The following is a 71,908-nucleotide window of genomic DNA, read 5'->3' on the forward strand; positions in this document are numbered from 1 at the left end:
AAGAGATTTCAGCTGTACGCCATGGCTGAATTTCAAGTGAATGAAGGACGATTACCTATCATTACGAGCCTTTAATCATTTCAGCCAATTTGGAGGTTCTTAAAAGACAAGAACCCTAGTTCATTCTTGTTAGACATCCTAGGCTACGAGCATAGCCTTTCTTTTGTCTTCCCCTCTTCGTTTTTCTTGAAATCTTTTCTTTTCGCTTTTTCCTTAAAATTCTATTGGACAACAGATATAATTAAAAAGAATATTTTTTTTTATTTTAGCAACACTCCATTTTCGGATTCCAACAACTTCCGAGTCAAAGGAAGGATACTAACCTGATCTTTCATGCAAAATAATATATAAAAAGATGCAAAACGACCATAAGAACTAATTGATGGAGGCTGGGCTTGCTTTCTCACAATAAACCAGCCCCCCCTGTATGCGGCACTTGCACAAAAACTCATGCCTTCAAAATCTGCTCCTCTCACATGCTTGCAAGAGTTGAAAATCGTGGACCATGCATACACATGCAACAACCCACAATAATGCGAGCAGGAAAGCTTTCTGATAAGATAGCTATTTTCACCTAGTCGTCTTTTAAGGTGCTCGAGTACTCATTCCCTTCTTTTGGCGAAGTTATCCCAGAGGAAGCACTTGATGAGGAATCACTAAAAGAGCTGGATCCATTCTGAAAAAATTTTGATGCTAGAGCAGGGTTTCTCCGAGGATCTGTAGTCATGGGTTTCTGCCCCTCTGCTAGTCTTCTGATAAGATTCATAGTAGTGGGAAGGAACTTCGTAGATAAAGAAAGAAGCCCGGGAAGCTGTAAACATATCGACCACGAGTTTAGAAAGCACGCTCACAAGTAATTTGAACAAGCACGAAATTTTAAAAGCCAGTTTGAAAAGTTTGGTGGTCTCCGTTAAGATGCTAGTTTCAAGGGTTAAAGGAATTTGTTGAAAATAAGATGTGCGTGGAAGAGGGACCAAAAATGAGACTGGTTTGAAGCTTACAGCACCATTGCGGAATTCGCCTGAAATGTCTAACTGCACCCATAGGGCTTTAATGAGTAGAAAAACAGCAAAGACGCCACCCACGTACAAAGGATTTCTGCCACCAAAAAGAATGCCAAAGTAAATAATATCAGCAAACAAGGGATATAATCTGTCACCAAAAAACTTAATTCCACAGACATGTTACCTCAAAAGAGTCATAAACTCATTAAATCCCAGCACAACCAAGGCAACGATTGCCCATGGGGGTGGTAACCAGTTGTTATTACGTTTGTGGGCTTCCTAAAAAACAAAGGATAAATCAATGAAGCATCCACACAAACAGTGGGTTCATTTACCCATTTATCTCAACCATAATGGCACAATAATTGAATTCCAAGAATTAGCAATGTAACATTTACGACACATAAAACACTCGACGCAGCACCATAAGTGTTTTGACTGAAAAGCAGAATGTAAAGCCATTAAATTGCTCGGTACAGTGACAATACTTTATTTCCAATTTTGGTATTTATACAGTTATCCAAGGCCATGATATGAAGCCTGGTCTTATATTTTTTGCACTGCACCTGCCACATCCTGTAGCATGTTGCTACCTTTGAACTCTTAAGACCCAGATATCACTAAATGTTCAGCATTCCATGCAACTGACCAATTGGGACTAGGATCTCAAATTTTATTTCTTTGGACAAGCCTTGTCCCAGGCACAATTCAGTAAACACGAAGCACAGAAGTGCAAAGAGAAGAGTACACTATTTTCTGTCTATATGTTGACAATCGTAATCTGACCACTATGTAAAAAGATAAAAATACATTTGCATACATAATGATATATGTAACGATACTGTACCTGAGCAGAAATGGCCTGGGTGACAGCATGCTCTGTCTCAGACTTGAATTGCCTCCACAAAGATTTGCACTGGACAGGTGTGATCAATGTCCTTGAGGATGGAATCTGCAGTAGAAAAACCAAATCCAGGTATAAAACATGCTTTATGGTGAAGAAGAGGCCACTAGCGTCGGCGCATGCAAATAGAGGGAGAGATCTTAAGCAATGATTAATACTCTGGTGCCAGTACGTGGGTATAATGCCCATCATGCAATTCCCAATTAATTTATCAAAGAGATGCATTTGTAGATATCCAACATATATCCTCTGCACCAGTATAGCAGACACCTTTGTGGCTATATATCTATGTGTGCACTATCTATGGGATCCACAATTACAAGTCCCACCACCATGTTCTGGAAATGCAGAATTAGGGAAATTTGTTGATCAAATTACTAGCATAAAAACAGCCAATTAGAATTGAAGACCTAATTCATGCAAAACCATCTGTAAATTGATATAAAAAAGTTCAGAGTTGCAAAACAATTAAAAGAAATTTCGGGAGTTTCAAACAATTTATCCTAGAAAACTGATCTAGTATTTAGGTCTCTAAAAATTCATTTCTTGAATAATTGATTACATACCCTTTCTACGATAGTAGCAAGGAAAATTAAAGATACATTATCATAGGCTGCACCAGGAAAAGGCTCAGGAATAAGAAAAAGCCACCTCTTCCCAAGAGCTTGATGCCAGAGGGTCAGATGTTGTGATACTTCTGTCTTTAACAGCAGCATTGTTCTTTGTATCCATCAAAGCAGATGATAGTGTAGTCTCAATATTATCAACATCATCATCCAGACGGATTGCAGCCATTACAGATAACAACTTCAAGGACTGGAAAAGTTAAAAAAAATGAAATTAGTTGACATCCAAAAGCAAAACAAAACTTAAGATTCAATGTTTGCTGAAATATGTATTCATCATACTGCAGTGCGAGCAGTTTTGGTAATTGCTCGAATGTCTTCCTTTCCAGTCCAAACCCGTGGCATTGAATCAGAGTCATGGCTAAACAATATTGAAAACCTGCATGAAAAGTTTACATTCACACTCCAAAAGATGGATATGAAACAATAAAAATAACTTAATTGGAAAAATGCAAGGGGTTGGTACCTTTCTTTCATAAGGATCAGGACCCTTCCAGCTTCTTCCCTTGCTTTTGCCTCAACTACACCTTTTGCATAATTCTCCAAACTTGTAAGTATTTTGTCCTTGGATTGTTTGTCCATGTCAAAACCAGAAAGTGCATTAGAGATCCCAGCAACAGCTGATTCTGTCTCACGCTGCATAAGTTTTTTTATGGCTGGCCATGTCTCACTAGTAGCTCCATCTAAAAGAGCTCCCACAGGTCCTAATAATGCCTCATTTAGCTTAGCCTGCAGGTGGTCCAAGAATTTTATTTTAGCATTTATAAAATTTCTTTGGTGTGCAAGTCTGAACCATGCAACCACTGTCATCAGTCATTCCCAACTTCTTTAATAATAAGTCAGCCTCTAACAAGGTTTCACAACATATAAAATCCATAATGTGTGAAACAAAGTGACAAACATGAAAATTATTGACCTGCAAAGACTACACTTCAAACACAACTAAATTCCCTAAGCATTTCTTCATATTAGTTTTAAGATTTCCACTGTTTCCCAGCAGCTTCTCAAGAATCTTAACTTATCTTCAATTGAAGACAGTCACAGAATGAAGCTGGCACACACAGAAGCAAGAAAAGCTACTCATAGAATACTGTACCTCAAATGATGAAGTAAGTTCAGAGAGTTTGGCTGCACGGACAGAAGTAATATGTGCATCTATATCACGACGAAGCTTATCCCTCGCTTTAGATGTGTCCCAGTTTGCTTGTTCAATAACAGCATCTGTGATTATAATATATCAACGAGAAGATATACTTTAGTGAACCCAGTCAGTAAAGCTAATTTTTCAACAGTTACATAGATGGAAGAACCAAATAGCTGATCATTCCATCCTCATGCTTTTAGTCCTGCGACAGCCAATTCAATATTTTTCCCCTAAAAAATAAAGAGTGCTAAAGTTTATTTCTGTTTGTTTGGAAGCTTTGTTTTCTAAGCCTTGTTTCTACATCATTCAAGCTAATAATCAAATGGCAAAAGGAATTTGAGTCACTTAGTCTTACCTGCATGCCCTTCATCAAATTGAGCCATGTAATTCTGAGTGCAAGCTACAGCTGCCAAAGAAAACCCTTCCCCTGCATTCAAAGCTTTCTCAAATGCTTCCTTGAAATTCTCAAGAGTTCCAGACCTTATATGACCCAACATGGATTGATGTGCTGGTTGGACAAGCTACCAAACAACAACAAGAAAACTAATCAGATTTGTTATTTGTAAATTTGATATCAAGCTTGATAAGAAAAACAGTTGAAGTTGCTACAAATACTGCAGAAGACAGAAATTCAAATCAGCACTAACTGAAACAAACCTCGGACCAAATTAATTAAGTGGGCACTAAGGAAGCTATTATCCATTATGTTAAGAGAACAAACAAGCTTTAATAGTTTTTAATACTATATCCTCTTTCAACTTTCACCTCTTCAGCCCACATCATTTTTTATCCATCCCTTCTTTTCTTTAATCCAAGGAATTGCAGCCAATCACCCTTCTACACCAATGCCTTTGTAGATCTATGCATGGCCAAACCATCTCAAACAGCACTCCCTCAATTTACCTCAATCAGATGCATCACTACCTTCCTCCCAGTACACATACTTCGCATTTCACACATCCAATGTTCTTATGTGCAAGCAACTCTTAGTAACCAACATTCACTGCCATAAGGAATAACTTAACATGATATACAGGCCTCCCTGACAACTAGCTTGACTTTTTTTGAGTTGAATGCTTCATTGTAATAAGAGAGCAATCGCATAAAAAGGTTTGATGTAATGCCCTAAGGACTCCTCCAGCAACCTTTGGTGGTCCCTATGCAGTCACATGCATTGGCATTAAAGGTTTTCCCTCCATGCATTCTAATATACAGCTCAAATTAACTGAGCGCTAATGTAAATTAGTTTGAATCTGGTTCCAATATAAATGTGACTATTGGGGACCATTTCCCTGAACTATAAAAGGATCATGCTATAAATTTATACTCAATCAAAAGAATTAGTAACTTAAATATCAACATCAACATGCATTTGGTCCCAAATGGACAGGCATTGACTGTAATTCAATAATCAATATCCTGAGTTCTCAATTTTATGGCAATATCTCAGCCTTCTTCACAAATCAAAACAACTACAATAAATTTAATAAAGAACATCTTAAAAGATTGATTACTTGTAGCAAGTTTTCCTCAAGCTGCTTTCGCTTTGCAGATCTTACTCCTCCGTCAAAATATATAGCTTCTGCATCATACCTAGAATTAGAAAAGCCATTATTGATGCTAACCAAATAAATAAAGTTTTTAAAAGGATATTTAAGTCATAAAACAAGTACTGAATAGAAGGTTCCCAGATAATAACAAAGTAGAGAAAATTGAAGATGCAGCAATAGATGAAGCAGAACTACCTTCGAACTTAAAATAAGTGATAGGAAATCTCCTATTCAGCCAAAAAAAAAAGACACCCTATTCCATTGCAAAAAAAAAATGATAGGACCAACTTAAAATAACAAGATATGAAATCTGAGTGCAAGGATTAAAGAAATTCTGAAAGCAATATAATAACAAGATATGAAATCTGATACATTATAATCAAGAAATCAATGTCCCCTCATAAGCCAGAAAAATTACTGTAATCTTCTTTGTTAGAGTATGCCCCCAGTTACAGTAGGCATATTATTCCCCACTTCTATTAGAATTTTAAAGAGATAAATTCCATTACAGTCTAACGGGCTGCTTCTAAATTTCTAATACTCTCATGTTGGATGAGACATGCGGAACTAAGCACAATTCCACCTGCATATAAGAACCTCGCAAAAATAGAGATATAGCTTACAATTCTTCAGCCAACTTTATGTCAAATCTTAAGGCAGTTCCTAAAGCCTTTTGCTATCCCCAGACCAAAAAACATCAGTAGCAGAGCCACTGTAAATTTATATATAACACGATGGGAAAAAACACTTACTCAGACAAAGTAAAATTTAGAATTGCACTAAGCTTCTTTCCAAACCCAGAGACTGGACCTGATTGCACAGCCTCTTCCATTTGACACCACTCCTGCGGGAGATATAATAAACCCTATTTGGTCAGTGTCAATGCTTAGACTTGCCACTTTGGAAAAATCTAGAGATAAGTAGAAATGAGAAAGGAAGAAAGAAAAAACAGAATACAATATAACCATTTACCTCATTTGCAGCAAAAATACTACATTTTTCATTGGCGATTTCTTCACAGCGTACAGTAGCAACCATGACCTGCAAGAATATGGGGATCGCAAATGGCATTAACAAAATGTGGATGTCTTAACCTAATCCCCTGCTAAGTAAATATTCACAAAACTAACTTGTGGTCAGGAATATGGAGATCATATATGATATTAACAAAATGTGGATGCACTTACTCTAAGCCTCTGCTAAGTAAATATTCACAAAATTACCTTGTGAGCAGGAAGGTCAAGGTCCTTATTCTCCTTAATAACTTTCCAGATTTCCTGTGCACTGAAAGAGAAACCTGAAGCAGGAACTACACCCCGCCGATCTCCAGCAAGCCCACCAGGAGCAATAGAATGGAAGAATCGCTGCCTCAAAGTAGCAACCTTCATTGACAGGGAGAAGTCTATCAAATAACAAGTTATGCTAGCTAAGTTCTAGCTCGATGTTTAGATCACAAAATAGAATCTAGATGATTGGCAACTAGGAGTTTGATCCATTTAAATATTGGAGACAATGGAAGGATTTTGATACATTTAAATCTTGGGGACAATGGAAGGACTTTGAAACTGAATGGTTGAATATTAACATCCATTTAATTTGGACGCAACACTAAAGACAGTGAGGAACAAGGGGGGAAAATCAGATGCCCAGGATCCTTATTTCTTCAAGAATAAATTTTAGAAAAGCAATCGAAAATAACAAGATGTCCAGTGTTATGATATTGCTTAAGGATCACAAGAAACATATTTTTCCTACCTGCTCCTTGAATTGCTCTTCCTTTTCTTCATAACTAGAAAGAGCAACAACTTCAACCTGCCAATCATGTATCAGAAATATCACAAAGTCAATATCAATCTTCCACATTTCCACCTTCTAGAAAAGGACATTTCAAAATAAATTCAGACAAAAACATGACATCTCACATTAAAAAATTCACTCAATGGAGTTTCCTTGAGAGCTTCAGGCTTGGGAACAGAATCCCATATCTGCAGTTAAAAGAGGAAAAGGTTAAAGGCAATACCTTAAGTCAATAAATAAGAAGGGAAGCATGGTTCCATTTACCTTCTCAATGTCTTCTCTTAGAACAGGTTCTAAATTCTCCAGAGGTGTCTGTAAACAGCCAAAGATCAACACAATTGACACAAAGAAAAGCACAGTCAAGCCACAACATTAACTAGCATTAAAGAGAGAGGAACACACCCTTGTCTTGTCACGTATCACAAACATCAAAGTTGTTTTGCGAGGACTGAATAATCGCATCATGACCTGAGAGAAAACAAACCCATCAAGTTCAAAACCATGGAAACTTTATAAAATCCATGTTGAAGGTTTGCAGACAAAACAAGCAAGTTTACCTGAAACACAGTCTTTAAAAGAGGCTTATTTGCAGCTTGCTCACGACCGATATCATGACACCACCTAAAAAAATATTTCTTAGAAAGGTCATGTATACAAATTATGGAGAACCAAAACATTACAAAAAAAAAAAAGGGTGAAAAGTTAGGTCCAGTGCAAGACAGAGATCTTACATGTTGATCAATACTATATCTGAGACAGCAAGGGCAAAAAGAGCACTTTGTTTCTCAAATGCGGTATCATCCTAAAAAAGAAGTGAAGAACACTAGATAAGAGAAAGCAAACACCAATATACTGATCCATTTTGTGCTTTAAGAGAAGAAAAAACACTTTCAGGAAAGACCCGCTAATGTGCTATTTCTCTCTATGGTAGTCAATATATGGCATAGGTTTTGCTAATATACAACAAAAGGACAACTTTCCATCCTACCCATTTCTCTAACCCTTGATTTGAGGATTGTCGCTTACATCAAATAAGGGTCTTTATAAAATATTTTTACCCTACTACTCAGCATTTTCAGTTCCACATTGAAAAATTTTTAATCAACCAGCTCCAAATTATATATCTGAATGAAGTCAATGCAATTACTAACCATGACCAACAAACCATTTTGGTAGACTACTGGAGAGATGTATGTTCATAAATCGTCAAAAAATTCAAAGAAGGCAGCTCAAAGATGCCTTCATGACTAAAAAGGGAGTTGTTGTCAGCCAAAGCAGGTTCTAGATGAGAATCTCCATCATCTACAGATTGTCGGATTCAGAATTTCATAGCAATTTTTTGTGAAAGTAATTTACTAATTCTATGATGAAAAAAGTTTTACTAATGTGGAGCAGAGGGATAGAGAGTTCAATATCTAAGAAGGTATAACATGACTAATTATAGAACATACCTGAGCAGTACAGAATGAATTTACATTTTAAACAAGGTATAAAAGGATTACAGGGAGCTAAAAACCTCATAAGACTTTATATATATATATATATATATATATATAGAGAGAGAGAGAGAGAGAGAGAGATTTATGTAAAGTTATTTCAAAAACCGATAATAAAGGCACCTCTCCGCGTTCTCTTCCATCAGTTCCTTCCAAATCCATTACAAGAGTACAAGGTTCAATACCAGCACATCTAGCCATCCAAATTCCCTTAGTGGTTTGAGACCTGAAAAGAAATGGAACCTATCAGGCTTTCTCAATTCCAGAGAGCTTCCCACGTTCAAGAAAAAAGTGCTATAAAAGATCATCCAATGGGAGACCAATGCAAGAACATGCCTTCCTTTAAAAGCATCCATCTCTCTAAAGTTGGTACCAAACAAATTATTCAATAGCGTACTCTTCCCTGTCCGGTCCATAGAAAACAATGTCAAACTCTTCAGACAACATAGGCCTTATGACAGAAGTAAATTATCAGTAACACTTATTTCTAGCCAATATAAAATTGGAAAAGGAGTGGAACTTGAATTGAACTAGAACCAGAGACAACTTTTGTAAAACTAGATAGAACAAAGTTCAAATTCAATTAAAAATACCAGCTATGCCTTTCACTGTTAATTATTCCAGGTTGACCATGTTCCAAAAAGTGCAGCACAAGTCTCCAATCAAAACCTTTCCTTAACTTCTTTGCAGGACGAATCATAAAGTTCTAACTTCTAGTGTAAAGCGATATGGTAAATCAAATCACAGCATGAAAATCTTATAACCAAATTGAAATAAGCAACACCAAAGAAGAATAAACTAAAGGTTAACATATCATTGAAAAAGTGCATACCACTACTTTGCGGGCCCATAATGGAGACTACAGCATATGACAATCCACATTCCCCTAATTTCACCTCCTTGATAAAATGTTCTAATCCGGTATCATTAAATGTACCATCTCCATCAATCAGGTGAGTAGAACAACAACCATCACTCTTTTCTGGAAATCAAAAGTTACACACATTAGTTTGGAAATGAAAATTATAGACTCCAGATTACATATCTTAATTTAAATACACATGCAGATAAAACCTTTAAAACAGGATTACTAACTAACAGCACAAGCTAGGCTCAAAAGTCCCACGCCATATCAATCTGCGCAAGTTTTCTATGCCAGTTAATGATGATAACAAGGATAGCATACATGAATCTTCATACAATTCAAAACCAAGAATTCTTAAAGACATCAAGCTGAGGTTTTTTATATAAAGGTCATTCTAAACCACCTAGTTCAGAGAATTTATCAGTCCTTGGTTCAGTTGCCAAGAAAAGGTGAGAAGACAAACAGGCAGGGGAAAAATAAAGAGTTACAATCTTGTATTAAATGGCATTTTCAGATTCAATTTCATATCAAAAACACTCACTTAACGTTAGTCCTATAACTTATGGTCCTCATCCTCAAATTAAAAAAAAAAATCAACACTTTCAGAATCTCAAAATTATCCTCTTTTCCCACATTTTCTGTCATCAGCCAAACCATAAAATCATGATCCAAGCTCCATAGCTACCCAAAAACTCATAGTTATCAATCTGTAATCACAACGTCTGTTAAAACTCCAGAAACTGAATCAAATTGGATCGAATTCACCTCTTCAAAAAAAAATTAAAAAAAAAGCACGTTAACTAAATTCAACATATGTAACAGCAACAAGCAGAAACCGAAAAAAAAATTAAAAGACAAAAACGTTAGGGAGATTGACGGTGTGTGATCAAATAAAATGGATAGAGAGAGAGATTGATAGATTACTCATTTGAAGTGGATCGAATGGAGAGCTCAATTTGACCTGAAACGGATGTTCAATAGAGAAGGCAGAGAGAAAAGTGAGATCACAGAGTTTTCTTTTTCTTTTTCGAGCATTCCTTTGGTTCTGTTGCGCTCTTTTGGTGGTTTTTAATGATGTGGCCTTTGACTGTCCCTTTTAATTCTTTTCCCCTTAATTTTAAATTGTTTTTTAAAAAAAAAAAGCGAGAAGAAGAAGAAACAAAAGCAGAAAGGATGTACAGGGGATTAAAAAATTAGGCTTTGGTAAAAAGAATTAAAAATAGAAGACGTTTTTTTTTCCTGATAAAACAAATTGGATTTTTTTAGATGCATGAAAGTGTGATAGTTGTTGTTTTTAAAAATATTTTTTGTTTAGAAAATATTAAAATAATATTTTAAAAAAAAATTATTTTTAACATCAGCACATCAAAATAATTAAAAAACACTAAAAAATTTAATTTGAATAAAACTCACTCTCAAACAATCCCTTAGTTCCTACTAGATTGTGTGTAGGAAAACAAAATTGAACCTAGTGTGTGTAGTACCAGTGTCTTGGAAGAGGTTTTTATCGTGTCACACTCCTATTAAACATAATTCTTTTGCTTTCTAGGATTTGTTTTTCTTACATGTAGGTTACGTGATCACGAGATTCGTATAAATGCATTTAATAACTAAAAATAAAAATATATTTTTAAATGGGTATTTTTTAAATTAAAAAAAAAAACTAAAGAACTATTTCATAAAACTATTCATATAATTTTTTAATTGGATTCCATGTTAAAAACATTTTTGATTGCCATTGAGAATATTCACCACAATCCACGATAGTATATATCTTTCCACTTTATTCATGAGTCATTATAAGATTGATGGAAGATAATTTAATCTTTTAAGCTTTTAAAACATAGTGTAAAGACTGTATTATTTTTAAAAGCAAAAATAAATAAAAGGTTAGCGAGGGTAATTCAATTTTTTTACATTTTAAAAGCAAAGTGTAAATCATATTATCCTTGAAGAGTTTTTTTTTCAAATATGCATCTAAATGCTCTTTTGTATTATATATATATATAAACAAAAATGGTTTTGGCATATGCTATGCACATACCAGTGAATATCTAATGTTCGTGACTTTTGAGGGGCACATGAAGCTTCGTCTCATGTCCAAACATCACATTTTATAATAGCATTGGAAACGAGTTCTATGTTCTTCCCGGTGGTGTGCATGTGTTAGTAGTCGGGCTCTAATAAATTTTTTTCTTTTCTTCTTCTCCTTCTTTTTCTCTCTCTTTTGTTTGCCAAAATATAAAAATGTCATTTCATTTGTTTTTTGTTTTCAATTTGGTCATTATTTTTTTTATTGCTATTTTTTTATTGTTTTTTTATTCAATTTCATTCATCGTCATTTTGTTTAATTTAATTTTTATATTAAATTTGATCCTCACTTTTTTTATTGATGTTTTTTAATCCTTTTCATAATTGAGTTTTATTTTCAATTTCGTCTCTTAATATTTGATTTCAAATTATTTTTATATCAAATCTAGTCTTTATTCTTTTTATTGTTGTTTCTTTTGTTTTAAATCTATTTTTTTTAATTTTATCCTTCAAAATTTTATTAATTTAAAATTATTTTTGTTATTTCTTAGGATTTATCTTCTACGAAATTAGTCTTGAATTCATGATCAAGTTTATAGATTTCAAAAATTAACACAAGTTGACTTTAGTCTTTTTTAGGTTGTTTTTTTAAATGATTTTTTTTAATTTTATCTTTCAACATTTGATTTGTTGGGAATTAGTCTTCTTGTTTTTTTTCACTTTTATTTTTACGAGATTATCCAAATCTTGTGCCTATTATCATAGTATTAACGGGTTAACTTAGATTGACTCTAATGTTTTTTTTGTTGCTTTATTTATTTATTTTTTAGTTTTGCTATTTGATATTAGGTTGTTTGATAATTAAGTTTCATATTTTTATTTAGTTTATTTTTGACAGGGTTACCCTAAGATCACGATCAAGTCGCAAATTTACATGCTAACCTAGATGAGCTCGGGTTGGTTTTTTTTATTTTTTTTACTTTGTTAATTTTATTTTTCAATTTATTTATTGTTATTGTATTTATTTATTGATATTATTTAAATTAATTTAGCTTATTTCAGTTAAGTGAATTACTTAGAGTCTTAATTATAATTATTTTCTAGAAATACTTACGTAATTTAGAAATATTTAGAAATATAGTGGTGATTGATTTTCAAAGTATTTTTTTTGTTTGGAAATGTATTAAAATAATATTTTTAATTTTTTAAAAAATATTTTTTGCTTAGCACATTAAAATAATTTAAAAATATAAAAAAATTATTTTTAAATAAAAAAATATAATTTTCATAAAATATCGTCATGAGCGTGATTCTAAATATATACTTGATATCTTTCGTACCTTGAAAAAAAAAATAGCCTAGCACACGAACGTACTTGCTATGTAACAGAAACTGGTAAAGAGAGGCAAAAAGTCTATGGCCTTGTTCTTCCTCTTTTCTCCTTCTTCAACAATTACATAAAAATGCTCCCATTAATCTCAACAGTACCCCAAACTCTCTCCCCTTCCCTTTCCTTCCATTTCCATCCCTTTCCCTCCTCTTCCACCCCGTCCCTCTCTCTCCATATCCCTCTCAAAAATACTCTCCGCATCCGTTCTATCGACGCCGCCCAGCCGTACGACTACGAGTCTCACCTCCGCACCCAACACCTCAAATCCCAATCCCTCAAAATCGCCATTTTGGGCTTCGGAAACTTCGGCCAGTTCCTCTCCAAAACTCTCTCTCGCCAAGGCCACACTCTCCTCGCCTACTCGCGTTCCGACTACACCGATATAGCCAAAAACCTAGGCGTTACTTTCTACAGCAACCCACATGATCTCTTCGAGAGCCACCCAGAAGTTGTAATCCTATGCACTTCCATTCTTTCCACTGAGAAGGTTCTTCAGACTTTACCATTTCAGAGGCTCAAACGTAGTACCCTTATTGTCGATGTTTTGTCTGTTAAAGAGTTTGCTAAGAATATCTTGTTGAAATATTTGCCTGTTGAGTTTGATATCTTGTGTACACACCCCATGTTTGGACCTGAGAGTGGTAAAATTTCTTGGGTTGGTTTGCCTTTTGTTTATGATAAAGTTAGGATTGGTAATGAGGAGGATAGGATTACTAGAGTTGAGAGATTTCTTGATGTTTTTGCCAAAGAAGGGTGCAGGATGGTTGAAATGACCTGTGCAGAGCATGATAGGTATGCGGCAGGGTCGCAGTTTGTTACTCATACTATGGGGAGAGTGTTGGAGAGGTTTGGATTGGATTCGTCGCCGATTAATACCAAAGGGTACGACACTTTGTTGGATTTAGTGGAGAATACAGGTGGGGATAGTTTCGAGTTGTATTATGGATTGTTTATGTACAATAAGAATGCTATGGAGCAGTTGGAGAGACTGGATATGGCATTCGAGGCAATTAAGAAGGAGTTGTTTGGGAAATTGCATCACGTTTATAGGAAACAGTTGTTTGGGAATGCTGACGAGGGAGCGGAGGAGAGGCCTAAGGTGCAGAAATTGCTTCACAATGGTGCTCCACCTTCTGATGATGTTGTGAAACAGGAAACATCTTGAATTATCAATGGATCCTCTATGGTATGAGAATTTCTGTTTTTTATTGGCTGGATGAAGAAACTTTGGAATTAATTGATTAGAAATTGCTTAGTTAGCCTTTTGGTTTATTTATTTTGTTGTCGTAGCTCAAAAGTTGAGTGGAATGCCATGTAAATAGTATTGAGAATTTAATTTATTAATGAATTTCTTTAAAATTTTATTTGGTTTTAGAATTTTGGAATGCAGTCATTGGATAACCACTTATTCTATATTTTCTGTCAAATGCATTATAATGTATTTTTTTTATTCCCTTAAACCTTCTGGTTATTGATTTGCTTCAATGGATAGTATAAATGGTAACAAACATATGTCAAATGATAAGATTTTGAACCTGAATCTACTATTAGCAACTGAGATGCAAAGAAGTTAAACAGTGGTGATGATTAGCTACCACCATAAGGAATTGAAGAGCTCGGGATAAGAAAAAAAATACAATGTTAACACAGAACAACCATGACATTCGTATTTTGTTGTTAGATTTAGGATTTGTTGCAAATTGGTGTAAGTACTACATTTCAGCTTGTGCTATTTGTATTTCTAACTGATTTCATATAATGGTAATGCTGCTTGCCAAGTTATTGTGTAGTGGCATGATATAGAATATTTTCTTATAATCTCAGTGATTGAAGATTTCATCTTGCTTTGAATTATACTTTATTTTTGTATGGTTGTGGCAGAAAACTTTTGTTTTGTATATGCTTATTTGGGATTTGACTATCAGAGAGTTCAGAAGCATTTCTTGTCAAGCTTCAGTTAAGATTGTAGAGTCCATGTTATATGATCCTAAACTCCTTTTTGGGGCGAACTGCAAAGGGGAGCCATAGAATCTGGTTTTGCTCTCTATTTGTGTATGGACCAGAGAACTTGCATTCAACATTCTACTCAGATTGGACACGCACTTCTCTGTTTCTTTTAAATTACTAGGTTTATTGTGCATGTTGGCCTTGGAGTACCAAGAGGAGAAACCTCTGTCTTTTTTCAAGGACAATCGTTATATGGTAGAGACGGGAGCTTTTATCATTTCTCTCTGTGATTATGTCATTTGAACCTGACAGGTGAGGGGAACCTGTTGCAGAGTATAACTAGTTAAATACTTTACCACACTGGATTTCGAAGTAGTTTCAAACAAAGCACTGTTTTTGGCGATGGTTTTAACACTTTGTTATTAGCACGGTCCAAAACGTAGTTAAACCTGTATTCATCAGCTGCCCTCTTTCAAGTTGCTTTTAGCAGCTATAACTTGATCATATTTCCATGGGGCCAAATGATGGCAAATAACAAGGAGGGAGATAACTTTAGAAAACTATCCAGATCGACAATATACATGAATTACCAATAATATCCATGACATTTAAGGCATGGTCTGTAAAGTAGACCAAAATACTGACAGCAGCTGCTTATGTAAACCAAAAGGCAGGTATGGTGATGGTACAGCCCTAAACTTTTGCCACATGAAGTGCCCTCTTTCCTTGCTGGTAGTATTCGCAGTGTACATCAGCATAGTCTTTCACTTTCTTGAATATTTTGCCTTTCCTCATTGATCAATCCTTGTGTTCCAATTTCTTTATTTGGATAGAAATCCTCTCCTTCTCTGAGTTGGTCAAAACTCTATGGACTGGGCTCTTGAACATTCCATTTGTCATTATCTGCCATCACTTATAAGATGTGGCCTTGTATTATTTCTTCCTGGGTACACTTTGTATAACTGAAATTGCTTCTTAGTTTCTGAACTGTTATGATACTACTATTGTACTATACATTTTTTTCTTTAACATTTATTTGGCCAAGTGAATTATGCCTCTTTTTATTATTATTATTAAAAAGGTATCCTAAACTAAGTCCTTTCTAGACAATGTTAAGGGTGAAGCTCCTACATTGGTGCCATTGCACTGGTCAAGTATTTTGCCAGTCCTGCACATGAAGGCAGAGAGCATTTGGCAAACGCCATGTGTTCCTGAATCTCAGAAACACCCCTTTCAACTCGTTGTGATTGAATGATAGTTACAATAAAAGTTGCATAAATGGGTTAAACAAGAAGAGAGATGCACGTTTGCCTTCTTTGTTTTTTTACTGTTTCCATGAACAACGCATCAAATTGCTGTACAGGCAATTTATGAAGCTGGCAATAGCATTTTCAAAACAAAAACTCTCTGGGGGGCTTGCTTGTTGTATCAATGTCCCCATATCCTATTAAGATCACATAATAGATTAGCACCAATCATATTCATTGGGTTCTCAAATATTATCATACACGCAGTGAAAATAATAAAATAAAATTATTCAGTAGTTCTTAGGAACCTCTTAAACAGATGTAGAGTTGTTTAGAGATTTATTATTTGAAGATCTTATCTTCTTCGGTTTTGAATAATTTAATAATTTTTTAAAGAATGAGATAATATTTACCCACTTACAATAAACCCAAAGTATGTTAACTAAGCTTAAACATGAAAAAGAATAATAAAAATAACAAATTTGACACATAAACTAAAGTTATTGTACTTAATTAAACAAAATAACCTAAGATAATTTTTCTAATTTAAATAATGTCATGAACGTTTTCCTAGTTTAAATAATGTCATGAACGAAATTCACATCTTAGAAACACTAGGATATTTGTTGCCACCTTTAGATATCCAAAAAGCTAGGAAATTGATTGTTGAAGTTAGTCTGCCTTTTAATTTTCTTGTTTGTCTAGGATAATTAATTGTAGTTTTAAATAATCCTCTCAAAACATGAAAACTTTTGTTGCCTTCCTTTAGCTTTCCTTTAACCTTCCTTGTAGGATTAAGAAACTCTTCAAAATAAGCTAATCAATATGTCTTTAAATACCATCAGCTCTTCTTTCCTTGTATAGCCATGATGAATAAGGAATCCTTGTAAGAAAAGGATTTTGGAACATTAATGAATCATTGCCACACTTGGAGATTATGTTGCAACCCATTAAAGATCCTTGTGGAACTAGGAAATTCTCAAAACAAGATGTTACATCATTGTAGGAAAAGAATCCTTGTCAAATAGAAAGTCCACAAGTCAAAAGGAAGTAAATAACAAAATCCGTACATCTTGTTCTGGCGTATATCACAAGGCTTTCCCGAACTCCGATTGACCTGAAAGTTTACCTCGACATAGAAATTTTTTTGGGCAACTCTGAGTTAATTTTCAGTCTGATCCAATGATCTGATTGAGAATTATAATTGTTATTGTCCCCCTATTGGTCCTATTCAAGTTCCCATCTCTTGTCGGAGGATCATCCATGTGGACGGGTGGCTCCCCATCTATAAACTAGGATTGTTCCTCTAACGTGTGGGATGTTGTGTCATTCAAAGGATCGTTTATCGGATCCATCCCTCTATTACCAGCACCTTCTTGCCCTAGCCTAACCAATGACTCAATCCTAGTTCCTTTTCTCGTTTGCACAATCCTAACAACATATACAAATTTTTAGTAACTTATAATTCATCCATTCTCATCAATACTTTTCTCAACATAATAAAGTCTTTTCCCTGGACAAGTAGTGTTCTGATATCAAATTATAACACTTATATCCAATTTTTTTCATTGATTCTCAAGTTCAATGCTTATCATATGCATAATTGTTTTTTGTACCCTACTGAAATTTCAGCAACATTTCCCTTTAGAAGGTTGATAACAAGTTATCGACTACATAAGTTTAGTGTCGTTTAGACCAATCCATACTCAATTTGTTAATATGCATTAAATTTCTATCTACAATAATCAATAGCATAAAATTTCATATTTTTTCATTATTGTCAACATGATGTATAACAACATCTATAATACAAAATAAACATGGTAATTTGCAACATAAAAATTTAAGTACATGCCATAAAATAACATTATTTGGATTTTTAAGCACAACATATAAATAGATTTTTAAAGTGAAATGTCTATATGATCATTCAAATATGTGTTAGAAAAGAAATTACTTATAAAATATTACTAGCATCCTAACACAAAACATAGCACATATCTAAAGGGTTCCTATAGCTAGATGGAGTAAGCTCCTAATTAAGTTGGTCTTATGACATGAGATGGACCTGTATGGTACAAACACACACACACACACACACACACACACACACACAAAGTTAATACATTTAAATCTAATTGAATAAACTCCTTTATCTTATGCAAATTAAAGTATTGAAATTTTATATTATTTTACGACTTAACACATAAGTCCCTATTAATTTCGGAACCAGCACAACACATAGGTTTCCTTTCATTAGAAATCAACATTTCCATGAATTCCATCCATTCACATCGATTACCATCCTTGGGAAAAACATCATCTCATTAGGTTCCATACTTTTAGAACCAAACATATTGGTTTTCTTTATCAAGAAACAACATCTCATTGGGTTACATGGATTTCAAAACCAAACATATGGATTTCCTTTCTTAGGAAACAATATCTTAATGAGTTACATGCACTTGGGACCAACAATATTGGTTTCCTCTTTTAGAAAGAAACATCTTATTGGGTTCCATACATTTGAAACCCACCACATTCGTTGTCTCTTAGGAAATAACATCTCAGGTTTCATACACTTGGAACTAACCACATTGGTTTTCTCTTTTAGGAAACAACATCTCATTAGGTTCCATACATTTGGAACCAACCACATTGGTTTCCTCTCTTAGGAAACAACAACTCATTGGGTCCTACACACTTGGAACCGACCACAACATATTGAGTTAATCACAACACTTAAGCCAATATCATTCTTTATCAATTTAAATAAAACTACTTAATCAAGACCAACATCATAGTTATCAATTTAACAATTATCCATCAATTCAAATTAAAGATAATCGACAACAAGAAAATAAGAAAGCAGGGAAACGAGGCCTGCCTACCCCTCTTACGACGTGACCTCCTCCAATCGATGATCATGTACCCTGGTGTCCCTCTTGTTTCAAAAGGAGGATTCAAGTTAATACATCATTTAGTCCCACATGACTTGACCTATTCATGCTTGTATAAAATAGAGAAACATTTACATCATCCATTCATTTGTACAATTTGTAACCATTCATAATATTTCCCTCTATGTTTTTCCTATTTAGCTAAAACCAACACACACTCATCTTTCTAGTTACTCTTTTAAAAATGTCTTGTGTATTCATGTTAACATGGCATTCACTAAACTTTTTTATTTTCTATGTCATTATCCTTTTCTTCATGCTCACCATTAACTAAATGAACATGTCTATCATTTATGTTCACTTTTCCCTAATTATATGGATGTTTAGCATTAATTGCATCACGTAAGGCTTTCTTTACCACCATCTTCCTAATTGGCCGATTTATAGTCCATGTCTCCTAAGCATTCATTCCATCTTATTTTTAACCAATTACACATAAAACTCACATTTTCATATTATTTTCAACTTTCTCTCTAAGCATTATCTTATTGATTTTTTGTACAATTTAAGCTTATGCTTTTCAAATGATGGTTTTCTATGACTAAGCTTATTTACATGAATAAGAGTCCAAGTTACACATATGCATTTACATTAATCCATTATAAAGAGAAATCTCATTATTCTCTTTCATCATAGCCGAAACCAACACCTTTATTTCATCAAGTCTAGATCATCCTCAAGATGTTTCTAGTTCCTAATACACTAACATTTCTTTGAAATAGTTATTGAGATGTATATTCCATAACTTTATGAAATTTCAATAACTTTGTAAATTCTAATCACACAAGTTTGATTCTAAGCATCATCTTTCAAAATAATACATTTTATAGCTAGGAAGCAAAATATAAATTACGTAATTGAACAATCTCCCTTAAATCTCCATTTGGCCAAAACATTTTAGCCTCCTAAACACCCATCTTTTCTTCATCCTTTCTTTAAAATCTACTTATACTTATAAGTCATTCTAATCCCAATGTACTTATTATTAAGTTCACTCATAGATAACAAACAAGTTGTATAATTTTGTTCTTTATTAATTTCTAATAGTCACCTTATGCCTTGTTAAATTGATTATAATTTTATTCTTAATTTTACGTAAGTACAAGTGTATCCATTACATTAGAAGTATGTAATGATTTTGAAACGAGATTTTAAATTGATTAGTTTCCTGGCTTGGAAACTAATGGCACCAGCAAAACTAATCTTTAGTAGTTGTTTTCGGTTATCTAACATGGATATCATTATTTAAAGCCAACTTCGTCATTCATTCTCAGTTATGCAACATGGATACCATTAGTCGAAGCTAATCTCAACATTCTTTACAATTCATGAATAAATTAAACAACTGAATTTGAATAGTAATATTATACAAGAGTACTTTGAAAATTTAATGAAATTAGATGAAGGTGGAAATCACCTACCTGTTCCTCTCATAGTATGTACTCGCCCGGTTGAAGATCCAATTCCGGTTGTACCTCCTGATACATAACAAGACCATTACTCAATATTTTTTTTTTATCTCTAGGCATCATCAAAGATTATTTCCACACACATATATGTACACACACCCATTCATACAAATGTCTCTTGTATTTGTGTATTTGCATGGCAATAATGTTATAGTTAGACACCCATTCCAACTTTATTGAATGTCATCAATGAAAATTAAGTCATTACGACACTGAAAATCATCAACGAAAACTAAATCACTTTGATTGAAAATCATAAACAAAAACTGAGTTATCATGGCACTAAAAATCATCAACGAAAACTATGTTACTTGGACACTGAAAATCATCAACGAAAACTGAGTCACTTTGACACTGAAAATTGTCAATGAAAACTAAGTCACTACGACACCAAAAATCATCAACAAGAACTAAGTCACTTTGATGTTTCTTTTCCCCAAGTTCATGCATAAAGGCCAATATCAAGTTCTTCCTCCTAAAGGATCATACCATAACCTGCTTATCGACATCGACTATAACACAATTCATCTCCAAGGTTTTATGAAGTAAGATTAACATGTAATGTTTTCAATATATTACAACTTTACTCAATCATCAAACATTGTCAAGAAGGTTATATTAGTTGTTATTGTATTTGCCACAACTTAATTTTTGATTTTTTTAAAAATAAATACAAAAAATGAAAAATAATTTGAGAATGAGGTCAAGACAATACGAGTTGAAAGTTTAAGGACTAATAAGGATGAAATTATAAATTTGGGAGTCAATTTGGTCAAAAATTAAAAGAATTGATAAGTTTATGGACTTAATTAAACTTTGATTTATTTAGTTAATGCAATCAAGGGCTTAATTAAAGAAATACTAAAGTTTAGAGCTAATTAAGAACTGAATTGATTAAATTGGAAACCAATGATTGTTTTGAAAATGACGCTGAAATCCAGGGGTTCAATTGCAATTGATTCAAAGGTAAAATTAAAAAAAAAGATTTCCATAAGGACCCAATTGATAAATGTCAGAAGTTCAAGGGGCAAATTGGAAATATCCATTTCAAGTGAAAACGATGTCGTTTCAAAAAAACTATTCATCACGTTCTTCACTCATGAACCACGTCTTCTAGCTGCCCCACAATGCATTACCCCTGTAATAACAATGGTCGGTCACCTCATTATCTGGAGGCGACTGCGTGGCATTCTCTAGCTTTATAAAAGCCAGAGAAACGCCACGAACTATGAGGGGAGTGAGAAAAAGACAGAGTACAGACGAAGAGGAAGAAGACACAGACAAGGAAGGAGAAAAACACAAGGGCAAACATACAGAAATAAACCAGGAAATAAAGAACACAGACACAAACGAACAAGAAGGAACTAACATGAGAACACGAGAACAGGAGACCAGAAACCAGAGGACAGAGAGAATGAAAAAAAAACTAAGGGATGAATGAGAGGAGAAAACATAGAGAAGATACAGAGAATGGAGAGAACAAAAAAAAATAGTAAAGAGAGAAGGGGACGAAGAGGAAAACAAAGAAAATAAAAAGAACATAAAAGAAGACGATAGAGTATAAGAAAATGTGGGAATTCCAGAATCCCAGCAAGGAGCCCACAACGTCTTCATCCAGAACGTCCCCTAGGTATGTCTTTTTTCTTCCCCTGCTCTTAATTCAATTCACTTGACACTGTTACCTTGAATTTTAATTAACCATCTCCTATAGTAAGCGTATGTGAACATTTCACGCATGCCTGCTGACCATGGCCAACCAGGTCACTGGTTTGGGCCCGTGACCAAGCTGGACAATTGGGTTTAGCCCAGCTCGTACAAGCTAAGCTCGACCTAGCCCCCCCTCCAAAATAAAAAATAGAAAACAATGAAGGCTGGGCCGAGCCTTGGCCTTAGGCCCAGTCGACTTAATTTATATTGGGCCAATGATATGTTTGGCAAAACACACCCTATGACTTACCCATTTTATTTCACTCCCTTTTATTTTGATATATAGCCAAACATTATCATGTACCTTCACCAATTGCAATCTTGTCGACACAAGAGCAAATCATCTTATTTCCAAGAAACATTACTAAGGAGTTGCAAGATTTCAAAAGAAAATTGTTTTGAACTCACATTAAAAAAAAAATTATTTTCAAAATGCAAGATCAAGATTCATTCTAGACAAAGATTCCTTCACCAAAACCAAAAAAGGAGAAAAGAAAAAAGGGTTACTCAAAACATTATTTGTCTGAGTCACTGATAGAGCACACTTAAGAGCAAGACTCGTACAAGAGGGCAATATTGTGCTTAGAAGAGGATTTGATCTCTTCAGGTAACAGAAAAAGAGGAAAGGAACATTTCATATAATGAGACAAATGGGCATTTTTGTTTATGAAAGGCAAATTAATCCTTTTAACAAGTAACACCAAATGTTTTTAGTAGTGAGACAAGGAATTAATGAATGATTTTCTCAAATTGGTCAATGAGACATAGAGTTTCTAGCGAGTAAATTGGTCATGATGGGCATCATAAAAACCGATCTGGGTAAAATTACAAATATTCTGGAAAAGACATACATGGGCCAACTTTAGTGGACTAGAAGCCGAGTGACAGATGACTTAAAATAAAAAATGGCAAAACCTTATCAATCAATCAACAAGGAAATTGAGAAGAAATGGGAGCCCATATTTCAAATTAGATAAAGATGTGTGCATGTCATCTAACTCCTAAACATTGAACAATATGTTTTGCAAAAATTCATGAGAGAAATCTCCAATAGGATCCGTCAAAAGGAAGGCCACCACGAAATGGCTAAAAATTGAAAATACTCTTGAAAGTTTTTCACTCTTGAGAAATTTTAACATGAGCAGACCGCCCATGAGAATTAGACTACTTGAAAAATCTTTGTATTTTTTAATTAGGAAAGTCAACCATCACAATGAAAGCTTCGAGTTTTCACCCGGGCAGGTTACCTATGAGAATTAGACCAACTTGAAAAACAATTATCATATCTTTCATCATTGGGTAGGTCACCCATTATAATGAAATCAATGAAAGGAAAAAAAAAAAAACCTTCGAGTTTTTCAAACGGGCAGGTCGCCTGAAATAATTAGACCACTTTAATTTTTTTATGTATTTTTCACCCAATAGGCAGGTCGCTTGGAACAATTAGATCATTGTTGAAAAATCTCTGTATTTTTCAACAACGGGCAGGCCGCCTAGAATAATTAGACCACTTCTGAAAAATCAATGTATTTTTCACTCACGGACAGGTCGCCTAGAACAATCAGACCACTTTCAACAAATATCTGTATTTTTCACCAACGGGCAGGTCGTCTGGAATAATTAGACCATTTCCAAAAACTTTGTTTGATTTTTTATTGACAAGGTAGGTCGCCTTTCAAATGACTAATTTCTTGATTTCAACATCACTCAGCGAAGGACATCTGTTAATCTACTGCTTTCAAAGTTTTCAAGATTCTTGAAAAAAGCAAAAGTTATTTTTCATGTCTACTTTTCTTTATAAATTTACTATGCAAAGACAAAAGAAAACAAAATTTTCCAATGTCTTTGCATCGTGAATATTATAAAGAGGGGGTAACTTTCTTAACCCAAATTTTTATTTTTTAAAATAAATAAATAAATAAAATAAATAAATAAAAAATAAAAATATAATTTGAGAATGAAAACAAGACAATATGAGATGAAAGTTGAAGGACTAATAAGGATGGAATTATAAATTTAAGAGTCATTTTGGTCAAAAATTGAAAGAATTGATAAGTTTATAGACTTAATTAAATTTTGATTTATTTAATTAATGCAATCAAGAGCTTAATTGAATAAATACCAAAGTTTAGAGCCAATTAAGGACTGAATTGATTAAATTGGAAACCAAGGACTGTTTTGTAAATGTTGTGAAATCCATGGGTTCAATTGCAATTGATCCAGGGGTAAAATTAGAAAAAAGATCTCTATAAAGACCTAATTGCTAAATGTTAGAAGTTTAGGGGACAAATTGGAAATATCCCTTAAGATGAAAACGACATTGTTTCAAAGAAAAATCTTCATCACCTTTTTCATTCATGAACCACGTCTTCTAGCTGCCCCATGATGCATTACTCCTGCAATAACAATGGTCGGTCGCCTCATTATCTGGAGGCGACCGCGTGGCATTCTCTAGCTTTATAGAAGCCAGAGAAACGCCACGAATAATGGGGGGAGTGAGAAAAAGATATAGGACGGACGAAGGAGAAGAAGACACAAACAAGAATGGAGAAAAACATAGGGGTGAACGAACAAAAAAAAACTAGGAAATAAAGAACACAGACACGAACGAACAAGGAACAAACACGAGAATAGGAGACCAGAAACCAGAGGACAGAGAGAACGAAAAAAAACTAAGGGATGAACGAGAGGAGAAAACACAGAGAAGATAGAGAACAAGAAAAAAATAGTAGAGAGAGAAGGGGTCGAAGAGGAAAACACATAAAATAAAAAGAACAGAAAAGAAGATGACAAAGCAGAAGAAGACAGGTGGGAATTCCAGAATCCCAGCAAGGAGCCCGTAGCGTCTTCATCCAGAACATCCCCCAAGTAAGTCTTCTTTCTTCCCCCGCTATCAATTCAATTCACTTGACATTGTTACCTTGAATTTTAATTAACCATCTCCTATAGCAAGCATGTGTGAACATTTCACACATGCCTGCTGACCATGGCCAGTCGAGTCATTGGCTTGAGCTATTGGGTCTAGCCTAGCTTGTACGGGCTGAGCTGGACCCAATAAAAAAAAAATAGAAAATAGTGTATCTTGGGCCGAGTCTGGGTCTTAGACCCATCTAACCCAATTTGTATTGCACCAAGGTTGTGTTTACCCCTTTTATTTCATTCAGAAAATAGTGAAAGCTGGGTCGAGTCTGGGCCTCAAGCCCAGCCAGCCCAATTTGTATTGCGCTAAGGGTGTGTTTGGCAAAACACACCCTTATGTCTTACCCCTTTTATTTCATTCTCTTTTGTTTTGTTATCTAGCCAAACAAACCCCTTTTGGATATAAGAAAATTCCAAAAAAAATTGTGAATCCTTTTGAATTTATTTGTGGCCCCCTCGTGTTTTTTTCCTAATGATTTCACTATATATTTAATTTGTGAATTTTTACTGTGAAATGCAAATTTGGTATGCGATACATATGTGTCTTTTTTTCATAAAAAATATGTATGATTTGCTTTTAATTCATTTTACTGGTTTATTCACTAACATCGGAGTCAGGACTACCATTTTTTGTGTTACGTAATATTTGCCAAAGCCAGAGTTAGAAGTATTTGTAACTGAATATTCATTGGCAACAGAGTCAGAAATATTACAAGTAGACCATCGGTAATACAACAAACCTTTAGCAATTTAAGATAAAACAAGTAATGTAGCCTAGCTCAGGTAAGACGTTTAAGGGGTGCTTAACCAGTTCTGTACCATAAAATTTCTGTTGACCAATTAGGATTCCTAGTGACCATAATACTTGGTGGCAATTCCTTAAATAAGACCCCCCCAAGAACAAGATGCTAGACATGGTTTTTTCCGCAAATTTAATTTTTAGAGGTTGTCGCGATGTCGGGTGCGACAATATTCATAACGGTCTTTCTTTCTTATTTTCTTCCAAAATGTCGAAACCTATGTCTTTTCTCTACCAAGTATACTTTGTGTTTTTACCATATCATATCATCTATTTTCTCATCTTTTATATCATGGTATAATGTGTTCTATGCATTTTAATTTATAAAGTTCTACGAAACATGTTTAAGAATTATATTCATTTCCATAATCTTATCTAGTTCATCACAATGTTGTCAAGTAGTATTCAATTAAGTTCAAGCATGATTTTCCTTCCTAAGCTTTCATGGTGGCCGAAATATAGAACATTCATACCAAGTGTTCATTTCATCATTCCTAATCATATCATTCCAAATCATAAAACACAAGCTAGTAACTAATCTCATATTATATATGAACTCAATTTCTACTATCTTATTTGTTTCTCTAAGGATGTTCATCATATAAGGGAACTTTCTTCATTTTTTTTCCTCTTGGCCGAACCATAATGTCTTCATTCCTTCAAGTTTACTCATGTAAATTATCACTTCTATTACAAACATCTTTATGTTATCATGTAATAATCATACATCAATCCTCTAAGTTCATAATCAAGTAAGCTCTACAACTCATGATGCAAAACAAGGATATTAACATTTCTAAAATTTTGTTTTAGCTTAAGCATTTTATCCTAAGTGCTTGTCAAGGTCATAACTAACATATTGTATCATCTCATTCTCATTTTATCCTCCTTTCATCTATTCAATAGGTCAGCCTTAGCTTGGGTTTCCTTTTTAATATATATCAATATCTTTTGTTATAGAATTTGAAATTATACTCTTATCATCCCAATCTTTTGTTATAGAATTTGAAATTATACTCTTATCATCCCAATCTTTTGTTATAGAATTTGAAATTATACTCTTGTCATCCCAATCTTTTAACCTCTCCATTTAGCTTTTCATAATCAAGAGATGCAAGAACCCTATGTCACCTTATTTAGGATTACTTCTCATTTTACCTCATAGTCTCAAAACAACAAATACAAGAGTAAGGATCACCTTTACCACATGAATTTAAACAGAATTTAGGGGAGTGCTTTGGTGGTTTTCTTCTTCTTCCTTTTAGTTTTTCTTTTCTTCTTCACTGATGTTCCAACCACCCTCCTATCTTCCTCATCCCTTCAATGTTTTCGGTTTTCTTTCACTCTTCAACTCTTCTCGCACTTAAGTATTCAAGGAAGGTGACATGCAAGAGGTGTTTTGGTGGAAATTATGCAAGAGAGGGGGTTGTTAGGGTTGTTTTGTAAGACCATGGGGAGAGGAAATTCACCTTTTTATTCTCTCAAAGTATTTATACTCTCTCTTAATGAGGGTAGGTCATGTTCGGATGTTGTATATTCTTATCCTAATATCTTTTAGGTTATTCATTGATTAGTCCCCTCATGTTTTCTCCTGGGTATTTTAATGGTTCAATTCTTTTTTTCTTTTTTTGACAGGGTTTTATAATTTGCTAAGCTGAAACATGCAAAAGAGCTTTATACTTCATTACATTATTGGAGGATGGAAATTCCAAACAAATTGAATGTACAAAAATTTATGCCCAATGACTATTTAACATAAGCCATGCTCCGCTACCATTAGTGTTTGATTCTTCATCAATATGCAACATCCAAGGGTCAGTAGGGAATTGGTTCTTCGCTACTTCAGTTTTAATCTCTAATAGAGATGGCTTGGTGAAGGAGCATTTTGCAATGATATTAGCTAAAGATTGGCCTTTGATAGTTGTTCTAAGCTGATATTGGAGTCCATACTCTCCCATCTCAATAGCCCATTTAACCAGATAACCTGAGAGGCCAGGTTTATAAAGGATTTGCCTCAAAGGTAGATCAGTCAATACAATAACTTGACATGCTTGGAAATATGGTTTCAATTTCCTATCAACATAAAACAATGCAAGGGTCACCTATTCAATCCTCATTCATCTTGTCTTTGCATTATAGAGAACCTTGCTCGTATAATATACTAGTTTCTATATTCCCTCATCTTCTCATATTAATACTGCACTGACTACCAAGTTGGTAGCCCCCAAGTAGAAAAAAAGTTTTTTCTTTTTTTTCTAGGCTGAGAAAAGATTTTTAGAGAAGATAAATGGAGCTTGAGTGCTTCAAAGTCTTGTTAGAACTTTAAAGTCCATTCAAAATTAGAGATATTCTTTAAAGAACACTATCTAAGGTAAGAAATGAATATGTTGAGAGCTGTAATTCTTCCTGTTAGCCTTTGTACCTCTTTTACTGATAAAAAAGGAGTCATATTCATGATAGCTTGGTTTTTCTCTGGATTAGGCTCAATGCCCTTACTACTTATAAGGAAATTCCCCTCCTTTCATGTTGAATGCACATTTGGTAGGATTTAAATTTCATTTAGTGTTGTTGTAGAACAGAGAAGACCTTTTGCAGATCTTGGAGATGTTACTCAAAATCATACTCTTGACCAATATATCATCAATATAGGCTTCCATGTTCCTGCCTATTTTGATTCTTGAAGACTTTGTTCACCATCTTTTGATATGTAGCTCCAACATTCTTTAAAATAAATGGCATGGTTCTGTAGCAAAATATTCCTTGGTCAGTGATGAAAACAATTTTCTCTTCATAATCAGGATGCATTGGGGTTTGATGATATCCAGAATTTGCATCCAATGGACTTAAGTATTCAAAAACAGCAATAAAGTCAACCAGACGATCTATCTTTGGCAAAGGAAAGTTATATTTAGGGCATGTTTTAATTGAGGTTAGCAAAATCCACACACATTCACCATTTTCCATTGGATTTTTTTCACCAAGACAACATTAGTAAGCCATTCAGGGCACATCACCTCCCGAATGAATCTTGCCTCTAACAACTTGTTCATCTCCTCTAAGATAGCTTTTTGTTGTTGCCCTCTAGAATTTCTTTTTGTTTACCTAACTAGGAAGAAGGAAGAACTAATGTTCAACCGATGAGATGTCATTGTAGGGTTGATGCTTGACATGTCTGATGGCTTGAATGTAAAATTTGATTTTTGGATATTAAAGAGCTCTGACAATAATTGATATTGTCTTGGTTCTAGAGTGGAGCCCACCTTTTTTTATCATATCTTCACTCTCACCAATGCTTACTTTTTTCAATTCTTTTGAGATTTAGGTTCTAACCTTTGTTTGTTTTTTTAAGGACCTTAGCTAGTCTAAAACCAATGACTTCTTACCTTTTAGACAAGTTAAGGTACACCTCCTTGAGATTAGTTTGTTTCCCCTCATAGTAGACACTCTTTTGTTTGTAAGGAATTTCATAATCAGATATTTATTACTAATCACTGCATTAATTTCATGAAAAAGAGATCTACCAAAGATGACATAGTAGGAGAGGTTCGTCTTGATCACCATAAGGTCTAGTATAGTGTACAATATTTAGGGTATGTCCCAATAGTCACTATGATATCTAGAGCATCTTCTATTGGCATTCATTTCCCCTCAATCCCAATAAAGGGTGTCTTCACTAGAATTAGCCTAGAGGATTCAATACCCATCTAAATCATAACATCTTCTAATATGATGTTTACAATATTTTCATCATCCACAAGGACCTTGTGTACATTGAAGCTTGAGAGTATGATGGAAATAACAAGAGCGTCTTTATATGAAATAGTCACACATTCTTTATCCTCATACGTAAACATAATTAGTACATGCCAATGGTTCTGAACTCTTATAACTAACGCTTATTTCCCATAAGATTTTTTTCTTTTTCTTTTAACTTCACCAATTAAATTTCCTCTCACAATGACATTAATTTCTGGAAAAGACCTGTAAGAAGGCTCAGCTTCTATTCCTTGCTGCCATATCTGTTTTTTCATAAATTATTGGAGATGGCCTTTAGCTATGAGCCTCTATATTTTTTTTAAAGGCAAAGCATTGTTTAGTGTCATGTCTTTTATCCTTATTAAAAAGGCATTACTTCTTTTTATTTCTCTTCTTTGCATCTCCCATCATGAGTGGTGGATATTGCACATATTCCTTCCATTGTATTGCTATGAGTACCTCATCCCTAGTGGTGTTTAAGGGAGTGGTCATCAATTATAGGTATACTAGTCTATATCGTGCTGGAATCCTGGTATTACCTCTAAAAGTTTGGGTATCTCGAGGAGGACGTCTATTTTCTTGCTTTGGAAATACTTCTCTTCATATGTTAAAACAAGGATATTCTTGTCGTGATGCACTTGTGTTTTCTACACAAATATGATTCTCCATGGTTTGCTTCACACTAAAAAGGTTTCTATCAGGTAGCACTCAGAGATGTTCCCACATGGAGTAGTTATGTATTCCATTAATCAAGGCTTCTGTTACTACTGGTTCTAGTTGGTTTTCCACCTTCAACATCTATTTATTAAATCTTTTCAAATGGTCTCTAGTGCTTTCTCATTCTGATTGAGTAATGGAGAAAAGTTCAGTTGAGCTCTTTTTAGTTGAAATGCTCATACTGAAACGAGCAATCAATTTGCTGCATAAGTCTGAAAAGCTGGATATGGATCCTAGCTTCAAACTACAATACCAAGTAAATGTAGAACCCCTAGAGATGGTAGGGAGTATTTTGCATATGGCACTAGAATCAGAGATAACTAACTCCAAGTTACTCCTGACATTTTGTACATGCTCTTTAAGATCAGATAAGCCATCTTAGTTTCTCTAGGTTCATTTTGGTAATCACAAAGTCTCTAGGAGGCACGTGTACAACACGTTGTCATATAATGGTGAGTCTCTTATGTGACTTTATGTTTTTGCATCTTTGTCATTTGTACATTGCTTTTGGGTTCTAAAGTGCTGAAGTGAGACTCTGTAGGAGAGCAGGTCGATAGCGAAGGTTATGGTATTGTGCCTTTCCTATAAATCTATATAAATCATATCTAGGTGACCAATCACGAGAAGGTTATTCCATGTCCATGTTTTATGGAAAAACAGAGATAACTCTGAGATGTTGTTGGGTAGACAATACAACCTCTGTGAGAGCTCTCATTTGTTGAGTGAGCTATTAGAGGTCAATAGGAGTTGACAAAGATTGTGGGAGGTTAGTAATTCTTCCTCATATGTTCTTAGTGTTATTCACCATAGAAACCTTATAATTAAGTAAATGAGAAGGATTAGTACCAGAAATGAGCAAAACCTTTGTTCAAATTCCTATAGACAACACCACTGATGAAGCTGTAAAGAAACTTCAGATAAATTTAGCTAGACCTAGGCTTTCTTGATGCATAATCCTGGGTAGGGTTACCTGCAAAAAATACTCTGATGGCTAAGTTAGTATATTGTTTTAAAGGTGTTGTTTTCTTGTAGAGAAAAAAATGATTACAGGTAGTAAGTGAGAGAGGAAGATTTAAAAGATCATTTTCCTTCTTGCTTTACCTTTATTTATATAATGAGTAACCTTTAAAAAATAGAAGTAGATTCTTAGGTGCACCTGTAATAGCTTTATGAGTTATATCCATGTTGTATAGGCTAAAGGTGTCAGTGTAGTGCATAATGTCGACATGAATAACAATGAACTTTAGAGAAAGATAAAAAAAAGAAAAGGAGAGGATTATTAAAAAGAACCGAGCTTAAGGTAAGCTCAATTAGGTTCGGTTTAACTGAGGTTAAACCAAACACAAAAGGTGTTAACTTGAACACAAAATGAGTTTGATTAGATTTGATTTGATTTGATCGAGCTGACCCATGAGCAAAGAGCCCAACTTAAAAATGGGTTCGACTTGACCTTGGTTTCACTGTGGTCAAATCGGATAAACACTTTTGAACCGAGCCCAATATGAATAGGCTTGTAAAGAGAAAAGATTTTTGCAAGTAGTAAATGAGAGAGGAAGATTCAAGAGATCATTTGCCTTTTTGCTTTACCTTTCTTTATATAAATGAGTAACCTTTAAAAAATAGGAGTAGCTTCTTAGGTGTAACACCTTGTAATAACTTTATGCATTGTGGCTATGTTGTATAGGCTAAAGGTGTCAGTGTAGTTCATAATATCGACATGAATAAAATGAACGTTAGAGAAAGACAAAAAAAAAAAAAGGATTGTTCAAAAGAATCGAGCTTAAGGTAAGCTTGATTAGGTTTGGTTTGACCGAGGTTAAACCGAACATTAAAAATGTTAACCCGAACCCAAAATGAGTTCGGTTAGGTTTGGTTTGATATGATCGAACTGACCTATAAGCAAAGAACCGAATTTGGGCTTGGTTTGACTTTGCTTTGATCATGGTCAAACCAGCCCAGCACCTTTGAATTGAGCCTAAAAATGGGTTCGATTTGGGCTCGAATGGACGGTGGTCAAACCGACCCAACATCTTTAAATCGAACCCAAAAATAGGCCCTTGGGTTTGGTTTGACCTGATCAAGCTGGACCCAAAAGAAGAATTTGGGCTTCGTTTGACCGTGGTCAAACCAACCCAACACCTTTGAATCGAGCTCAAAAATGGGCTTAGTTTGTTTTGGTTTGACCTGGTCAAACATAACCCAAATTGAGCTCTGTTTGACTACGGTTAAACCGGCCCAAAGCCCTTTAAAACCAAGCCCAAAAGTGGGCTTAGTTGTTCTCAGTTTTACCTGGTAAAAGCAAGCTAATGTGTTTTTAATAATTTTGCATTATATTTTTATTAACCCTTATCAGTGGCTAATAGAAAAATGGACGAGGTATTCTTCTATGCTTCTATGAGTTTAGGCTGGCAGTAATTCTTATAAAGGTAAACAAGTTTCAAGCAGCTAAGTAAGCGATTGAAGGTTCTGGAAGAAGAAACTGAAACTATGAAGCAATAATTTTTCTAGCACATGGAAGAAAGAAAAAAACTGGTGGCTGAAATATACCAACACTTTCAGACAAGACACTATTGTCTCCAATATGAAATCAAATAGTACATGAAAAGAGACCACCTCGTGATGGATCTTCGATTGTCAGATTTCTTAAGGTAATGTATCCTTGCTGAAAATACCTCTTGTCCGAGTACCAGAGAATTCCTGTAGTTTTGTCAAGATATGTTTCTTTCTCATTTGTTTCATCTATAATAATTTGTCATCTAAATTCAGATATTATGTATTTACTATTGAACTTGGTCTGAAATAGGGTTATCTTGGCAGAAGTTCTATGCCGAAAATAAAGTTCATGCATTGTCTGAAGAGGACACGAAACGAATAAGAAAGCTGCTGATACAATGCATTCTTTCCGAAAATGAATGACAGGGCTGTCTAGAACCACATATAACTTATTGTCTGCTTGAGAGTTTTTGTTGCCAAGGATTTGTAACTGTTGTGTGTAATGTTAGGTTTTCTGTGTTTGAAGATGTACTTTTTTCCGAGATAGAGATTAGGTTGCTATCCCTTTTCTTTCTGTTTTATTCTTTCCTCCTGTCAAAACTATGTTGTTTTTAGAGTGATAATTATTTTCTCATTCTCTTCTTAAGGACCTTATAGTTCATCCCGTTGTATTTATAGTTTCCTGGAAACTGTTTCCATCCATTGATGATCTCCTGGTGGCAATATTTGAGGAAGGTTTGCCTTTAATTTTTAACATTCTTAACAAACGGGGGTAAAATCGTTTGGAATCACCGAATATAAGATACAACAGAATGGAAAGGGCAGTAAGGAGTTGAGCAACTAAGCCTAAAAAACAATCTAGCTAACAAGTATCGGAGGGCCTCACTTCAACAAAAAAAAGTGATGCAATTTTGCTTTATAAATTAATGAAGTTGATGCAATCTTTGTTACTAAAATGTACTTGTAAGGGTTTTCTTTTTCCCCTCTACCCCATCAAACTCTTGAATCCAAGCTCCACGAGACCTAGATTAAAGAGAGAATTCCGTCTCACTTCTTCCTTTCGGAAGGTGGTTGGGCTTGCATTTCTTTGTCATCCTCTTCTTCACTCTCTTCATCCTCCTCATCTTCTTCATCCCCATCATCATCGTCTTCATCATCATATTCATCGCTATCGTCGTCGTCGTCGTCATCACTTTCTCCATCACCAAAAGGCTCATCATCAGAATCATCTTCATCTTCACTCTCATCTTCTCCATCATCGTCATCGTCATCTTCATCATCCTCGTCATCATCATCATCTTCACTTTCAGTATCCTCAGCATCACCGCCATCCATATTTTCAGCAGCAGCCTTTTCCAATCTATTCAATCTGCCCATTGGGAACCTGCAATGCAGTTCCATTAACCAATCAATTACTTTTTAACCACGTGCCCCTCAATAAAGGGCATTTAATTCTGAATTCATCAAAACACAACAAAAAACTTAACTTTACCTGTTATCAGTTCCTGCCAAATATTCGAGCATATTAGCATCCAACAAAGGTGATGTCTGTAATTAAAAAGGGTCAAGTAATGCACACATTTGAAAAGGAGATCATGAGATTAACCAATAATACATAAAAAAAATAGCAGGCAACAATCCAGAAAATATTTTGAATTGTCAGCCAACATATAGCAAGAGTTTGGATTAAAAAGAAAAAAAGCTATCGGAAAGGTCACCAGATTATCCCAAAACAAGATTTTGTCTGCCACTAAATTATTGCATATTTTGGTGAATGAAAAGAAAGTAAGCCAATGCCAATTTGTAGCCAATGACCATGAAGAATAGGGTAGCAATAATGACTCCAGCACAAGAAGGAAATGTGCTTCTGATGCAAGATGGGAATTATAAAGAGATTTTCTTTTTGTTAGAAATTCAGGATTTCTCTTAAAAAGTCATTTTTCCATCAATCAAAGACTTTTCAATTATTTTCTCCATTTATCTTTGCCTTCAGTTTAACCATATGGTCTTGTTGCTCATGCAACAATTCTTCATGAGAAGATCAAATGAGATCCAAGCATCCAACTCGTCAGCTAAACAAATAGAATTGAAATTCCTGCTTGAACTGTCACGATGAACTTCACTTGAATATGGTCAAAACCCAATATACTTAAGTCTCCAAAAAGTTCCCCTCTTCATTTCTGGTTATTTAATACATTCATTTGCAAGAGATCGATCTCACAATCAAACCAATAATACATTTAAATTTACATGAAAAGTTAAGCAACCATAAGGAAGATAAATCAGGAAAGCACAAAAGAAGCTCCTTCCTTTCAGCAGAGAACAGGTGATTTAATAATAATAACAAAACAAAAACACCATCGAAGGATGAGTGACATGAGGCACTAGAATTTGCAATTTGCAAAGATGGATTTGTTTGGCAAGTGAGAAATGTACCTTAACGAGAAAAAAAAACCGAGAGGTTAGAGCAATGAGAGCCGTCTCAGCCATCACAGATTGCAACATGTAGCACACGCCAATCTTGACCAAATCAACACTATTGTTGCCATTTAAAAGGCTTTCCCTCTCCATCGATAGTTTGTTGACTCTCCTAGCAGAAATCCCAAATGGAGAGAAGAAAAACAAATGAAATTACTAGATAGCAAGGGAGGTTTTGCCGTCTCTTTTTCAAAAGAAGGTCAAAGGTTTTGCTGGAATTTTAAAGCAGGTGAGATTGTGCAGAATTTTTAATTTTTTTTTTAAATTAACTTTTTTGTTTTTTTTATCAAAAATAAATTTAAAAAAATAAAAAAATATATATTATTTTAATTACTTTAAAAAAAAAAATCTTCAATATCTTAAACACCCCTTTACTAGAGAAATTTTTTGGTGCTTAGTGGCTATCTACTATTAGTTATATATATATATATATATTATTTTTTGTGGGATATAATTTTTTTTTTCTTTTTTTGTTGTATTGATTTTTTTCTTTGAGATGAATCAAATGAATAATTAATAAGATACAACTAATTATTTCTTTTGAATCAAAACTATTAAACAAGTTTGGTTCAACAATGAAGTACATTCATGCTTAAAAATGATATAAAAAAATGTTGTAGAGGCCATAACAATACCCCTTGGTTTCCATCACTAATTTCTAGATTTTAGCAAGAAATTTTAAGATTTCAATCACCATAAAATTGAGGAAGACAATGACTTAAATGACATATTATAATGCAAACTTAGAGGGAAAAATTTTAAAACCTAGAATTAAGAATCAAAATATTTTCTAAAGAAAGCTAAAATCATATTATAAGTCCTTGACTTGATGATTACTTGAATCAAAAACCAGAAGTATATGGTTATAATGCTATAAATATGATCTTTTTGATAAGTTCTGAAAAGTTCAATTAAAAACCAAAAGCAAGAGTGCTCATGTAGTTTTTAATCCAAAAAAAAAAAACAATTTATCTTCACATCCAAAAAATAAAAGTATTTACATGTTTGACTTAAAAATAAATAAACTTTAAGTAACTATGGGCTAAAAGTTAAACCCAAATAAATAAATAACTTTAAAGTATGGATAAAATAAAATACAAAGGCTAAGTCTTTTATAAGTAAAAGCACAATCTTTATAGTTTACTCATAGGCCTTATCAAAAGGCTTTAACCTTATAGGAGATATGACCCATAAAATCATCTGGAAATTTTTTAACTCGATCCAATAGTTAGATTGAAAGTTATAACCATTAATATATAGTTATTTAGCCAATCCAAGCTCAAATACATCTTAAACATCCTCATTTGTTGCTTAGATCATATTGATCAAGACTTGATCCTTATTTAAACTCAAATTCATGTTTGTTGTCACCCAAAGCTTGCTCGAACTGAATGTTATGAATCGACCCATTTAATGCCTCTTTGATTCTCTTAGCTCTTGCCTTTGTAATTATTCCAATTAGTATATGTAATGGATCTTATGGTATTGCTTATTGATTCATATCATCCCCCTCTCCTTTAAATGATTTGACCTTGAATTGTCACATGCAATGGATCATGTGATGTTGCTTGTTGATTCTCATCATTCCCTGTTTCCTTAAAATAATTCAACCTTGAATAGTCACTTGCAATGGATCTTGTTGTATTGCTTGTTGATTCTCAGCATCCCCTCTCTCCACAAATTCATTCAGCTTTAAATCATCACCTATATTAAAAAAAAAATTATAAACATTAAATTTAGCACTAATGTTATACTTATTTGGAAGTTCTAACTTGTATACATTGTCATTAATTCATTCAAGGACTTGGGATGGAAATATTTCCTTCCTCATAAACACCAAAATTCAATCATCAGGTTCAAAGATAACACATTGATGACCTTTGTTAGCTTTACATGCACATTATTCTTTCTTTTTTTTCAATGTGCTACTAGACACTTTCATGAAGTTTCTTCACTATTTTAGCCTTTTTTATATCCATCAAGACTAACCATTTCATCAGCAGGTAAAGGTACAAGTCCAAAGGCGTTAATGGATTAAAATCATAAATAATTTTAATTGATAAATGATCAGTAATAGAATGTATACTCATATTATATGCAAACTCAATAAATAACAAACACTACTCCTAACTTTTTAAATTACTTTGAATGACAATACGTAATAATTTGGTTAAGGTCTAATTTACTACTTTCATTTGATTATCTGTTTATGGATGACTAGTTAAAAACAATAATTTTGTTCCTAACTTTCCCTACAAAATCTTCCAAAAATAAATAAAAAATTTAACATCTCGATCTGAAACAATACTCTTATGAACACCATGAAGTTGTACTATCTCTCTAAAGAACAAATCAACATTATTAGTTGCATCATCAATTTTATGACATGGTATGAAATGTGTCACCTTAGATAACTTATCTAACACCATAAAAAGTAAGTCCCTACCCCTTTTTATCCTAGGTAAAATTAAAATAAAGTTCATGGAAATGTATGTCATAACCCAATCTTGGATCCCCTAACATTCTTTCATACAAAAATACATATTTTTCTTCTTTTATTATTCAAAAATAAAAAAAAAATCCAAAACTTAAAATCCAAAAATACTTTTGAGACACAAAGTGATAAGTTCTCGAGCTGCAACAGACCAAAATGCCAGAAGAATAGCCAAATTAGGGATATTTTGACAAGATAGGATGAAGAAAGAAAGAAAATTGAGTTTGAAATCCGAACTTGACTAAAATTGAAAGAATTAATTAAGTCTAAGGATTTAATTAAATTTTTAATAGACTCAATTGACTTATTTAAGGATTTAATTGAAGAAAAATTAAGTTTGAAATCAATTGGGCAAAAATTGAAATAATTAATTAAGTTTAAGGATTTAATTAAACTTTTAATGAGTTTTATGGGTTCAATCAAGGACTCAATTGAAGAAACATCAAGTATGAAGACCTAATTCAGATTAATTCAAAAAGATTGGAAGATTAAGGACACAATTGAAACTTTGAAAGGATACATTTATACAACCAAGGGTTTAATTAAAAGAAACTTAAAGATTGAAGGTTGATTAAGGGTCAAATTAAAGAATCTTGAAACCAAGGACCAAAGTACAAAAGGCGTGTGAGTTCAGGGACTAAAATTAATCAAATCATGGGTTGATTTGAAAGAAATTAAAAGTTTATGGTTGATAGAGGTCCAATTGCATAATCTGTAAACCAATGACTAATTTGTAAAAGACGCTTAGATCAAAGGATTTAAACCAAGGTTTTCAGGGGTATAATTGCAAAAACTGAGAAGTGTCATAGTCAATTAAGGGTGTATATGCTAAAATTGAAAGAATAGTGACTAAATTGAATTGTTTTTCTAAAATCCTACAAAAGCCAAATCCATTCCATAAGAAAATGGCCATAATTTTTAGGATTTAAATGAACGACGTGTCACTTAGACTTTAATAAAGAAATGAGTGACACATCATTTGGTCCTTATCTTTTTTTCAGCCGAAAAGGCTAACGAGATGCCAACTTCAGGTGAATGAACGTGACACCTCAAAGGATCCAACTACCACCACCCGACTAAGAAACATCTCTACAAGGATCAGTTACTCCCATCAAATGTTTACATCTCATTTGCTTGAACGAACTCGACAATATTTTGACCCCAACAACCATCCTTGTATTAGCAGATTTAAGCTGATTGAGGGCCAACTTTCCAATCATTGAATGTAAAGTTTTAGACCTCCAAATCAAATGTGGTTTGTTCCTAATGATAAATCTACATGATCTTTACAAGGTTTAGGTCTAACAATGATACGTTTATGGCTCAATCTCCATAATGATCTTGACAAAGTACTCAACCCAATCATATATGACTGAACAAAAAATTCACCATGACAAAAAAGACTCTAAGGTTGTTTTCTTATGTTTGATTTTAGTTTACAAGAGGACAAAAAAGGTATCAAGCGCCACCTATTTTGGAGAGGAAGGTTTTAGAAGAGAAAGGATATTATTCTTACACAGAACCTCTTGGCAAACCCATCATGGTTTTGCAATTTCTAGTTTTGGTTTGCTTATAAAAGAGCATTTGCTCTTAAGTAGAGAGGAGGTGGATTTAGAGAGAAAGAAATCAAAGAGAGAAAATATAGAGGAAATTAGAGAGAAAATATATAAGTATTTTTTTTAGTAAATAGAGAGAAAAGAGAAGCAAATAGTGTGAAAATTTGAAGGAAGAAAGAAGAAAAGAAGAAGTTTATACAAGCTAAGAAGCTGAAAACATGAGGAAAGAAACAACGAAATCTTAAAAAAAAAACCTACATTATTCAACAAGGTATAGCTAAAACTTTAGTGAGATGGTATAGCCTAATGGAAACACCTCTCTTTTAATGTCTTTCATGTTAATACTTTTGTTTCTTTTTTATTGATTATGTTGATTTCATTTCAGTTTAGAAGCCATGTTTAACATATTATTGTTCTTAGATGTGATATGCATTTGTTAGAGGTAAGTTCAAAAATGTTTTTGAGTATATAACTTGTTGTTTCTAGATTGTTAAAATCGTGTGTTAACATGTTTAAATATTTGTTTTTGATGTCATGAAGTTAAGTTTAATTGTTTGGATTCATATATATGTGTGTGTGTGTGTGTGTGTTGTGTGTGTTAAGACCTTTGATTGGTCAAGATTATGATTGCAAGTTGTTTTTGTGTATTATCGAGTGTAAGAAGACTAAGTTCATGTTAAGTTTTGGTTTGGAATGTTTATCAGATCAATATAACAATGTTTTTTTTATAAAAAAAAATAGTTTCTAAAGTTTTTAAACTAAGGTATGGTTGCATTGGTTTTGTTTTTTGTTGTTAATGCTTTAATGTTTTAGAGGGTTGCTATAAGCATTTTAAAGTCGAGTCTACCATGTTTAGGTCTTATTTCTAGTTTTCAGGTGTAATTTTGGGTTTTGGTTTCTTAATGCACATTTCTGGGTTTTCTTTGAATTTTTGGGTTCATGTTCTTGAACCCAGATTTATATTTTCTTGTGTCTTGGCTTTTTAACCTCTCTGGTGAGCTTTTTGAGGCTATAGCTCATATATGATGGTTCTATACTTTTATTTTATCCATTTAAAGCTTGTTAACATTTTATCTTTGAATATTTTAATTCATGTAAATTCTATAATGTTATCCAAAAGAAGGCATTAAAATTAAAATGTCATTTGCAAAACCATATACACAGATTTGAAGAAATTGATTAGTTTAATTAAAATAATCATAGTTATTAAAATCAAAATATAGTTTACTAAATGCTTTATTAGACAATGTATGTTTCTGCGATAGCAACGCACTTTTGAAAAAAAATAAAACTTTTTTCTTTGCTTTAAATTAATTTGTTTTTTAGTGTTTTAGATCGATGTTAAAAATAAATTTTAAAAAATAAAAATATATATTATTTTAATACATTTCCTAGCAAAAAGCATTTTAAAAAACTATAGCAATGATAAACACTACCTTAATTAAATCATCAAGTCAATCCGTTAATTATTAGATTGACCCGTCTTGGTTTTTTCATTTTTAATTAAGAAAATGTGATTTCTTTTTAATTTTATTAGTATTAAATATTAACCTAATCAATTGGATTGAATTGGAACACTCATAGTTTAACCACAAGTATGGATCATCAAGTTTCTAGCTCAACCCATTGGATTTGGAATAGACTGGGTTTGACAATGGTGAAGGAAAATGCCTTTAACCTATTACCTTGTTCATAACGTTGCCCTCAAGTAATTCAAGCAATCGATTTTGCCATTAACGTTGCCTACATTATAATAGCCCGGCTTCTCAAAGCCAAAAGCGATGGAATTTCTTTTTATCCTTACATCCCCGATGCTTTTCACAATAACATCATGAGGTTAACAATAGGTTCTATTCCTTATCATGGCACAATACTAATATGGTTATCATAAATCAACATCCCTATAAAATAGCTACTCAATACACATACCCATGACATTATATTTACATGTTTGCAAGTTCATGTTACATCTCATTGACATATTTATAAGATTGCATTCATGTTCTAGCCTCATTATCATCACGAGTTTATACAAAAGTGTCGAATGACAATACACAATCTAATATTGTATCGTTATGAATTCATACAAAAGTGTCAATTGGCAACTATACAACTAGTATATTTGTTCCTATCAAATACATAACACCTAAAACATATCATTACATAGCACCTTTTAAAATATATGAACCCGTGGAACGGGCTTTCCTACGCACCTTGATTGTGTGATGTCTCTGTTACAAAAACAACATAGATATAAGAATTGTAAATAATCTAAACATGATAATAAACAACAAGAACAACATGGATACAAGATTGTGTGATGTCCATGTTACAAAAATAGCATGGGGTTAAATACTTCACTTTAACTTAGTCTTCCACCTTAGATGCTTATAGTCGTAGCTAATCGCAACATCCAAACTCAGTCATCCATCTCAATGCCATTAACCAAAACTAATCACAAAATCAAACTTGTTATCTCCTACAGATACAATTAGTTGAAGCTAATTATCATAATCAATTTGGTCATCTATCTATGATGTCATTAGCCAAAGTTAATCGTCATATTCAACTCGGTCATCCCTTTAGGATGTCATTAACCGAGACTACTCATTAGCACAAGTCGGTCATCCATCCATGATGCCATTAGCCAAAGCTAATCATCAAACACAACACGGCTATCCATCACAGATGCCATTAGCCAAAGTTAATCATCAATTCATCATGACCATCCCCTTAGGATGCCATTAGCCAAAGCTAATCATCAGTCGCAACCTAACAATCCCTCTAGGATGTCATTAGCCGAAGTTAATCATAATACTCATTCAACATTCTATAACAATTTAGCATTCAATATATCTCAATAGTAGATCATTCATAATACTCGTACAAACATTTCATATAAATTTAGCATTCCTTATAACACAATAGTCGATTCTTTATAATACTCGTACAAACATTTAATAATATATTAGCATTCATTATAACACCATGATAGACCTTTCGTAATACTAGTACAAACATTCCATAACAGTTTAGCATTCATTATAACACAATAAAAATCTTTCATAGTACTCGTACAAACATTTCGTAACAATTTAACATTTATTATATCACAATAGTAGATCCTTCATGATATTTGTACAAACATTCTATAACAGTTTAGTACTAGCTATAACACAATAAAAGATCATTCGTAATAAATTCACTTCGGGGAATTAACGGTATGCTAGAAAGGGTGGAAGCCATTTACCTGTTCCTCTTGTGGGGTGTCCTTGTCCGATCGCAGGTCCGATCCCGGTCGCACCACCTAACACATCAATGATCACAAATCAGAACATTTGCATTTGGTAATCACATAACTCGTCACCATACGTATTTCAAGAATACACATGTTCACATTCAAGTGTTCCACATATTACACAATCATAAAATGAAATAGTTGCAAGCATTTAAGTCGTTTCTAACATGGAAGTTTATCGTAGAAAATCGACAGTGAAAACTAATTCATTGGTGACCCAAAATTTAGCAACGAAGACTAATTCGCTAGTGACCCAGGATTCGGCAGCGAAAACTGATTCACTAGTGAACCAGTATTCGGCAACGTAACCCAGTCCTACGACTGATGCATGAAATCATTAGCGTACTTAATCTGCTGTTAACTTAGAAATCGTTGACGAATACTAAGTCGCTACTGACTCAGAAATCACCAGCGTAACCCAGTTTTACAGCTGACGTTGAAATCATCAGCGCACATAGGTTACTGCTAACTCAGAAATCATTGACAAAAACTGAGTCATTGTTGACCCAAAAATCATCAACGCAATCCAGTTTTACGGCTGACGTTGGAATTGTCAACGGCTCAACGCATATAAGCTACTGCCGACTCAGAAATCATTGATGAAAATTGAGTCGTTGTCGACTTAGAAATCGTCAACACAACTCAGTTTTACGGATGACGCTGAAATCGTCAACACACATATGCTACTGTTGACTCAGAAATTATTGACAAAAACTGAGTCGTTGTCGACCTAAAAATCACAACGCAGACTAAGTCACTGCCGATTCAGGAATTATCAGCGACAAAGTGAGTCATTTCTGGTTTTGCCTTTTCCCTAGACTACACGTAAGGTTTACGCTATGTCTTCTCCCCTACACATATCCAGCCCAGTCGGACATAAAATGTCCCCAATCACACTCCGTTCATCATACATTATCAAGTAACACAAAAACAACATCCCCAATGTACATTTATCAAGGTTTCTCCCAATTCATTACTTCCAAAACCAACACCTAGCATTGTTACAAATTTTACATTTCTATATTCCCAATTGTATCATGGTAATTCACCTACACAACTAATACAATTATTCAACACATAAGGGTTCTATTTCCAGTTCATCTCGTATTATTCTAACTATGGTCATCATGTATAGTTTCCTTCATGATTCATTCCCTCCCTCCTTGGTCGAAACCTTTTTGCCCATTACTCCCTAGTTTGTACATGCAATTTCGTAATATTATTTTATCACAAGTATATTCACAATAATATTTTTTAATATATACCCATTCCCATGAGTCACAAACATAAATATACAACAAAACCAAAGTATTAGATCATGATGTAATTTTCATTTCAGCTCTAGCGTGATTCTAAGGCTTACTAACAATACAATTTTGCACTTAGTATCAATTCAGCACATTTTCACATAACTTCATCCACCACATATGCAGAATTTATGTTATTAACACACAAGTATAATCACAACAATCATGTTGCAACCATATTCTCATTCACTTGAACCATATTCATGCAAGTTGATTAATCTCATAATAAAATCGAAGCATGAACATCAATATAATTTCGATTCCAGCACAAAGATGTCCTTACGAGTCCAACAAGACCACAATCCAAGCATTTTCATCATTCCATTTCATATACCATACAAATTCATCAAACCTTTGTGAGAATTAAGACAACATCAATTTAGATTATGTTTTAGCTTTTACATGTCCTTAGGAGTTTAATAAGGTTATAATCCATGTATCTTTTCATTTCAATCCTCATGCCATCCATCCCTTCCATTTAGCCGGCCCCTTACTTAGTTTTTCACATTCAAAATCACACTCATTCATTTCTTTGTTAAGAATCTGCCCGTCTTCATTTGTCCATCATTCCACTTAAGTTCATCACTCTTAGTTTACTAAATCTTGAGTCAAAATATAAGGGTCTTAAACTCTCATTCTAGAGTTTTTTCCCTTCCTTTTTGTTTGAAATTTAGGGTAATACCCAGCCAAGGAAATGGTGTTGGTCTTGCCTTACGTTTCAGTACAGTCGTAATGTAGGTTTAATGATTGTTCTTCTTCTTCCTTTCGGTTTCCTCCTCTTCCTTCTCTGCTACAGCAGCCGACCTTTCCAGCTCACTTTCCTTTCATGGTTTTCTCTCCTTTCTTCTAACTCTCTTCTCACTCAGCAGTCAAGAAGGCTTGCATGCAAACTGTCTTGGTTCTATTTTGGAAACAGAGGTTGTTGCAACCAAGACTGTTAGTCAACTGTTTTTTGGAAAGAGAAAGAGTCACCTTCTCTCTTTCCCTTGCATTTATACCCCTTTTTTTAAAAAGTAGAGTGTTTAGATGTTAAGGCTACTCTTATCCTTTTTTAGATTATCTTACAGCTGGTTTTATCCACCATAAATCCTAATCTAGAATAGGCCGGTTCTTCCCCATATCAGTTTTCTCTAGAGCAAGCTGGCCTGTTTTCCCCAACATCATCCTAGCGAAAGTCGGCCTAACACTAATTTTTATTCGGTGTTGCATACATTTTCAAAGCCAACTTTCCATCCAATATATATATATATATATATATATATATATATATATATATAACAAAGCAGAGAGGAAGACGGCCTAAAATATGCAAATTCATACTAATATCAAACAACAGGAAGCAAATCCTGCCTCCCACTAACAGCTTGCCTCCCCTTTAATGTGTTCTGTAATGAATATTAGATAAAAAATTAACACGGGCCCCAAGGAACAACAATGAAATAAACGTCACATGAGAAAGCTCAAGAGTCCAGTGTAATCAACTTGATTCTCCCCCGGGAATTCAACGGAAGAAATCCCACTGCCCCCACCATTAAAAGCAGCTCAGCCATCCCTTTTCAGTGATCTTTTTACTGTGAATATTTATTGATATTATTGCCCAAAGAAAGTCAAAACAATTGTGTACATTATGGTTCGCTCATCAAGAATACAAGATGAAGATATATTAACTAAATATCTTAATTGTTTTAAATTTTACAGTAAACAGGCTTTAAAGCCTTTCTTTAATTCCTGAGCGTCCAAGTTCTTCCCTATGAACACAATCTTGTTCATTCTGGGTTCCTCAGGGCCCCATAACCGATCAGGTGAACCTTCGAATATGTCATGAACACCCTGTCAAATAAAATGAGGCAAAGGAAAGACTGATTAGGATCTAATTCCAGTTCAATCAGCAACAAAGCCAGTTCCAGACCCCTTGATTGCTTGGGTAAATAATATACAGAATCTAAATATAAATTACGTAGCATTGCTTAGAGCTGTTTACTAGTCAATCCTTCAGTTTCCTATCAGCAATCATGTTATAAATTTAACTATCTTCTTTTATTTGCCAGTTTCTACTTCCTTGGTTATCATATATGATGTAGTGCGTATTACAAATATATTTATGAACCCGATAAACCAGGGCAAACCTGAAGAGAAGTCCATGAAAAAACCTGAAAGCATCTAATATTAAGCTTGAAGTTGTTGTTTTAATTATTTTTCTAGTTAATTTTAGATTTTAATTATTTATTTTTAATTAGTATTTAGAAATCCTAATGCCAGATGAATTCTATTAATTAAATAAGTTTTTATTAGAAATTTCGTTCTATAAAGGATTTTAGTTTTAATTAGAAATCCTTTCTCATAAAATATTTTCAAACTAATATAAATAGAGATGTCTAGTTTATTTTGAAAGAATTTCTTGATTGGATAGTTGAATATGATAGGGTTAAGGAGTACTCAAGTTTCTAAGAAGAGAAGATGGTAAAACTAGTCGCATATAACCTGACAGGTGGAGCTTGTTCTTGGTGGAAACATCAGATAGATACACGGTTAAGAGAAGGGAGACAACATATTGCATCATGGGCGTACATGAGGCAGTTGTTGCATGAGAGATTCCTTCCTTCTGATTATGGACTATGAGCAATATTTGTTTTAGGAATACTAGGATTGTTCACAAGGTAATAAATATGTCAGAGAATCAACAGGTTACAAGGCTCATGAGGGTTAAAACCAGCAATCCAAGATATCGGAGTACAAATCTTATTTATGCTCTCTAAGGCAAGGAGCATGGCATTAAAAGCTAAGATGCTAATAAAAAACAGGGCTGGTAGCACTAATAGATTTGACAGGCGATACTTCTAAAAACATTGTATAATGACACAAGTAGATTCAGTCTTGCTGATAAAGGAAAGGCAGTACAACCACCTAGGCCAACTCCAATGAGACTCGATACTACTAGACTTGACACGACTTCGGGAAAACAAGTTGAAACGAACAAACCGAATAACCCCTAAGCTAGGCCAATGATTGTCAAATGCTTTAAATGTGGAGAACCAGGACATTGTTTCAATGATTATAGGAGACAAAAATCAGTCAATTTGATCGAAGGACAGTATGAGCCACAACCCTCTGATGAAAAGGGCGAGCTGTGTGAACCTAATGGGGGTGACAGAGAAAATTTGTATAAGTGATGATGACGTTAATGAGAGCCAAAACTATTTGGTTAGGAAGATGCTGCTAACACCATCGATTGTTGAGGATTCACACTGAAATAGGTTATTTCGTACTTATTACACCATAAATAAAAACTTGTTTGACTTAATTATCGATAATGGGAGATGTGAAAATATTATTGGTACACATACTGTTGATAAATTAAAATTAAAATTACCACTAGAACCTCATCCTAAACCTTACAAGATTTGGTGGATTAAGTCAATAGGAGAGATAAGGGTAAACCAACAATGTAGAGTACCGTTTTCCATTGAGAAGTATAGGGATGAGATGTATTATGATATGATAGATATGGATGCATGTAGTTTGATCTTTGGTAGGCCTCGACAATATGTTGTGAATACTAAACACTTGGGCAGAGATAATTTATACAAGATTAGAAAGAATGGTGTGAATTATACTCTTGTACCTTTGAAGAAAGAATCCAATCCTAAAACCTCGAAAGTAGAGGTTAGGGCTTTTCCTTATAATAACTAGTTCAGAACTTGAGATACAAGAAAAGGTACAAGAAACTAGGCAAATTCATGCATTGGTTGTGAAAACATTAATGATGAACAAGCAAAAGAGAAAAGAGCACACATTCCCGATGCAATTAAGCCTTTACTTGCCGAGTTTGAGGAGATTCTACATTATGGATTGCTAGATAGATTGCCATCAATGAGAAACATTCAACATCAGATTGATTTGATGTCGAGACCTAGCCTTTCAAATCTACCACATTATCGAATGAGTCCTAATGAGGGTAAGATATTGAAAGAGAAGGTAAAAGAGTTGTTGAGAAAGAGACAAATCCAGGATAGTCTAAGTCCTTGTGCAATTCCAGGATTATTGACTCCAAATAAGGATGGCAGTTGGCGCATGTTTGTGGACAATCGCGTTATCAACAAAATAATCATGGGATACAAATTTTCAATTCCTCGGTTAGATGCATGCTTGATCAATTTCATGGGGCATCAATCTTTACGAAGATTGACTTGAGTGGTTAACATCAAATTCGGATTCGGCCAGGTGACATATGGAAGACAACTTTCAAGACAAATGAGGGATTGTAATGAATGGCTGGTTATGCCTTTTGGGTTGTCTATCACACCGAGCACTTTCATGAAGGTGATGATCAGGTCTTATGTCCTTGTATAAATAAATTTGTGGTGTTTATTTTGATAATATCTTGATTTATAGTAGATTTGAGATTGATCATGTAGAACACTTGAGAAAGGTGCTACTGAAAAAAAATTATATGTGAATTTGCACAAGTATAGTTTTATGACTGACAAACTACTATTTTTATGCTATATTGTTAATGCATAGGGCATACATGTTGATAAGGAGAAGGTTTTGACCATTAGAGATTGGCCAATTCCTAAAATAGATAGTGAGGTTTGTAGTTTAAGGGTTAGCTACTTTCTATCTGCGATTCATCTGAAATTTCAATAATATTACGGCACTCTTGACTGAATGCATGAAGAGAAAATTTGATTGGGGAGAAGAGACAGAAAAGAGCTTTGCTTTAATCAAAGAAAAATTAAGCAATGCTCCAGATTTGGCACTTCTAGATTTGGACAAAATGTTTGAGGTAGAATGTAATGCTTGTGGTGTTAGAATTGGTGGAGTTCTATCCCAAGAGAAGAGACCTGTGACATTTTTTAGTGAGAAGTTGAGTGGTGCTAGGTTAAAATAATCCACATGTGACATAGTTTTATGTTGTTTTTCGAACTCTTAAAAAGTGGGAGCATTATTTGATTGATAAGGAGTTTGTATTGTATTCTAACCATAAGGCTCTAAAATTTTTACATAATCAAAGGAGAATAAGTAATGACATGCATGCAAGATTAGTCACTTACCTTTAACGATTTCAATCAGAATTGTGTACAAAGCTGAAGTTCATAATAGAGTTGTTGATGCTTCGAGTAAAAAAGCAGCCTTCTTGGTTACTCAAGAGAGATCATTGGATTCAACTATTTGAAAGAGTTGTAGGAGCATGATAAGGATTTTGGTAAGATGTGAAAGAAGTGCCAAAATCTGCTTGTTGATGGCTTTCACATTTATGATGAATTTCTAATAAAAGGTAATCAACTTTTCATTCCTCGATCTTTATTGCGGGCGAAAGTGATTTTGGATTTGCATGGAGGAAGTTTGGCTGGTCACTTGGAGCGACAAATGACTATTGATGTAGTCATTGACAAATATTATTGGCCTCACTTGAAGCGAGATATTGGTAAATTTATGCAAAAATGTTATATTTGTCAAACTGCCAAGGGACAAGCACAAAATACAGGTCTATATATGCCTTTGACTATTCCTAAAAACATACGGGAGAACTTGTCTATGAATTTTGTACTTGGATTACCTCATACACAATGGGGGATGGATTTTGTATTTGTTATAGTTGATAGGTTCTCAAAGAAGACACATTTTATTCCTTGCAAAAAAACAAATGATGTGTCTGCTATTGCTCGACTTATCTTTCAAGAGGTAATTTGTTTACATGGGGTGCCGAAGACCACTTCTGACCGGGACAGTAAGTTTCTTAGTCACTTTTGACGTACATTATGGAATTAATATGATTTTTCATTACAGTTCAATAGCACAGCACATCCATAGAAAGATGGGCAAATAGGGTCGCTAAATCGAACACATGGAAAATTGATAAGGAGCAGTTATGGAAACAAGGCAAAACAGTGGGATTATACCCTTGCACAAGCAAAATTTGCATACAACAATGCTAGAAAACGGTGTCACAGGTAAATCACCATTCGAGATTGTGTATCTACAATGTCCTAACATTTGCAAGATCTTGTGCCAGTTTATATAGGTGTTGGGTTTAGTGTGGCTGCTAAGAAGATGGTTATGGATGCTTAAGCTATTGTGGAAGATGTGAAGCAGAAATTGATAAAGACCAACACCAAATAAAAAAAGTCGTTAATAGGCATCGTCGTGCTAAAGTGTCCAAGGAAATAGATAACGTGATGGTGTTCCTTCACAAAGAAAGATTTCTGGTGGGGTCATATAGCAAACTACAACATAAGAAATATGGTCCTTGCATCAACATGAAGAAAATTAGTAACAATGCTTATATTATTGATTTACCTAATAATATGGGTATTTCCAGAACTTTTAATATGTCAGGCACTTATCTTTTCTATGATGATCAGCCTTTATATCCCGAGCTTGGAGATGACTCGAGGTCAAGTCTTTCACAAGTAGAGGGGACTGACATGGAGTGTGTTACAACTATATTTATGAATCAGATAGACAAGACCAAGCCTGAAGAGAAGTCCACGAAGAAACCCGAAAGCATCTAATATGAAGTTTGAAGTTGTTTTAATTATATTCCTGGTTGATTTTGGATTTTAATTATTTGTTTTTAATTAGTATTTAAGAATCCTAATGTTAGATAGATTCTATTAATTAGGTAAGTTTTAATTAAAAATCATTTTCTATAAAGGATTTTAGTTTTAATTAGGAATCTTTTCCCATAAAAGATTTTAAGACTAATACAAATAGAGGTGTCTAGCTTATTTTGAGAGAATAATTATTATGAAGATTTTAATAAAACACTAGAGAGTTTTCTCTAAATTTCTCTACAGTATAGGTATATAACATTAGGGCTTGAGAACGTTAACTTTAATCACGCTATATTGCGTCAATTTAGCATTCCTACAAGGGTGTCATATAACCCCTAAGCTAGCTTAAGTTCGAATAACATCATGAACTGAGATTGTCAAGCAAGAATGTGCCTTGTTTTTTATTACCACCAGCATACAAAATCATTTTATGTTGAATAGATCTTCTAGCAACAACTAATACAGAACTATATAGCATGAATACATCAAGGGACCCACATCCATATTTGGATTACAAAACACACATTTCACCTTTGGAAATGCGACCCAGAATTAATTGTCTAACACAGGTGATAATAAACTTCAACAATTAACAAATGCATGACAAAATAACGAAACAAGAATATTTCATTACAAGGTCCTACCTTTTCAAGAATCCACACATTAGCATATTAATGTTGTTTGATAGCCATATGCTGTATTTTATCAACATTGACTAGCAATTAATTAAAGGTGATATTTTTTAACTAAAAAAAAAAGTGATCATTTTAAGCAACCAAATAGGACATTATGGAACACAAATGAGCCATTACAAACTTTCTTTTATCAAAATGAAAGTAGAACTTTGGAACTTGTTAGCTCACCTGGAATACAAATCTCTCGTTCATCCCCTGAACAGATAATAGACCTTTCATTCGGTATATGTCCTCACTACGTTCCATCAATAAAGTACCAAGCCAGAAGTTAGCCTGAAAATGTGGAAATATTGTTAGTTTTTACACTTCCCAGCTACCAGGCAAATAAATCAAACACGAAGATGAGCAACTATAGAACAGCTAGAAATGCTCATGTGAGGTTATTTCATATATGTACAGTTCTGCAATTCTCAGGTGCATCATAGAAATTGAACAATCCACATGTAAAACCTACCTTTTCTAAATCTAGGCTCCCTTCACAGACTATGCTGACAGAAGAAACACCAGGATCATGAGTGTGGTCATGGGAATGGTGACCATCATGATGATCTGCATGATAGAATCCACAAGCTAAGATCAGCCATAAAATTCTCACAAGTAGGGTGGCAGAATTAATTAATCAAATACCTAAAATTTGCAGGCATTTTCAAAAACTCAAATTATGATCATGAACATCCAAAAAAGAAACTAGTCATAAATGTATAGGCCAGTAGGCACACTATCATTAGAGCTTTAGCCACAATGACAAATTGCAAGAGGAAAAGAGCTCTAAACATGGAAAAAGAGCGCCAAACATGAAAGGTACCAAAAAACTGTTTCTCTAGGCAAATAATTACAGGGCACAGGCAGAGGTTTCTTTCATTTCTTTTTTATTTTCTTTTTCTCAGCCAACTAATAAGATAATTTGTTGGTAAATATTTCCATTAGTAACAAGAGAGTACAAGTACAAGTACAACCCACATAAAAAGGTCAGTTTAAATGTCGCTGCTAAACTTAGAGATAAATGAACTTTTAACAATACATGAAATTGGTGTTAAATTCTAAATACATTGCTGTAGAAATTTCATTGGCTACTTTTAACAGCTTGAAAAGGAGCTTGGAGAGAAGGACTGTGAATTCTGAATAATATCACCTAATGCAACCATTAAACATAACAAAAAGTGTTTCATCAGAAATGTATCAATCTTTATCCATTTCATGTTTTCTATTTTACTTGAAGGTTTCACCATATGAGATCATCTAACTAGCCACCACAAAAAATTCAAATTTTTCCATGTTCCAGAACAAACACGAATCAAGTTTCAAGTTATGTAACAAAATGTTTCTCCAGTAAGAACCTTGTTACTTTTTTTGGGACAAGCAGATGCTTTCTCCACTAAAATAGAACAGCACCTAACAATTTGTGTATGCTGTTTTAAGTTAAGTACAGCCATTGTGAATGAAGAGAAATACCGTGCTTGTGGTCATGTTCATCATGATGATGATGGTGATCATGATCATGAGCATGATCATGATCATGAGCATGATCATGATCATGAGCATGATTTTGGCTGTGGTTGTCGTTGTGATCATGACTGGCATGATCTTCCTTTCTATCTTCATCATTGACAGCACTCTCAATCCTGAGAAGAGGAGCAAGTATTAGACAAAAACTGCAGATTTTGTAGTTTAACTCGGAAGTGACCCGACACTTCTAGAACAGCAAATGTCTATTTCAGCAAGAAAAATATAAGTACACAGAAAGGAAAGAGATAGGAGATAGGGATGACGACAGGTTCACTTAATGATAATGCTACTAAAGAAGGAACATTAACAAGGCACTGAGAATCAGGTCATTGGGAAAGCATAATTAACTCATTATTTAATAAAACCATAACATGAATCAACAACAGAACTTTCCAAGCATAGAAAAGTTTTGTAAAAGCGTATGCTATCACAACGAAATCTCCGCGTTATTTTTCCAGCTACAACAAATCCCACCAACATTCAAGTCAAGTACAAGAAATAGTATCATCACTGAATATCCTATTGCTGATATTTTGATAAAATCATAACAAGAAAAGCCACCCTAATGTACTGTCTATCTATGCACAGATCACCATAATCTATATGAGCTGGGCTTTCCCCCAAACGATCTAGTTGAATAGCATGACTCAAGATATGTTTCGGATTGAGCTTTGCAAAACATCATCTGTTTTTGGGAAAACTGTGATTTGTTAACTCAGCTGCAATCCCAAATACTTTTAATGCAGTTTTAACTCCTCAAAATATCAGTACACAACACTGCAAATATATTAGGGACACGCAGTGGCAAAAGAGATGCGCTGCAATCATGGTAACTTTTTGCATCATTTTTCTCTCTTTGCATAAATACTTTCAACTCCTTTTATGTTCAGATATAATTAGATTTACATCCAAAAAGAAAATAAAAACTCTTATGAGACTAATATTTGACAAGAGGATTTTGTCCTGTTGGCAAAGGGTTAGGTTCTTTAAGCCCTCAACATATGACGAAAATAGAGCTCATAATCCTTTTCAATTCTTTTTAAATAAATTTGATTCTTTCTAGAAACAGTGTAACAAAAAAAAAAGAATTCAAAGCATTCAATATTTTTTTTTTTTTTTGCATAAATAGTTGAATACCAGATAGCATAATGCAGGACATGTCGCAAAGAAGAGGACCTAGGCTTTAGTGAATTTGTTAAAAAAAATGAAGGTTTTCATGTTTTCCAAGTGGACAGGGTACCATAGTAATCTCCAAAAATTGGAAGGAGCCACAGTTATGAGCTTTTACTAGGCTTATACTAATTGGATTAGTTTAGTATCCACATTAACATGGGATTCCAGTAACTTTAGAAGTCAACCAAAAAATACTATGTAAACTTCCATCTTCAGAAGCATGGAGCTCTTTTTTTAGGTTTGAATAGGATCTCAAATTATAGCTGAGAATTGGGGTCTCTATTTCTTTCTCAAATTATAGCTAAGAGATTTCTGATGGGTACAGCTGCAATTAGATCTCTGGTTCCCGTGTAGAACTTGTTGCTAGTAAATTTCAAGATTTTTCTTGGTTGTTCATTATTGCTTTCAACTATGTAGCACTAGTTTTCTAAGTGTGAGTAATTTCATAGATGTTTCTAAAAATGACTCCAGTGTCAACTGTCAACTACAGCTCCAAATCAGACATAAACCTGGAATTTCATAGAATAAAGTTGAGTAACCTAACTTGTTTTTATGTTATAGAATGTGGGCACCCTACCCTCCATACTCCCAATTCCCAGCAATGGAAAACAAAAAACGAATACATGAAAGGAGAAGAGGAGAGGGATGTGAAAGAGAGAGTGTATCTAAATGCAATGCCTAGCACATTATAGCAGTGGTGTCAACACAGAAAGTATAAACCAGTAGTACAATACACATGTAAGAATTTAACAAGCATGGGGGTTGAATTCAATGGATACGTTCATTAAAAAATAAAGTTCAATGCACAAAACAGTCTCCTCTAGAAAGAGCAAAGTACAGAAAACATTCAATATAATAATCAAGAAATTAAGTCTTTCTTTGTGGGGAGGGGGGGGGGTGTCAATCAAATATTCATATGTAGAAACTAGGAAATGAGAGTTAAACATAACCTCTCCAAATCAAAGCCTCCAATGCCAAGGACATAATCCAAGTCAACTTTTCCATATTGTGTACACTTCAAATTAGCCATACGATTGATGTTCTGCCTTCAGAGACTCCCATCAGTACTCAAAAAGAATTGAACAATTAAGAAAAAAGCAAAAGAAAAGAAGCAAGATACTAGCCCTTATCTGCTGCACCAAAGAAGCAATTTCTTGCTCACCAACAAGATCAGTCTGGCAAAAAGACAAGTAATCACATGAGTCAGTGATAGACCAAAAAGTTAATAACTGACTTCAAACTTGCAACCCACACCAGGATTTCCTAAATGAAAAGTTAACCATTGTCATACATTTATATAAGAGGCAATGAGGCCATGGGTTTCATTTATTCAGTTAAGTCCCTCTTTAAAGAAGCATTAGAAGGAACCTGCCAGCATTTGGATTTTAAGTTTCTGGGGGAACAACCCAAAAGTTTGTTTACCAGCTAATAAAGCAACTAAAAGCAATTTGAAACAAAATGCAGATAATAATTTGAATATACTAAAATCTTTACAAGGATTATGAGTTGACCTGATTGAACTTAGCAGTATTGTCATTGTAAATTGAGCAGATTAAAGTCTAACAAAGTCAAATTTAAGCAACAATATAACTTAAAATCACAAGTACCTTATTTACTATAACCCTATCAGCATAAGCAATTTGCTCCACTGCCTCGTTCACCACTCCCTCTGGCTTAACCTCATCAAGATGCAAATGAGCATGTTTAGCATCAACTAAAGTCACAACACCGTCCAATTTGACATCATTAAAAACCTGGTCTTCAGCGTAAAAAGTTTGAATGATTGGTGCTGGATTTGCCAGCCCTGCAAAGTTGCATATAAGATTTGTAATGAACAACACAGTTACTAGAAAGCGAACTAATTTCAGATGCCGAACAGTATACTACATTCTTGAACAGTCATTCGACACAGAGAAATGAAAAGTTGAATGATTACCTACCCGTAGTCTCAATTACAATATGATCAAATTTTCCTTTCTTCTTGTTAACCAAATCTGCAATCATCCTGACAAGATCACCCCTTACAGTACAGCATAAACAACCGTTGTTCAGCATTATAATGTCCTCAGCCCCAGCTGTTTTTGCAGCGACAAGAGACCCATCAATGTCAACTTCACCATACTGAAAATTCAGCATAACCACTTAAATTTTCAATAAATGATAGCATCAAATAACAAAAATAGTAACAAAAGCTTGAAAACCATCACGAAGATTCTTTCTTTTTTTTCCTTTTACTCATAATCGTGAATGGGATGCAAAAGGATAACTGAAAGATGACAAGAGTACCTCATTCTCAATAACTGCTATGCGCTTCCCATGGTCAGCAGTCAAAATATGATTGAGCAATGTTGTCTGTTATACGTAATGACCACAAAACAACAACAAGAATAACAAAGCGCGTCTTTTATCCTCAATTACACAACAAATGCAATCAAAATGCAACAAAAAAAGAAAACACAAAAGGGACCTTGCCAGAGCCCAAAAAACCGGTGATAATAGTGGCAGAAATGCGATTATCGGGAGGAATCTTGGTGGTTAAACCGGAATCGTCGGTCTGAGGGGCAGAGGAGGTCGTGTCGATGGAGGAGACAGAGAAGCGGCGGCGTTGGAGGGAGGGAGTAGTTTTGAGAAGGAGGGATTGATGGGTTTTTTGTGGTTTGAGTAAGAAAGGGAGTAGAGTGGAGCGGAAGATTCTGGTGGGATGATGAGAAGTTAAAGAGACGAATGTAGTGGCCATGTCCACTGATACTGATGATAACGAAGCTATGCTCATGCTTATGCCTTCCCTGCTCTACTTTCTTCTAGATTTTGAGAAACAGAAAGAAGAGGTTTTACCGTTTCAGCCTTCAAGGGTTTTAGATATTTTTTAGGAGAGTTTTCTTTTTTCTTTTTTCTTTTTTCTTTTTTTGGAAGCTTGATTTTGTCACCCTCCTTTCCTCTCCTTTCAATATTACTACTATATTGTTCGTACTTCGATATAAATTGGATGAATTTTTTTTTAAATATAAAAAAATTATTAAGATGATATAGAATTTTTTAATAGTGTTATTAAACTTGATCGAGTGGGTTAATTTTGAAATCTTTCAATTTAATTCTTTGTCTAACTCAAGTTTTTAATTAAACCATGTAAGAGCTAGCTTGACTCAAATCAATCGATTTTATAGGTCCAAATGCAATCTTGATGATCGATAAAAATATGACTTAACTTTTCATAAATCGGGGCAACCTGAGTTATCTCAATAAACTCGCAAACCATGCTAACCTCATAGAAAGATAAAATAAAAGGAAAAAAAATATAAAACTAAATTCTCAATCATCTCAATATTAAAAAATTAAATCGACAAAAACATTTTAAAAAAATTATAATAAAAAAAACCATATCTAAAAAAACACAATATGAAAAACATTGTAACAATTCACAATATTTTGTGAGGAAAATTACAATGTTTTCCCTACATCATTTAGCTTTTCTTATAATGACTTATAATGAGTCCTTTGGCCCGCCTTTTGTCGTAGATCAAATCAATCTTTTTAAAAATAAAAAATAATATTAAGAGTGCGGACTTTTTTTCAATACTATTAAATCTCGATAAAAAAGATAAATCTTGAAATTCTTTAATTTGGATCCTTATTTAATGTAAGTTTTCAATTAAATCATATGATAGCTAACTCGATGTGAATTAATTTATTATTAGGTTCAAAAGAAACCTATATGGTCGGCAAAGCACGGATCAACTTAAAAAAAACATGAAGAATTTTTTAAAACAAATATTGAGAAGATCTTATATTATATGAATCTGGTCATATGAGAGACTTGATTTATGAACTTAGTTGGGTTTAATAAATTTTTTAAAAAAATTACTTAATTATATGGTAAAAATTAGATGCTTGTAATTTCAAGTATCAATTCTAAAATAAATGTTTATTAGAGACCGTGATAACTCTTAACAAAGCAGAGAAAAAAAAACCATTCATAAAGTCTATCGTCCAACCACTTCAACATTGATGCATGGAATGGGAAAAAATAAAATAATTTATTTAATTATTATCAACATTAAGCAAAAGAACAAATTGCTCTAAAGTTGATGATTAAGCCCCTGAAGTCAAGTTTTAAAAGTGAATTTAAAAAAAAAAAAAAAGACCTTAGACCCAAGTTAAGTGTTTCTTTGTATTTATGGGTGTTATAGTAATTTAACTTTGCAAAAAAAAAAAAATAGCAATAACCTCAATCAATTAAAAAAATAAGCTAATTCACAATAATTGAATGAGTGGGAGTATGAAAATCATTGCAGAAAAAACCGGTAAATTGACTATTTCAACCTATACTGATTGATCTAGACAAATCTTCTAACTCTTAGTTAATATTTTAAATTCACAACCTATAAAATTGAAAACCCGAGTTCAACTAAGAATTTCAACTAGCAACTAATTTAATGCTAAATAATAAAATTAAAAAAAAATAAAAAAACATAACCAAGGGAAAAAAAAAAGAATGAGCATCAAATATGAAAGGAGAAAAAAATGAAGGGGTGAAATTGAAAAAGAAAAAAAATAAAAAACTATCTTAAATAGAAAAGGAAATTAAAAGAACAATGACCAAATCTAATAGACAAGAAAATTAAATGAGGATGTAATTGAAAACAAAATAAAATCAATAAATAAATAAAAATAAAACAAATAAAAATATAAGAGACAAAATTAAGAGAAAAATAATTTGAAGGGCTGATGTGAAAAATATAGAGGGTTATGCATGAATTTGTAGGTGGAAAGAGGAAAGAAAGAAAAGGATCTTGGGGACGCATCAGAGGTCCATCGACTACATGAGCTACATATGAAGGAAAAGGAGGCCGAGACCAATTGAACGACGCGAAGAAATCAAATTTTTTACCACTGGAGTCGGTCGTACGCGCCTTCCAAAGACGGTGGAGCAGCTGACGCACTAACATGTTCAATGCATGTATCAACAACTTTCTGTTTTTTTTTTTTTTTGAAAATACAACTCTACACTCATGAACCAAATATTATTACAAATAAATCATCATGCAATTATGAATTAGCCCTCGAGCCAAGCTTTTGAAAATTTTAATCCAAGGGTAATAGATTAATTATGTTATAGCAAAAAATGTTAAATGCCTGATAATTTTTTTTATTTTAAGGATAGCAAAGTTATTTTACTATGCAAATTCATAATGAAAAGATAAAAACATCACTAAACAATTCCCAAATAACAAATAAACTAACATAAAAATATCATTTTACCTCTAAAAAGGTAGAGATCTAAGAAATGTTTTTAAGGGAATAATTGTTATTTCACCAATACAATCCATAGTAAATAAATGATACATAGGATGATTTTTCCACATGTTTTAACTTTTCTCTTTCTATAATTATAGTTAATTTAATTATAATGAAATAATTAAAATTATCATTAACATTAAGAATTAACAAAAAAAACTAAAAGATGAGGCCCTTCCTCACAAAGTACTTTTCATTACAATAGTGTTTTGTTTGTTTGTTTTTTATTTTTTTTTATTTTTTTGTCAATCAATGTTTTTTTTTTAATATTATCATCAAATGTTAGATTTATTTTTTCTTGAGTTATCTCATGTTTATGACATGAATTACGAGTTTGACGAGTTGACTTGATTGACTCTATTTTTTTTAATTAACTTTTATTTCTCAACTTCATCATTTAGTATTGGGTTGATTGAGTATTAGGCTTCGTGATTTGTTTTGTTTGTTTTTTATTAGGTTATTTTGATATCATGACCAGAGAATAGTGCTTAATATGTAAACTTAAATTGACTTGGATCATTTTTGTGTCTTTTTTTTAAAAAAAATTGAAAATGGGTTTTTACTATACCCCTCCTATAAAGTACTATTCATTAAAATAGTACTTTGTTTCTTTCTTTTTTCTTATTTGATTTTTTTAATCAATGTTTTTTTTTTCATCATTTAATATTGAATCTTTTTATTGGGTTATCTCACTTTCATGACATAAATCACGAGTTTGACAGGTTAATCTGTTTAGCTTTGTTTTTTTTCTTTTTAATTAACTTTTATTTCACAATTTTATTTTTTTAATATTAGGTAGATTGAGAATTAGACTTCATGATTTATTTTATTTGCTTTCTATCAGGTTATTCTGATATCATGACCTAAGAATAGTGTTTAATGAATTAACCCGAGTTAACTCGAGTTATTTTTCGTGTTTTTTTTAATTAAAGAAGGGTTTTTATTGTACCCCTCCTGACAAAACATTATTCATTAGAGTAGTGCTTTGTTTGTTTGTTTGTTTTAATTTTATCATTTAATATTATATTTGTTTTTTTATTAAGTTACCTCAATTTCATGACACGAATCACGAGTTTGTCTTTTTTTTTAATTGAAGAAGGGTTTTTACTGTATCCCTACTTTGTGTTTTTTATTTTTATTTTTTTCAATTAATGTTTTTCTCTCTCTTAATTTCATCATTTAATATTAGATTTGTTTTATTAATTTCATCATTTAATATTAGATTTGTTTTTATTATGTTATCTCACTTTCATGATACGAATCACGGGTTTGAGAAGTTAACCCGGTTTACTCAGGTTTTTTTCTTAATTAAATTTTTTTTTTCAATTTCATCATTTAATATTAGGTTGATTGAGAATTAGGCTTCATAATTTGTTTGTTTGCTTTGTATTAGGTTATTCCGGCTCAATAACCCGAGAATAATTTTTAACGATTTACCCGAGTTAACTTGAGTTATTTTTTGTATCTTTTTTTAATTGAGTTTTTTTTTTCCAATCTCATCATTCAACATTGGATCGATTGAGAATTGAGTTTTATAATTTATTTTGATTTACTTTCTATGAGGACATATTGGTCTCATGATTAGGGTCACGGGTTTTGATATTTTAACTATGGTTAAATTATGCCATTTTTTTTTTATTTTTTTATAGAAAGTTACCTTAATCTTATGATCCAGTACATAGATCATTCAACATTGAATTTGTTTCTATCTCATAACCCGGATCATAGATTTGACAAATTAACTCACGTCCGATTTACAACTATGTTGGCCTTCTGGGCTGCAGTTTTGGTTGGGATTTGCAGGACTAGCAGTTTACGTTGCCAGTTCATTGATCATTCTTGCTTGGTTTCTGCTTCGTTTTGATGTAACCAGGTTCGTTTTGATGTAACTAGGTTTGGTTATCATTTCATTATGTCCTTCACAGGGCTTTTTTTGGTATTTTTTGCTCAGACTGTGTTCTTGCTTCTTTCATGCACTCATATCAGTTGGGGTATACATAACAAAAGTTTTTTCCTTGGAAATGGGGTCCGTTTTCAAGTTGTTTTCGCGCGGTGCTCGGTGGTTTTTCTTATGCATCCTTTTTACAGGTTTTTTGACGCTGTGCAGAGCTTCTCCTCCTTTCGTTTGCTGCGTCTGTCTTGGGCTTGCAGGTGGGCTATCGTTCTCCATTGTTTTGTGTTGGATGCTTTTGCTTGGGGAGTTTCTTGGAGGCTTTGTGTTGCTTGCTTGGCTATGTTTATGGTCTGTAAATTCTTATTTATTTATTTTCAAAATCTTTATTGGTTATCATATTTTCTAATATTTGTATTCAAATTAAATTAATAATTCAACTCTCTAATATTTTTTATTTTTTAAAAAACATTAGCATTTTCTAAGTATATTTTTTTATATTAAGAAAAAAAACATCCCACTTGTGATTTAGCACGAGACATTTATCTATTCACTTTTCATTTTTTGTTTGTGAGAGATAAAAGTTAGAAGTGACTCAATTCAAAAGTTGAAAGAATTCTTGAATGTTGCTTATCCTTTTATTAAGTTTTCCTTCATTCAAACATTGATAAACCTTTGTTTAGAAGATTGATTTTTTTGTAGTAGGGTATGTCATTTTAAAGGGAGGTGATGTGATGTGATGTGGAATTGTCATTTAGATTGCTAATTTGAGGTTTTGAAAAAAATTTGTAACTTGATCCATCAAAAACCTTATCTTGAAAAACCAAAGTTACATGTAATTGATCACTCTCACATTACACCGATAACAAGACGCAAATGAGAAGTATAAATCACAACGAAGTTGATTAATCATTCGAAGAGTTTGTAAGTTCATTAAAAAATTTAGTATGAGAATCACTCAACCACACAAAAAGCAATAAACACACAATATGTGACAATTTGCAGTAAATTTCATCAACCTCAAAATAGTATTAACAATTTGTTTATATAGTAGAAATTAAACTAACCCTAATTTGATTTAATGGACTCAAACTTGATAAATAAATCTTAACAAATTAAAAGCTCAAAATAAAAAAAAATAAAACCTAACTCAAATAACCCTTAAATGTTGCAGGCCCTATAATAACCTAAAAGATAAATATATAATAACTCAACTAATTAAAACAAGCTCAAAGTCGAATTTTGTAATTTGCTTTTAAAATTGAAGTTCAATTTCAAATGAATGGTTATCCCTTATCTTGATGAATTAGGAGGTCTACCATATGTCACTGAAAATATATGGATGCTTACTTTTCAATGCAACTAGAATCACATCAACATTCATTTTGTAGCTCTAATTATGGCCAAAATAATAGCGAAAAATCAAAACTGACAAATTTAAATCTTCTTATTTCAATCTTTCTGTAATATATGGAAACTCCTCTACAAGCCTTTCTTGAACATAAATCAAACTAATCAAGACTTATTCTTTATTTTTTGATATACTCTTGAAGTTCACCTTAACCCATGTATCTTGAAGAAGTCCGTTAATTTCTTTCTTCATCCTCTTTGCTTTAAATCTCATGACTGGACCCAATGGAATCTCCAATGAATCTCTTGGTGTTGAAGGTAGGGTCACATCATAATGTAAACTCGGAGAGTAAGAACTCTAAAACCCACAAACAAGATAAAAACAACTCAAGAAAACTAAAATCAGATTGATAAAAACCCGAGTTAATGATCACTTGAACCAAGGAATCAAAGTTATTGAATGAACGACTCCAACCTTTTAATTATAAAGAATCAAAAATTGTAAGTATAAGGAAGAATGCCACAAAAACAATTATTTTTTTATAAATCCTGAAGAGTTCAATGAAAAACCAAGAATATAAATTAATAACCTGGTACGCAAACAATATTATTTATGAAATAAAACCAAGTTTTTATTTTGTTTTGACCCTTCAAAGAAAGTATTTATAATTCATAAAAGAATCAAACCTTAATGAAATAATGAGTTGAATATAAAATCCAATTAAAATAAAAACCCAAAGTTTATAAAATAAATAACAAAATCCCAAAACTAATTGAATTGCAAGCTGCGTACATTTCCTTTGTAAAACAATGATTGCTGAAGAATTCCTCGAAAAAGAATGCTTGTACTGCCAACTTTATGACGTTGATAAATAAAGTATTGGGTTGAAATAAAACTCTACATGAACTATAGATTATATGCCATTGACAAATAATATCGTTACAAGATATGGAAAAGCTCTGCCAACTTTATGTCTCTTAGAAAATTAATGTTTGCTGAATGTAACGTAAAGATTGTAGCATAAAAAATCATTTCAAGATAAGGATACTTGTTGAGAAATCTTTGATCAATGACAAAGCAAAGCTTTGTAACTCTCTGTATTTTCTACTCTGCTTATTGAATGAACTTGGCTATATATAGCCTTACAGTAGCAAATGAAACAAAAGAAATATAACGTGTGCAGTTTCTATTAGCATTACAGTTGCTAACAAAACAGTTTCATAACAGAATCAGTTATTTAACAGTTATTGATTCTGTTATTTATCTCCTACAGTTGTGCACGTATTCCACCTGTCAATTCTTCCCCTAAACTAACTGTGATACATAGTTAGTTTAGCTTAATAGCTCTGCACATTCCCATCTGACTTCTGAACTTCTGAAAGGATTCCAGCTTCAATGGTTTTGTCATGATATCTGCAGTTTGTTCTTCTGTTCCACAATGCAGCAGTTCAATAATTCCATCGTTAACAAGTTCTCTCAAGAAATGGAAACGGACATCAATATGCTTGCTTCTCCCATGCATGACAAGATTCTTTGATAGTTTAATAGTGGAGCTATTGTCACACATAACTATGATACTCTTCTTCTGAACATGTCTTAGTTGATTCAAAACTCTTCTCATCCATACCACTTGACTTGCACACCCTGCAGCTGCCACAAACTCTGCCTCTGTGGTTGACAATGTGACAATTGGTTGTTTCTTTGATAACCAAGACACTGCCCCTGAACTTAACAAGAAGATGTAACCTGACGTGCTCTTTCGATAATTTAAATCACCAGCATAGTCACTGTCGGTGTAAGCAATCAAGTCATTCGAGCTCCTCTTCTTGTACATAATTCCATAATCAAAAGTACCCTTTAGATATCTCAATATCCTCTTAGCAGCTTGTAGGTGTAGGTCTGTAGGTCTAGCCAGGTATCTGCTAATTAAACTTACACTGTAAACTAAGTCTGGACAAGTTGAGGTGAGATACATGAGGCTCCCTATGATTTGTTTGTAAAATGATTCATCAACTGCAACTCCATCTGCATCCTTGCTTAGCTTGGATCCTGGAACAATCGGGCTATTGACTTCACGACTTTCTATCATTCCAAATCGCTTCAAAATCTCGAGTGCATATTTCTTTTGGCAGATGAAGATACCATCCCCTTGTTGTGATTCTTCAATGCCAAGAAAGAACTTCATTTTGCCCAAATCAGTCATCTCAAACACTTGCATCATTGAACACTTGAAACTATTTATCATCTCTTCATCATCACCAGTGTATATTAAATCATCGACATAAACACTTGCAATAAGCATTTTACCTTCTTTGCTCCGTTTGGTGAAGAGTGTCTGCTCATTTGGACATTTGTCAAAACCCTCATTGATAAAGTAATTTTCCATACGACTGAACCAAGCTCGTGGAGCTTGTTTTAGGCCATATAGTGCCTTGTGCAGCTTGTAGACTTTGTCCTCACTTCCCTTAACCTCATAGCCCTTTGGTTGTTCAATATACACATCTTCGATAAGTTCACCATGGAGGAAAGCTGACTTCACATCCATCTGGAAAATATTCCAGTTTCTTTGAGCTGCTAGAGCCACTATCATCTTTACAATTTCAATTCTTGCCACCGGAGCATATACTTCTGTATAGTCTATTCCATGCTTTTGTGTGTAACCTTTAGCCACCAAACGTGCTTTGTGCTTCTCAAACTCTCCATGCTCATTATACTTGGTTTTATAAATCCATTTCACGCTAATTTTCTTGACTTCAGCAGGTAATGTAACTAATGTCCATGTGTTGTTCTTCTCTATGGACTTGATTTCTTTGTCCATAGCCAATCTCCAGTTTGCATCTGTCACTGCTTCCTCATAATGCAATGGATCACTTGACATTATCGGAGCCAAATCTTCATCTTCAGAAGAACCGAGGCTCTCCCCAGTAACATAATCCTTCATCCATGTAGGAGGATTTCTCATTCTTGTACCTCCTTCATTATCTTCATTGTTTCTATTATCAGTGCATACATCTCCCTCATTAGCTTCAATGTCTCTCTGTTCAATGCTTGCATTTCCCTCATTATCCTCACTACAATTATCCTCATGTTCAGTGTCATTATTATTAACACCATCTACTCCTTCTCCATCACTATCTCCCCATTCTAAGTCCACCAACATCTGCTTTTCAAAGTTCTCATCCCAATCCCATTGTTTCTCCTCTTCAAATATCACATCTCTACTTACCACTACCTTTTTTGTAATCGGGTTGAATAGTCTATAGCCCTTGGATTCCTCACTAACACCCAGAAGTATACACTTAACACTTCTATTGTCAAGTTTAGTTCTTTGTGCCTCTGGTACATGAATATGTGCTATGCACCCAAATACACGAAAATGATCAACAGAGGGCTTAATTCCATTCCACGCCTCTACTAGTGTGATGTCTTTGACCATCAAGGTTGGACATCTATTCAGCACATAGTTGCTCCAGTTCACTACCTCTGCCCAAAGTGTTCTTGGAACTTTCTTCTCATATAGCATTGCACGAACCATGTTCATTACTGTTCTATTCTTTCGTTCAGCTACACCGTTTTGTTGAGGGGTGTAGGCAGTTGTCAGTTGCTGCTTAATGCCATGTTGTTCACAGAATTTGTTGAATTCAAGTGAGGTGAACTCGCCTCCTCTATCTGTTCGGAGACACTTGATAGATAGGCCTGTCTCATTCTCCACCATTTTCTTAAAGCACTTGAAATGACTCAGTGCTTCTGATTTTTCAAGCAGGAAATATATCCATGACTTTCTGCTGTAGTCATCTATAAAACACAGTGTGTATTTTTTGTTGCCACAGGACATGGGAGTAATTGGTCCGCAGATGTCTGCATGGATGAGACCTAATACCTGACTTGCTCTCCAAGAACTCTTCCTTGGTATAGAATCACGGTGATGCTTCCCCATGATACAGTTTGTGCACAATTCATCTGAGACAGTAAATGAAGGAAGGCCACGTACCATTTTCTTGCTCTGCAGGGTTCTTAAGCCTTTATAGCTTAGATGTCCATATCTGTGATGCCAAAGTTGTGACAGATTCTGCTGGCTTTGTGAGTTTGTGTGAAAGCACTCATCGTGTTGTTGCTGAGATGTCTCTTGTGATTTAGATAATAGAATGAACATTCTGTTGGCACTCATGTTTGTTTCAATGATTAAACCTTTGTGAGGATGGTAGATCTTGCATACTCCTCCTTGGATCAGAATTGCCAAACCCTTCTCTTGAAATTGCCCTACGCTCAAGAGATTGTTCTTGAGTTCAGGTACATAGTATACTTTAGTCACAGTGAGGTTTATTCCATTCAAGTGCAGCTTCACACTTTCTTTGCCCATCACATTCATTTTGGTGTTGTTTCCTAACCTTACCAGTTGCCGAAAACTGTCATCAAGCCAACTGAACATGGTTCTATCTCCACACATGTGGTTTGAGCATCCTGAATCAAGGAACCATGCATCTCTTCCTTTAGCTTTGTTTTCTTCTACATAGGACATTAGCAACATCTCCTCTTCCTCGTCAATGTCCTTGGCATAGTTAACTTCTTTATTCCAAGAAGGGCACTCATACTGGAAATGGCCCAGTCTATGGCATCGATAGCATTCAACTGTGGCTTTGTTGAAATTGTTGCTACCGCTGCCCCTTCCTCTTCCTCTACCTTTATAAGTAGTCCTGCCTCGTCCTCTGCCTTTCCCTTCTTCCAGAGTAACCTTCAAAACTTGTTCTTCACCATGATTTTTCCGAAACTTCTGCTCATGCACAATTAATGAGCTTTGAAGTTCATCCACAGAAAGTTTGTCAATGTCTTTTGACTCTTCTATGCAGCAGACAATGTAGTTAAATTTTTCTATGAGGGTGCGAAGAATTTTCTCTATAATTTTCACATCCTCCATCTCTTCTCCATAGACTCTCATCTTGTTTGCTACTGTCATGACTCTAGAAAAGTATTCTGTTACTCCTTCATTGAATTTCATATCCAAAGTTTCAAATTCTCGTCGTAGTCCTTGAAGATGAGACTTCTTGACTCTTGCATTTCCTTCAAATCTTTTCTTCATGGCATCCCAAATATCTTTGGCAGTATCCTTCTTTAGAATTGTGTCAAGAACTGTGCAATCCAAGGCTTGGAAGAGATAATTCTTCACTTTGAGATCCTTTAGTTTCAGCTCATCCATCTTCTTCCTTTGTGCATCCGTTTGCACAAGTCCACTTGCTGGCTCATCATAGCCAATCTCTACCAGTCCCCAGAATTCCTTTAAACGTAGGAAATTTTCCATAAGCATGCTCCAATGGTCATAGTGACCATCAAACCGGGGAATGGAAGGCTGCACAAAATTTCCTTCGCTAGACATCTCTCTTGCACTCTGTGTTTGGATGGTTCAAAGCTGCGGCTCTGATACCAATTGTTGAGAAATCTTTGATCAATGACAAAGCAAAGCTTTGTAACTCTCTGTATTTTCTACTCTGCTTATTGAATGAACTTGGCTATATATAGCCTTACAGTAGCAAATGAAACAAAAGAAATATAACGTGTGCAGTTTCTATTAGCATTACAGTTGCTAACAAAACAGTTTCATAACAGAATCAGTTATTTAACAGTTATTGATTCTGTTATTTATCTCCTACAGTTGTGCACGTATTCCACCTGTCAATACTTACCTAATTAATTTTTTTTAGGAAATAAAGAATCCTTATAAAATAAAACATATAATTAAATCAAGAATCTATAAATCACTTGAAAAACGATAATTTTATGATTCTTCTTGTTTGCTGATATGTTTTAAGCTCGATTTAAAATATATCATTTTGAATTAGTTATTGAACATATTTTGTATTAATGAAAAACTTAAAATGTCTAGTTTTCAGTCTAACTAGAATTATTTAAATATGATCTAAAAATTATAAAAAAAGTCCAGTCCAGTCTAGTAAATTTGTAATTTTTTAATCCAATCATCTTGACTTAATCTATTAAATTTTTTTTTTATCTTTTTAATGCTAGACTTTGTAATAAATTTAATTGGTATCTTTAATGGATTTTTTTAGTGGTGATAGCTGATTCTTATTGTTATGATATTTATGTTTGTGCTTTATTTAGCAGCTGATTATGGGTGTTTCATGTTACCATGCGTATGAACTCTCTAGAAAAAATTATGTTGGAGTTGATTTTTTATGGGCTTGTATTTTGGATTTTAGACAACAGCCTATGTACCCGAGTTGCACAAGCTAGCTTAATGGAAACCAAGCTGGGAAAGCAAGGGGTAAACCAACAGCTAGAACTTCAAAGAGAAAAAGAGATGCAGATGACGAAAATGACGATGAAGGTGGTGGCAATGAACCAGCCAGCGAGGAAGAGGTAATTTCCCAAAAAAAAAAGGCCAAATCAAAGAGAGAGTCGAAGCCAAAAGGTCCTGGAAAAAATCCTCAAGCAAAATAAAAAATAAAATACAAAGCAAGTGATAATAACAGAAAAGATGATGATGAAGAAGGTGATGGCAGTGGTGATAGTGATGAGATGAAAAACCTGGAAGAGGGACCGATAAGAAACAAGCCGCGGTAGGTAAAGCATCCAGGAAATTGGTACTCAACAATCAAAATACTAAGAAACCAAATAAGAATGGATATCCGGGTCAGCTTATACGTATATCGACTAATCCTCCAAGACACTGAAGTTAACGATCATATAAGGTAAGCTTCCAGTGACACTAAGATTTGTGACACTTGAACTGGTGATTTCTGAAAAGCAAATCTAGAATCTGACCAGTTGAATTATATCCCAGAGTTGCATGACCCTTAAATTGAAAGTATGGAAAGGAGGTGGTGCATCTAGTTCTTACAAGTATTGGCAGTGAAATGAATTTTGTCATGACTGTTGGTATATCTTGTTTAAGGTACTGCATTTCTGTGCATGCCGACGGCTTCTATTAATTGTATGACCAGGAGGACTCTCTCTTTCAGGTGGTGTAAATTTTTTCCGAATGGATAATGTTAATAAAATATTCTTAAATTAGCATGAAGGCTGTTTGAAATAAACACGTTTGTGATTAATTTCTCAAATCCCATGAATTAAGAAATGCTCTCCATTGCTACAATGAATGCCTATAAAAATTGTGGTGGCCAACCCATGGAAATTCCGTAGTTAATGTAAGCTTCTTTTACAGTAACTAACTAGTTTTGTTGCCTATATTTCACTGTGGATATAGATTTGAGATGCGAGTAATGTTTTTGTAAGTTTTTCCAGTAAAAGAGTAGGTAGTGGTGAATTTCTTTGAAGTGTCTTTAATTTTGGTTTAGCGGGTTAATTTTAAAATTTTTTGACCTAATTATTTATATAGGCTAATCTTTAAATTAATTATGTGAAAGTTAAACTGATATGACCATGTTGATTTGACAAAGCAAAATATAACCCAAATAACCAAAAAAATCATGGGTTAGATTAAAAAAAAATTAGTATGACATATTACTTTTGTTTTACTTTTGAGGCGGTGACCCACCAAATCACCCACGGTTAACTCAGATTAAAAGAAAAAATCACAACCCAAGTAATGGGCATGATTAATATATATTAACCCGGGTGGTTAACTATTGTTTTTCTTTCCTATATCCTTATTCTCTTATTGGTTGGCCCTGGATTGGGCTTGGGTTGTAATTCAAGTTTAAATTGAAGAGTTATTAAATAATTAGTAATTAAATTGAAAATCAAGGGCTTAAACTAAGGTGAGATGAAATTTTGGACTTAATTGAAAGGTTCTTATGTAATTAGAGACCAAACTAACCAAAGAGGGAAAAAATAGCTTATGTGTCGAACACGATCTAGCGTGTGGGAGGACCCATCGTGCTCTAGCAGCACATGCAATGTCCTACGTCTTCCAAACTCAATCGTCCATGATGTTCCCAAATACATCCAGACATTCTCTTCCATTACAGTTAGAGCGTGTCGCATTGTTCTTCCCATGGAGGTGCCTACGACCCTATTATCTTTTCTTCTTTTTCTCTATTCTCTCATTGAAATCCACAATTTTTTATTGTTTTTTTTCCTTTGAGGGATTGATTGTTTCCTAATGATCAATTACAGTCCCTCAAATTTTTATCTCTTGTAAAACACTAAAATCCGATCAATCTTTCACAAAATCAATCTTGAGAAAAATGGCGGAATGCTTTTTTTTTCATGAAACCAACTTTGATTTCTTAGAAACAAACCATAATATACATATAATTGTTAACAATTGCCAAAGTTAATTGTGCCCACAAGCAAGATTTGCTTACTTGGCTTCATTCTGCCATTGGAGCAGCTTTTCTGGTTACTGATTGGTTTTCATCTTACCTCTCCTGTTAACCAAACAACTAGATGTATGAGTTAACATCCATCCTCCCACTCTATCATATTCGTCATTTTCCCATTCCATCTTTCCTGAAAAACAGACGTTCAGCACATGAAGAACAGTAAGGTTTTTTATTATTATTATTATTATGCTAAATGCTTGCTGCATGAATATTCTGATACACACAGAGAGATGAATAAAAAACTTTTGCAGTGTTATCTCATAAGATGTTAGAAGGAAATAAATCTATAACGTCTGATTTTCCTCTTTCTTTCCTTTTTTTGTGTTCATTTTCTCCTTTACCCGCTCATCTATGCTCCTGAAAATATCCGTAGTCAAAGGCCTGCAGCAGATTTTGGGGAAAACGGTAAGAAGAAGAGAAGGTCAGATACAAATTTGGCTACTCTTTTCAGAAAAAAATCGAACTGCTTACCTTCGGTCAGACAGAAGCGCATCTCCGTCCAAATGTTAATTCATGCATTGAGCTCAAAAGAATACTCTCAGAGCATAAACAACTTTCTCGGGCCTGTTAGTACCAGGACAAAGATTTTACATGAGAAAGACGGAGGGAAAGTGGTTGTGCACAAAAATGAGGTGATATGATTAAATTACCAGTCCTCTTGTGGCATATGGCCAGCGCCTTCTATTAACTTAAGTTTCACAGCATTAGGGTTTCCTTTCTGAAACTCTTCTGCCACAGCCTGAGGCAGATACTTGTCTGCTATTCCCCAGGCAAGAAGTATTGGTTTATCCCATCTAAAGTCCAGAGAGGCCATCAATACACGAAGTCCCATTTGAATAAAACTAATTCACGTGCTGCACTACAATCTAAACAAAGCTCTACCTACCCTTCAGATGCAAAGCCATCAGCGATTTGGCTTGCAATATCTCTGAAGTTGATCTTCCTCGCGGCCTCGAGCAAAGCTGAAACAACAAAAGTAAAAGCATGAAACCATTAATAGTCAAGACATTCATGTATGCTTACATCCATCACCAACTATTTGTTAACTGCTGGTTCTGTTGAAGAGTGAAGTCATTGAAATTAAAGGACAAAAAGAAAAGCAGAAGAAAGAAGTACTTCTGATATTTTAGCTTACACAAATCTTTAAAACAGTAGTTTAAATTGTATTATTGCACCATGTCTGTTT

General features: G+C 33.8%; 5 protein-coding genes and 1 long non-coding RNA gene across 12 annotated transcripts in view; 2 read left to right on the top strand and 4 right to left on the bottom strand.

Moving 5' to 3' along the window:
* Positions 1 to 238: 238 nt before the first annotated feature.
* LOC18094860 (protein ROOT HAIR DEFECTIVE 3) lies at positions 239 to 10,458 on the bottom strand. 4 transcript variants are annotated; one of them, XM_024593832.2, is made up of 23 exons: positions 10,311 to 10,458; positions 9,354 to 9,503; positions 8,858 to 8,924; positions 8,645 to 8,747; positions 7,757 to 7,827; positions 7,583 to 7,646; positions 7,428 to 7,493; positions 7,290 to 7,337; positions 7,151 to 7,213; positions 6,984 to 7,040; positions 6,452 to 6,610; positions 6,201 to 6,269; positions 5,981 to 6,072; positions 5,193 to 5,271; positions 4,034 to 4,199; positions 3,631 to 3,755; positions 3,001 to 3,263; positions 2,817 to 2,913; positions 2,560 to 2,724; positions 1,852 to 1,956; positions 1,189 to 1,283; positions 1,002 to 1,098; positions 239 to 811 (listed from the first exon to the last, which is right to left on the bottom strand). In XM_024593832.2, exons 1-23 carry the CDS (start codon positions 10,312 to 10,314, stop codon positions 575 to 577), a joined length of 2,442 nt encoding a protein of 813 aa, XP_024449600.2. In that variant the 5' UTR covers positions 10,315 to 10,458; the 3' UTR covers positions 239 to 574. The 4 variants fall into 4 exon arrangements, 3 of the variants coding, with proteins under 3 accessions (XP_024449600.2, XP_052305077.1, XP_052305086.1); XM_052449117.1 differs by having other exon boundaries at positions 5,193 to 5,298; XM_052449126.1 differs by lacking the exons at positions 8,858 to 8,924; positions 10,311 to 10,458 and having other exon boundaries at positions 5,193 to 5,298.
* Positions 10,459 to 12,762: 2,304 nt separating this feature from the next.
* LOC18094861 (arogenate dehydrogenase 2, chloroplastic) lies at positions 12,763 to 14,184 on the top strand. The gene has a single exon (XM_006369237.2). The coding sequence runs from the start codon at positions 12,881 to 12,883 to the stop codon at positions 13,970 to 13,972; it is 1,092 nt and encodes a 363-aa protein (XP_006369299.1). The 5' UTR covers positions 12,763 to 12,880; the 3' UTR covers positions 13,973 to 14,184.
* An 18,548-nt stretch (positions 14,185 to 32,732) lies between these two features.
* On the top strand, positions 32,733 to 33,230 carry LOC112327321 (uncharacterized). Its single transcript, XR_002981555.2, has 2 exons — positions 32,733 to 32,976; positions 33,132 to 33,230. It is a non-coding gene; the product is annotated as an uncharacterized LOC112327321 (long non-coding RNA).
* A 316-nt stretch (positions 33,231 to 33,546) lies between these two features.
* On the bottom strand, positions 33,547 to 35,524 carry LOC18094863 (uncharacterized). The gene is made up of 3 exons (XM_006369239.3): positions 35,258 to 35,524; positions 34,314 to 34,369; positions 33,547 to 34,205 (listed from the first exon to the last, which is right to left on the bottom strand). Exons 1-3 carry the CDS (start codon positions 35,390 to 35,392, stop codon positions 33,869 to 33,871), a joined length of 528 nt encoding a protein of 175 aa, XP_006369301.1. The 5' UTR covers positions 35,393 to 35,524; the 3' UTR covers positions 33,547 to 33,868.
* Positions 35,525 to 45,519: 9,995 nt separating this feature from the next.
* LOC18094864 (uncharacterized) lies at positions 45,520 to 56,772 on the bottom strand. Of its 3 annotated transcripts, none has more exons than XM_052449983.1 (11): positions 56,353 to 56,772; positions 56,172 to 56,237; positions 55,826 to 56,006; positions 55,493 to 55,689; positions 55,010 to 55,060; positions 54,836 to 54,927; positions 52,730 to 52,828; positions 52,659 to 52,693; positions 51,661 to 51,755; positions 51,375 to 51,479; positions 45,520 to 45,784 (listed from the first exon to the last, which is right to left on the bottom strand). In XM_052449983.1, the coding sequence occupies exons 1-11, from the start codon at positions 56,656 to 56,658 to the stop codon at positions 45,647 to 45,649; spliced, it is 1,365 nt and encodes a 454-aa protein (XP_052305943.1). In that variant the 5' UTR covers positions 56,659 to 56,772; the 3' UTR covers positions 45,520 to 45,646. The 3 variants fall into 3 exon arrangements, with proteins under 3 accessions (XP_052305943.1, XP_052305942.1, XP_052305941.1); XM_052449982.1 differs by having other exon boundaries at positions 52,659 to 52,697; positions 52,728 to 52,828; positions 56,353 to 56,770; XM_052449981.1 differs by having other exon boundaries at positions 52,659 to 52,828; positions 56,353 to 56,771.
* Positions 56,773 to 70,617: 13,845 nt separating this feature from the next.
* LOC7463840 (uncharacterized) overlaps positions 70,618 to 71,908 on the bottom strand; it is a 5,752-nt gene continuing 4,461 nt past the window's right edge. Inside the window, exons 9-12 of one of the 2 annotated variants that reach the window (XM_052454243.1) lie at positions 71,609 to 71,684; positions 71,373 to 71,516; positions 71,194 to 71,286; positions 70,618 to 70,849 (exon numbers count right to left, since the gene is read on the bottom strand). In XM_052454243.1, the coding sequence (XP_052310203.1) occupies positions 71,247 to 71,286; positions 71,373 to 71,516; positions 71,609 to 71,684 (260 nt within the window). In that variant the 3' untranslated portion in view covers positions 70,618 to 70,849; positions 71,194 to 71,246. Of the gene's footprint in view, positions 70,850 to 70,872; positions 71,104 to 71,193; positions 71,287 to 71,372; positions 71,517 to 71,608; positions 71,685 to 71,908 lie in introns of those variants that run through there. The other variant, XM_002299897.4, reaches the window with a different exon arrangement.

This window comes from Populus trichocarpa, chromosome 1, assembly GCF_000002775.5.
Source record: "Populus trichocarpa isolate Nisqually-1 chromosome 1, P.trichocarpa_v4.1, whole genome shotgun sequence".
Taxonomy (NCBI): Eukaryota; Viridiplantae; Streptophyta; class Magnoliopsida; order Malpighiales; family Salicaceae; genus Populus; species Populus trichocarpa.

Excerpts from the sequence above, each read along its gene's own strand:
- LOC18094860 (XM_052449117.1), bottom strand. Across the intron at positions 8,748-8,857 it reads ATGGATGCTTTTAAAGGAAG|GTCTCAAACCACTAAGGGAA; the intron begins GCATGTTCTTGC and ends ATTTCTTTTCAG. Across the intron at positions 7,647-7,756 it reads GATATAGTATTGATCAACAT|GTGGTGTCATGATATCGGTC; the intron begins GTAAGATCTCTG and ends ATATTTTTTTAG.
- LOC18094864 (XM_052449981.1), bottom strand. The coding sequence starts at position 56,658 with ATGAGCATAGCTTCGTTATCATCAGTATCAGTGGACATGGCCACTACA. Across the intron at positions 56,238-56,352 it reads GTTTTTTGGGCTCTGGCAAG|ACAACATTGCTCAATCATAT; the intron begins GTCCCTTTTGTG and ends TACGTATAACAG. Across the intron at positions 51,756-52,658 it reads TGAACATGACCACAAGCACG|ATCATCATGATGGTCACCAT; the intron begins GTATTTCTCTTC and ends TCTATCATGCAG.
- LOC18094861 (XM_006369237.2), top strand. The coding sequence starts at position 12,881 with ATGCTCCCATTAATCTCAACAGTACCCCAAACTCTCTCCCCTTCCCTT.
- LOC18094863 (XM_006369239.3), bottom strand. The coding sequence starts at position 35,392 with ATGGAGAGGGAAAGCCTTTTAAATGGCAACAATAGTGTTGATTTGGTC. Across the intron at positions 34,370-35,257 it reads GGTTTTTTTTTCTCGTTAAG|ACATCACCTTTGTTGGATGC; the intron begins GTACATTTCTCA and ends TTTTAATTACAG. Across the intron at positions 34,206-34,313 it reads TTGGCAGGAACTGATAACAG|GTTCCCAATGGGCAGATTGA; the intron begins GTAAAGTTAAGT and ends ACTGCATTGCAG.